The following is a 71,376-nucleotide window of genomic DNA, read 5'->3' on the forward strand; positions in this document are numbered from 1 at the left end:
TGTTGGACTGGTCATGTGGTTCGGATGCTTGACTAGCGTCTTCCAAAGCAACTCCTCTACAGTGGTACCTCGGGTTAAGTACTTAATTCGTTCCGGAGGTCCGTACTTAACCTGAAACTGTTCTTAACCTGAAGCACCACTTTAGCTAATGGGGCCTCCTGCTGCCACTGCACTGCCAGAGCACGATTTCTGTTCTCATCCTGAAGCAAAGTTCTTAACCTGAAGCACTATTTCTGGGTTAGCGGAGTCTGTAACCTGAAGCGTATGTAACCTGAAGCGTATGTAACCCGAGGTACCACTGTATTCCGAACTTAAAAATGGAAGGCGTCAACAAAAGAGGTTCAAAGACTCTCTCGAGGCAAATCTGGGGGGGGAAATGTGGTACAGTGGTACCTCGGGTTACATACGCTTCAGGTTACAGACTCCGCTAACGCAGAAATAGTACCTCGGGTTAAGAACTTTGCTTCAGGATGAGAACAGAAATCGTGCTGCGGCGGCAGTGGGAGGCCCCATTAGCTAAAGTGGTGCTTCAGGTTAAGAACAGTTTCAGGTTAAGAACGGACCTCCGGAACGAATTAAGTACTTAACCCGAGGTTGTTGTTGTTGTTTAGTCATTTAGTCGTCTCCGACTCTTCGTGACCCCCTGGACCAGAGCACGCCAGGCACTCCTGTCTTCCACTGCCTCCTGCAGTTTGGTTAAACTCATGCTGGTAGCTTCGAGAACACTGTCCCACCATCTCGTCGTCTGTCGTCCCCTTCTCCTTGTGCCCTCATCTTCCCCAACATCAGGGTCTTTTCCAGGGAGTCTTCTCTTCTCATGAGGTGGCCAAAGTCTTGGAGCCTCAGCTTCAGGATCTGTCCTTCCATTGAGCACTCAGGGCTGATTTCCTTCAGAATGGAGAGGTTTGATCTTCTTGCAGTCCATGGGACTCTCAAGAGTCTCCTCCAGCACCAGAATCCAAAGAATCAATTCATTGGCGATCAACCTTCTTTATGGTCCAGCTCTCACTTCCATACATCACTAACCCGAAGTACCACTGTATAAACACCAACAACTGGGAAACACTGGCCTGGGAGCGCTCCAGTTGGAGAACAGCCTTTTAACAAAGGTGTTGTGGATTTTGAAGACGCTCAAACTCAGGACGCAAGGGAGAAACATGCTAAGAGAAAGGCACACTTGGGAAACCATCAACTCCTGCCTGGAAACCTATGTCCCCACTGTGGATCCAGAATTGGCCTCCACAGTCACTTACGGACCCACTGTTAAGGGTTGCCACATGGTGGATAGAGCAAACTTGTTTTCTTGGAAGGTAGGGCTCAATGCAATGGATCCAAACGACAAGAAGGGAGATTCCGACTCAACGTTAGGAAGAACTTTCTGACAGCAAGAGCTGTTCACCAGTGGAACAGACCCCCTTGGACGTTGGCAGACTCTCCCTTTTGGAGGTTTTTAAGCACAGGTTGGGTGGGACACGGGTGGCGCTGTGGGTTAAGCCACAGAGCCTAGGACTTGCCAATCAGAAGGTCGGTGGTTCGAATGAAAATGATTTACAGGTGGTACATGACCCCAGTCAAGTTTGCAAAAATGTATCATTTGCCCGATAATAAATGTTGGAAATGTAAAGAAACTGAAGGTACATTCTTTCACCTTTGGTGGACGTGCCCAAGGATCAAGGCTTTCTGGGAAATGATCTATAATGAAATGAAAAAGGTATTTAAATATACCTTCCTGAAGAAACCAGAGGCCTTTCTCCTGGGCATGGTCGGCCAATTGGTGCCAAAGAAGGACAGAACTTTCTTTATGTATGCTACAACAGCAGCAAGAATACTCATTGCAAAGTATTGGAAGACACAAGACCTACCCACTCTGGAAGAATGGCAGATGAAGGTGATAGACTATATGGGACTGGCAGAAATGACCGGCAGAATCCGAGACCAGGGAAAAGAGTCGGCGGAAGAAGATTGGAAGGAATTTAAAGACTATTTACAGAAATATTGTAAAATTAATGAATGTTAGAATGATGTTGGACAGAACTTAAGTGGTTTCCAGCTTAATGCTTAAGAGAATATTAAAAAAAGGTTTAGAAATAAGTAAAAATTAATGGTGAGGATTTGCTGAACTAATAATCTGAATTGGAATACAAAAAAGGGAGGTATGAGGAGGTCTGGGAAATAAGTTAAAGGAAAATAAGTAATGGAAACTTTATGTGTTTTTAATTATTTTTATTTTTTGCATTTTTGTTATTTTTTCTTTTTCTTTTTCATTGTATTATTATTGAAAATCTTAATAAATATAATAATAAGGAGCTCCCATTGCTTGGTCCCTGCTCCTGCCAACCTAGCAGTTTGAAAGCACATCAAAGTGCAAGTAGATAAATAGGTACTGCTCCGGCGGGAAGGTAAACGGCGTTTCCGTGCGCTGCTCTGGTTCGCCAGAAGCGGCTTAGTCCTGCTGGCCCCATGACCCGGAAGCTGTACGCCGGCTCCCTCAGCCAATAAAGCGAGATGAGCGCCGCAAACCCAGAGTCGGTCCCGACTGGACCTAATGGTCTTAAGCAGAGGTTGGATTGCCACCCATCAGGATTAGTTAGTTATGATTCCTGAGTTGCAAGACGATGGACTAGATTAACATTAGGGGCCCCTTCCAATTTTCAATGCTATGATTTTATTTGTTTTGTTTTGTTTTGTTTATTGAATTTATATAGCGCCCTATACCTGGAGGTCTCAGGGCAGTTCACATAAAAAGATCGCAACATATAAAATAACAATAAAAGGAATAAATCAATAACACCGCCCCTCCCCCAAAGAGCCACATTTTAAAAGGGGTTAAGATGTTGATCCGGTCAACCAAAGGTCTGCTTAAAAAGGATCGTTTTTGCCTGGCGCCCAAATGTGTATAATGAAGGCACCAAGTGAACTTCCCTGGGGAGAGCATTCCACAGACGGAGAGCCACCACCGAGAAGGCCCCGTTCTCATGTTGCCACCCTCCGGAGCTCTTGAGGAGAGGGCACACGAAGGAGGGCCTCAGAAGATGATCTCGGGTTTCGGGTAGGTTCATATGGGAAGAGGCGGTCCTTGAGGTATTGCGCTCCTGAGCCGTTTAAGGCTTTATAGGTCAAAAACCAGCAACCTGGCTGCTGAATTCTGCACCAACTTAAGTTTCCAAAGAGTCTTCAGAGGCAGCCCGGGTTAAGTACTTAATTTGTTCCGGAGGTCCATTCTTAACCTGAAACTCTTCTTAACCTGAAGCAGCACTTTAGCTAATGGGGCCTCCTGCTGCCGCCGCGCCGCCGATTTCTGTTCTCATCCTGAAGCAAAGTTCTTAACCTGAAGCACTATTTCTGGGTTAGCGGAGTGTGTAACCTGAAGCGTGTGTAACCCAAGGTACCACTGTATGTTCAAAGACTGGAGGAGTTGGATAAATCTTTGTTCCTTGTTGTTGGGGGTGAAGCAGCTCCCACCATCGTTCACGATTGGTCATGGGCTGGAGTCCAACCGTATCTGGAGAGCCATACAGGTACAGAACAATAGAATCCTAGAGCTGGTTGGGACCCCATTGGATCATCTGGTCCAACCCCTGCAATACGTCCCCATAGGGGGATCAGACCCATGACCTTGTCTTTATCAGTGCTACGCTCTAATCCATGGGTAGGCAAACTAAGGCCCAGGGGCAGGATCCGGCCCAATCGCCTTCTCAATCTGGCCCGCGGACAGTCCGGGAATCAGCGTGTTTTTACATGAGTAGAATGTGTGCTTTTATTTAAAATGCATCTCTGGGTTATTAGTGGGGCATAGGAGTTCGTTCATTTTTTAATTTTATTTTTTTCAAAATATAGTCCGGCCCCCCCACAAGGTCTGAGGGACAGGGGACCGGCCCCCCTGCTGAAAAAGTTTGCTGACCCTTGCTCTAACCAACTGCGCTGACCGGCAAAGCTGCATCGACAAACCCCACCCATCTGGTTCGGCCGCAGTGTTCACCGGAGAGCTTTGCGCGGGTGCGAAACGCACTCTGCGTGCGCTCAGGAGCCAAAGACGCCCTTTTCGGACATCACCTTGCGATGCCTCCAGAGGTTTCTGGCCCTGAGCGCATATCCTGCCCCCCCCAATTTCCCAGTCCCTGTACAAAAGCAGCAAGGACTGGGCTGGATAAATAAAGTACCTCTTTGTGTATGTTGAAGGTTTGAACCTTGCAACCCGGGGGCATGTTATTGGGAATATTGGGGGGGGGGGTGAAATTGGCGGGGGAGAGGGAAGGAATGGGAACAATTAAACACGTCCTCCGTACAACATTTGTTACGTTGCCCTCTGCGGAAAACGAGAAGAATAGAAATCGGAGGGAGAAGGCTGCGCTGGCGAGGGCAGCTGCGTTTTTTTATAATATTAAAAAAGGTTTTAGGATGCTTCGGGATGCGTTACAGGTTGGCAGGTCCCTGCCTCCCCCCCCTCCAATTCATTGCAACAGGCTTCTGCGTGACAGCGGTGGCAGATTGGGGGGGGGGGTTCTTGCGAAGAGGGGGTGGGGGGGTTGAAAGAGAGAGAGAAAGAATGAAAAAAAAAACTGCCCGTCGCTGTCTTAGGAGGAATACGGCAGGGCTGTAATTGGAAGTCTTCTCCCGTGATGAATGAACGGTGCTAACCGAGCCGGCTATAAAACTGAACGCAGGTCCCTCGCTTACTTCATTTGCAGCCGGACCAGTTGCGGAGAGCATCTCACCCCCTGCAGAAACACCGCAGCTCCTGTCTCCGCCGGAGTTTCCAACTTACAGGTGAGTACACTCAGTTTCTGTACTTTTTCTTATCAACACTCTGCACAACAGCTTAAAAAAAAGGAGGGGGAATTGGTTTGCTGGGTTTTAACACCCCCTTTCTTAGGTTCTTCCTCTAAATGTTTTCTGAGGCTACGGATTTTCCCCTTATATATTTTCTTTGGTGGCATTTTCTTTGGGTGCCCAGAGAAAGGTCAGGGGTCTCAGGGCCAGTTGGCTGGCAAAGTTCAACCCCAGGGTGATGTTTTGAGCCCGGTTGCAGCCTCAAAAGTCTCCCAGAAGGCGCCCCCCCCCGGCAGGACCCAGTCGAGGTGTCCCCTGAGCATATGCGGAGTGTGGCAGAAAGCCCCACAGGGAAGGAAGTGAGGTGGGGGAGCCAGAACAAAGCTGGCAAAGTTTGGTGCCGGTTTACAGAGCGGCATCAGCAAAGGGGACGTCACGAGGTCCGCAGGTGTGTTTGAGAGAGAGACCCAGTCCAAATATTTGACCACTGGGAGGTGGAACAGGCTGGCCGCTCCGGCCAGTGCAGGGGATACGAACCATGGTGCAACCTGCGCCAGTCTCAGCCTGGAAAAGAAACGGTTCTCCAAACAAGACGCAACCTCTAAATCTGCTTTGCATCTGTCCAGATGTTAGCGGAGAACTTGCCTGTGTCGAACCCGCTGCTTTGAACCCGGGGTCAGGGATCAGGAGGAGGGTGGGGTGGCGGGCTGAGCCCCTAACCCCTGGCACTGCCCCTCAGTGGTGAGCCGTGCCTCAGTGCTAGAAGATTTCCAGGTGGAAGCGAGCGATTATCCCCTGGCTGAAACTCTGGAGGGTGCTGCTGCCAGCCAGTGTGGGCAGCATAAACCTAGGTCCCTGGCCTGGTTAGATTCAGTTGGTTAGGTGGACCAAAGATCTGACTTGGTGGAAGGAACCTCCGTTAGGTCTCACAGAGCACACACCAGCTTTGCAAAAGGGCTCTTTGATGAACAGGTCGCCCATTTCACAGGATACCCAACTGAGGCTGCTTTGCTTCTGCTGGGCTGCTTCCTTGCCTCTGCCACCCACAATCTCTCCCTTGAGAAGCAAGGACCGCCTCTGTGGTTTTCAGGTCTGCAAGGCAGGTGTGGGCTACCTGGACTGAGGGATGCAGCTCCTTCAGGAGAGCATGGATGGACAGTGTGGTTTTTTTGGGAGAGGAGAGCGTTTCCAACTTGCAGCTCAGCACGCTGGCTGCGATTCCTGCATTTAAGCCGCGATCCCAGGGGGTTGGTCTGGATGAGCTTTGGGAGCCCCTTTCCACCCCGCAGTTCTGTGATTCAACGGCTGCTGCTGCAGAGCGCTGAAGTGGACTGTGTCCCAGAACCAGTGGCTGCCAGGAGTTTGATATGTGCTGCCTCCCCGTCGGAAACCAGGAACGCTTTTCCAGACCACCTCGGTCTAATATTGTTCTCCCAGGACAAGAACTGGCAAACTGGAGCAGAGCCAGAAAGATGTTGTAAGGTCACACAAAGCCCTGTTGCACTGACTCCGACCACTAGTCTAGCTGGCTCGAGGGTTTCGAAGAGGCAGGCGCTCTCCAGGGTACCAGGGACTGAGTCTAGCGAACTCGAGGTCCTTTAACATGTTGCTGTGACCCTTCAGACACAGCTGAACTACAACTCCCATGATCCCTAGCCTTTGGTGATGTTGGCAGGGGGCCAAGGGGCCATCGATTTCCCCAGGCGCGATCCCCCACCCCAAGCGGAAGATTGATAAGGGAGCAATCCGATTCAATTTGCACTGGAAAGCAAATCGATTTGGGTCTGCTCTTCCTGGAACCATCTGGGGAGCTGAAACACAGCCGTCCTCTGAAACCCGCAATTTTGCAATGCGGTTCTGCAGACAAACAAACAAAATGCGTGAAAAAAAATTGAATGAACAGGGCTGAGGTACGCATACAAAGGCATCTCAGTGAGAACAACCCAAAAAAAGCCTTATTATTAGGGAGGGAATGCTTTGCAAAAAGCATGCATCAAAAGTATCATGCAAAATTTCATACAGATGTACAGTGGTACCTCAGGTTACATACACTTCAGGTTACATACGCTTCAGGTTACATACGCTTCAGGTTACAGACTCCGCTAACCCAGAAATAGTGCTTCAGGTTAAGAACTTTGCTTCAGGATGAGAACAGAAATTGTGCTCCGGTGGTGCGGCAGCAGCAGGAAGCCCCATTAGCTAAAGTGGTGCTTCAGGTTAAGAACAGTTTCAGGTTAAGTACAGACCTCTGGAAGGAATTAAGTACTTAATCTGAGATACCACTGTATGTATATGAGGAGATGTTTTCACTAAAGCGCTGTTGAATTTTCATGGGGACTTTTCCCCCCAAAAAATCATGCACCGATGTGGAGAACTGGAACTCAGGATAGGGTAAGCGAGGAACTGAGGGCAGACCCACACCATATGTTTAAAGCACATCTAATGCACATTTTAGGGATGCAGGTGGCGCTGTGGGTTAAACCACAGAGCCTAGGACTTGCTGATCAGAAGGTTGGCAGTTCGAATCCCCACGACGGGGTGAGCTCCCGTTGCTCAGTCCCTTCTCCTGCCAACCTAGCAGTTCGAAATCACGTCAAAGTGCAAGTAGATAAATAGGTACCGCTCCAGCGGGAAGGTAAACGGCATTTCGGTGCGCTGCTCTGGTTCGCCAGAAGCGGCTTAGTCCTGCTGGCCACATGACCCGGAAGCTGTACTTCGGCTCCCTCGGCCAGTAAAGCGAGATGAGCATCGCAACCCCAGAGTCGGCCACGACTGGACCTAATGGTCAGGGGTCCCTTTACCTTTACCTAATGCACATTTAAAGCACATGGCTCCCCTCCCGAAGAATCTCAGGAGCTGCCATTTTCTCTTGCACAGAACTACAATTCCCAGCATGCTCCCAAGATTCCTTGGCAGAAGCTGCGGGTTTTAAATATGAGTTAACTGTGCTTTGAATTTGCAGCGTGACTCACGTGACTGGGGAGCCTCCAGATGTCTCTGGGCTGCAACTCGTAGAATCATAGCGCTGTAGATTTGGAATGAGACCCTAAAAGGTCTGCTAGCCCAGCCCCTTGCAATGCAGGAACCTCAGCTAAAGCATCCCTGATCCGATGCTCTCCTACTAAACTGCGCTCTGCTCCTCGCAAGTGTTTTATTTATTTCAGTCGCACCCCACCTTTTTGTCCAAGGAGCACAACATCCCTGTGAGGTAGACCAGGCTGAGAGGCAGTGACTGGCCCCCAGCGAGCTGCATGACCGAGACGAGATTTGAACCCGGGTCTCTCCCAGGTCTTCGTCCGACACTCTAACCATTGGCTGCATCCCTCAGGAGCAGGTGACAATGCTGGTTATAAATTTCTACCATTCCTTCCAGACGATCCCGGGTCAGAAAAAGGCCAAAGCAGTAAAAAAAAAAGTCCATTTAAAAACTAGGATATAAAAGAATTCACATTTAACGTAATTGAGAGCTATAACAGATGTCTATGCTGCCAAGCGGCAGACTCTGAAGGTCTGCAGCCAAAACTTGCTGTCAAAATGGATTTCAGGTAGATATTCACCTGTGACACCCTAATTATTATTATTAGTAGTAGTAGTAGTAAGGTAAAAGGTAAAGGACCCCTGGACGGTTAAGTCCAGTCAAAGGCGACTCTGGGGTTGCGGTGCTCATCTCGCTTTCAGGCTGAGGGAGCCGGCCTTTGTCCGCAGACAGCTTTCTGGGTCATGTGACCAGCAGGACTAAACCGCTTCTGGCGCAACAGGACACCGTGATGGAAACCAGAGAGCATGGAAACACCATTTACCTTCCCGCCGCAGTGGTACCTATTTATCTACTTGCACTAGTGTGCTTTCGAACTGCTAGGTGGGCAGGAGCAGGGACAGAGCAATGGGAGCTCACTCTTTTCAAACCACCCAAGTTGGTAGCCATTACTGACTCGGTTTTAACTTGGCTGTGTGAAGAACGACTTACTTTTTTCTCTTTCCCAAATCTTCAGCTCTTTTGGGTTTCCTTGGTTGTAAGGGAACCAGCTGAATTTCAGAGGTACCCGAAAGAGCCTTTCGTATATAATTTTATTAAGTTTTCTGCTTTCCAACTGAAAACACTCATTTTGCACCCTTAAGACATCGACGACTTCCCTTCTTCTCTTTCCATGGTTCATTTCGCATATCGTAAGTCCCTGAATATTTTGCAAAAACCAGACCGTTCATTATTCCATCAAAACTTGTTTACACTGCTGAATTTATCTTAAGGCTGCCAGCGTTTTCAGCCGTACGCAACTCTTTCCCATATAACCAATAAACGTTTTCAAATCTTCTCTAAACCTATGTTCTACTTGTTCTCTTATTCTGTATGTTCTCCATGCGAGTTGTGCATATTCTGTCAAATCAAGTTGCCATTATTTTTTGGTTCCGACCTCGCTCGTTTTCCATTTGGGGGCTAACAAAGCACAGGCCGCAGTAAAGATAAAGGGACCCCTGACCGCTAGGTCCAGTCGTGGCAGACTCTGGGGTTGCGGTGCTCATCTCACTATTTTTGCAACAGAAAAATAAAAATCATCTTTGCTTTCACTGAAAGCTGCCTCCATCCTTTCTCAGACCAGTCATAGACTTAGGGGACTTAGAGTCCCTTGTGGCAGCAAAGATCAACCCCCCCAGTGGTCATCTGTGTAAGGTAAAGGGACCCCTGACCATTAGGTCCAGTCCTGGCCGACTCTGGGGTTGTGGCGCTCATCTCGCTTTACTGGCCGAGGGAGCTGGCGTACAGCTTCTGGGTCATGTGGCTAGCAGGACTAAGCCGCTTCTGGCGAATCAGAGCAGCGCACGGAAATGCCGTTTACCTTCCCGCCAGAGCGGTACCTATTTATCTACTTGCACTTTGACGTGCTTTCGAACTGCTAAGTTGGCAGGAGCAGGCACCGAGCAATGGGAGCTCACCCCGTCGCGGGGATTCGAACCGCTGACCTTCCGATCGGCAAGCCCTAGGCTCTGTGGTTTAACCCACAGCGCCACCCGCGTCCCCATGGGCCGCAGTAGTGGCATGCAATTTCTCACGACTTTTGAGTCAGCTGCAGCAAAAGCTCCTCTCACTCTGAACGCAGAACTCTGCCCCCCCTCCCCGTGAAGTTCATCCGTCTAGAGGCGCCCATCATTTGTGCGGCAAATATCAGTGCAATATTGATCCTCTTCCTCTCTGCAAAGGCAGAGAGAGATAAAGTGTGTGTGCTTTGAAGGAATGTTGCTTTGCAACGCCATCAGAAAAGCATTTGTCACTGGCGAAGAAGTTGAGAAGCAAGCGAGTGTTTATAGCCTTCAGACACTTTCCCCTGGGTCTCAGGCCGCTCATTTTGTAGCTGACGCTGGCATCTAGGCTTAATGTCTGTTGGTGTGAGGTGGAATATCTTGAGTCCGGTGGGAAATTGAGCCTTTTAAGCTCACAGGAGATGTTTCTTCAGCAGGAAGAGCGAGAGCTAAAAGAGTCAGCTGTGGGGACGCCAGCAGCGAAATCAGATTTTCACGCTTTTCCTTCCTTGCACACCTGGAAAAGGAAACTCTCACTGGTATGATGAGCAGAGAGAGAATTCTGCCTGTGCATGTCTGGTTTGTTATGTGGCAGCGAAGGGAGAAATGTACCCCTGTGAAATCTGCACCCAGAGAAAGGCAGGACAGAAGAAGAGAACGCCATTGTTCGCTCAACGCATAGGTAAACTGTGGAACTCTCTCCAGCAGAAATAAGGTAAAGGTAAAGGGACCCCTGACCATTAGGTCCAGTCGTGACCGACTCTGGGGTTGCGGCGCTCATCTCGCTTTATTGGCCGGGGGAGCCGGCGTACAGCTTCCGGGTCATGTGGCCAGCAGGACTAAGCCGCTTCTGACGAACCAGAGCAGCGCATGGAAATGCCGTTTACCTTCCCGCCGGAGCGGTACCTATTGATCTACTTGCACTTTGACGTGCTTACGAACTGCTAGGTTGGCAGGAGCTGGGACTGAGCAACGGGAGCTCACCCCCTGGTGGGGATTTGAACCGCCGACCTTCTGATCGGCAAGTCCTAGGCTCTGTGGTTTAACCCACAGCACCACCTGCGTCCCTCCAGCAGAACTACGATGGCTTTAAAAGAGTGTGTGGACCAATTCACAGAGGAGGGAAAGGCTGCTGGCAGCTGCTAGCCATAAGGACTATGGTCTGCCTTGGGTCAGACGCAGCAATAGCTGGAGACGGCCAAAGAGAGAGTGGTATTGTGCTGGACGGTGGCGCTGTGGGTTAAACCACAGAGCCTAGGACATGCCGATCAGAAGGTCAGCGGTTCGAATCCCCACGATGGACGGGGTGAGTTCCCGTTGCTCAGTCCCTGCTCCTGCCAACCTAGCAGTTCGAAAGCACATCAAAATACAAGTAGATAAATAGGTACCACTCCAGCGGGAAGGTAAACGGCGTTTCCGTGCGCTGCTCTGGTTTGCCAGAAGCGGGTTAGTCATGCCGGTCACATGACCCGGAAGCTGTACGCCGGCTCCCCCGGCCAATAAAGCGAGATGAGCGCCGCAACCCCAGAGTCGGCCACGACTGGACCTAATGGTCAGGGGTCCCTTTACCTTTACCTATGCAAACTACACACTTTTTGGGCGTGCATCATTTAGCGACGCAGACTAGATGATACTTGGGGTCTCTTCCAATTCTACAATTATATGATTATATGAAACCACCCACTCCTGTTTCTGTGGGCAGATACTTTCATAAAATCACAGAATCTTTAGAGAGGGACCCAAGGGTCATCTAGCCCAACCCCCTAGAATGCAGCAGAGCCAGATTTCCATAAAGCTACAGGAGGGAGTTCTTGACTTGAGAGGCAGAAGGGGCAGGGGATACAGAGCTACAGATGTTTCGAAAGTCTGCATTTTCATCAATATGAGCTGCAACATCTCACTTTTTTCAAGGCGACCTGCTGGTTTTGTGAAGCACACCAGGCAAAAATGCCCTAGTCATTTGTTTTATTCTTTTGCAAACAGACACCTTCTGTTGCTTTGCCACTCCTCATTTTCTTTCTCTCCCTATTTGTAAACTTCCACGCAAGATAACCGAAGCAAGCTTTAGGTTGTTGCTGCCGCCGCCGCCGATATGCAAATAGATTTCTATGCATTGAAAGTTGATTTCCAGTTTTGCCCCTGTGCAATCAATTAGGGCGAGGCTGCGGCGCTCACCTTCCCCTGAACACAGATTTCTTTTTCATTTTTATTTTCCGCCACCCTGTCCTCTTTTTATTATTATTGATATTTTATTGAGAGGTTTTCATTTATAAAGTATAAAGTGCTGCACAAAGAAATAGGGAAAAGAAAACAGACAAAAAAGACACACAACTGTGTAAAGGGGAAAGAATATTATATGAATATATACAAACAAATTTAATGCATTTTTTAATCTTTTATTGGAAGCTGCCCAGAGTGGCTGGGGATACCCAGCCAGACTAGTGGGGTATAAGTAACCAATTCTTCTTCTTCTTCTTCTTCTTCTTCTTCTTCTTCTTCTTCTTCTTCTTCTTCCCCTAACCCTTACATTATTTTATAAATTTGATATCATTATCCTGATCCTAATAGAAATAGCCTGCTATATTTTTGTATAAAACCATTCCAAATATTGTATTTATCCTAGCAGAGTCTACGTCTGTAAGCAGTCCACTCGGGAGTTGCAAGTGTTGGGTAAAGGTAAAGGTAAAGGTACCCCTGACCATTAGGTCCAGTTGTGGACAACTCTGGAGTTGCGGCACTCATCTCGCTCTATAGGCCGAGGGAGCCGGCGTACAGCTTCTGGGTCATGTGGCCAGCATGACTGAGCCGCTTCTGGCAAACCAGAGCAGCGCACGGAAACACCATTTACCTTCCCACCGGAGCGGTACCTATTTATCTACTTGCACTGCTTGCTTTCAAACTGCTAGGTTGGCAGGAGCAGGGACCGAGCAACGGGCACTCACCCCGTTGCGGGGATTCGAACCGCCAACCTTCCAATCGGCAAGCCCTAGGCTTTGTGGTTTAGACCACAGCTATCATATTATAAATCCACTGATTAAGGAAGATCATGTCAGGCTTCAGGGAAATGGCTTCCTCCCTCCTTTGGAAGCAGATAAGCAGAACAAAGGAAAGGGAGTCTTCTTACCAGTTAGAAACTTTAATAATCACAGAGAGAGAGAAAAAAACACATTTCCCAATTGAGGATTCCACCACTTTTGGCCCCTAGGAACCTACATCACTTCTGCATCTCGTAATCTGAGCTTGTCCCCTCTGTGCTTTCTGTTCTGCCACTTTGAGCCCTTCTCGACTTTGTGGAGGGTGGTGGAAGAATGCTGTCTAGAGACTGTGAATCTGTCAACCCTCTCCCTTCCGGTGTTTCTTCTCCTAGCTCAGGCACAGGCAAACTTGGCCCTCCAGCTGTTTCGGGACTACAACTCCCATCACCCCTAGCTAACAGGACCAGTGGTCAGGGATGATGGGAGTTGTAGTCCTGAAACATCTGGAGGGCCAAGTTTGCCTATGCCTGTCCTAGCTGTTCCTCATCCAGCATTTCCCAGCTTCTGCCTTCGGAACTGTGCCCCTCTGCAAACCGCTCTTCCAAATCTATACAGCAGTACCTCAGTTTATGTGCTTAATCCGTTCCGGAAGTCTGTTCTTAAACCGAAACCGTTGTTAAACCGAGGTGTGCTTTCCCTAATGAGGGCCGGTGCCGTTCCAATGTTTGGATTCTGTTCTTAAAGGTAAAGGGACCCCTGACCATTAGGTCCAGTCGTGGCCAACTCTGGGGTTGCGGCGCTCATCTCGCTTTATTGGCCGAGGGAGCCGGCGTACAGCTTCTGGGTCATGTGGCCAGCAGGACTAAGCCGCTTCTGGCGAACCAGAGCAGCGCACGGAAACGCCGTTTACCTTCCCGCCAGAGCGGTACCTATTTATCTACTTGCACTTTGAAGTGCTTTAGAACTGCTACGTTGGCAGAAGCAGGGACTGAGCAATGGGAGCTCACGCCGTCATGGGGATTTGAACCGCCGAGCTTCTGATCGACAAGTCCTAGGCTCTGTGGTTTAACCCACAGCGCCACCTGCGTCCCTTATTCCATTCTTAGACCAAGGTAAAGTTCACAAACCAGGACACTGCTTCCGGTTTAGTGGAGTTCGTAAACCGAATAGTTCGTAAACGGGGCTGTCCTTAAACCGAGGTACCACTGCACTGTCCTCCTGCTCCTGGGAAGATTCAGGATCCGTATCAGAGAGGCTCCTAGCATTCCTCATTAGTGCAGCCTTCCTCAGCACGGTCCCTGACAGACCATGCCTTCGTTCTTCCCGTTCGTCAATATCAGTCTCTTAGCTACCATTAACCCTGTCTTCTTTCTGCCTATCAGGTGTCTGGACTTGTCAACTCCTCTCCTGGAAAGAGGAGCTGCGGAAGTGAGAAAATGTGGTTGCTAGAAAAAATCCGTGGCTCGGTGGAGAACGGTGGCTCCCGGGGCAACGGCGACTCCGGAGATAAGCAGTCCAAAGGGCCTCTGTACAGCAACGTCCTGACACCAGACAAGATCCCGGATTTCTTCATCCCGCCCAAGCTCCCGATGGTGCCCCCGGAAGCAGAGGGGGCAGAAGGGAAGGCAAAGCCCAATCTGGGCACGTCGGCCTCAGAGCAGAACCTATCGGCCCGCAAGCCGCAGCGCAGCCCGCGCTTGCCGGCTAAAGCTGCCTCGGAGAGCAAAAATCTCCTGAAGGCCGCCAGCCGCCACATCATCCAGATCGAGAGCGCCGACGAATGGGCGTCGGAGGAGGACTTCAGCACCAACGCGGACCCCCAGTCGCAGACAGCCATGTCCCTGCCGTACGTGCCCAAGGCGCAGACATCGTACGGCTTTGCCACGCTCATGGAGAGTCCCCACACTCGCCGCAAGGAATCCCTCTTCCACAGCGAGCACACCAGCCTGTGCCCATCGCAGTCGACCTCTCCCAGCTCCCAGCGGAGGTCTCCTTCGGGAGGGAGCAAGACCAACGGCGAGGGCGGCCACCTCAACCCTTCGGACATCAGCATGTCCCTGATGAACCCCTACCGCTACTTCAGCGGCGGTGAAAGCGACACGTGCTCCTCGGCCGAGTCGTCCCCGTTCGGCTCCCCCTTGCTCTCGCGCTCGGTGTCGCTCCTGAAGATCTTCAGCCAGGAGAACCAGTCCAAAGTCATCAAGCTGAAGCACTCGGTGGCACGCAACAGCTCCCTCTCCACCGACGACAGCTCGGCCGACACCAGCCCCAGCTCGCAGCGGCGCCAGCGGTGCGCCACCCCTCCTGTGGGGGCGGCTGGTGTGGCACAACAGCCGGCGGCGGCGGCGGACCAGCCGGAGCGCCTTCACAAGGAGCACATCATCCCACTGAGCAAAGGGGGCAGCATGCGGCTGGCGGCCGAATACAACCCTTCGAATGCGCGCCTTCGGGTGCGTGTCATCACGGCAGAAGACCTCTACGACAAGCACTGCGATGCGCGGAGCATCAACTGCTGCGTGGCCCTCTATCTGAACCCCGGGAAGTTGCAGAAGCAGCGAAGCACCATCATCAAGAACAGCCGCTACCCCGTCTTCAACGAAGATTTCTTCTTCGACGGGCTGGGGGCCGGCAACGCCAAGAAACTGTCCCTCAAGGTCAAGGTGCTCAACAAGGGAGGTAGCCTCAAGAGAGACACCCTGATGGGGGAGAAGGAGCTCCCCTTAACTTCTTTGCTCCCATTTTCATAAAACGACCTTGGTCACGCCTCCCGCTTGCACCCGTCCCGCGCGGAATGGCTCATTCCTCCACCCTGTAAATACAAGGAAGCTGGAGGGGGAGGCTGACACAAGATGGTGATGGCTACACAGTGTCTTCTCCCCCACCCAAAAAAATGCTTGCTGCATGTTTTAGGGCAGGGAGGGAGGGGGGGGACTAAGCATGTAATCTCGCCGGCTGCTGCTGCGATCCCTTTCCTTGCGAGATCAGAAATATAATTGCCTGTCCGGGGTGGACGAGATATTGCCCTGTGCACAGTGAAGCGTTCTGAATTTATCAAAGAGATGCGCTCATTGCAGGGAGGTAAGGGGGGTGACTATAGGGCTGTTGTAAGTCTGGGAATGGATTCTCAGAACGGATTCTTGCTGCGGCATGCGGATGCATGAACGCAATGGGCTTTTTGCTCTGCTCCCTTCTCCCTGTTGTACCCGGACCCCGTCGAAATGCATGCACCGTAGCAAACTGGCGATCCCTATCGGCCATCAGCTGTTCTTGACCGACGTTGTCTGAGCAGAGGTGGTCAACAGACAGGAATTAATCTGGTGGGAGACAGCGTGAACCAGGGGTCGCCAACTTTATGGGATCTGTGGGTGCGGTTAGAAACCCGGAGAAATGGTTGTGGGTACACAACCTGTTCTGTTGGGTACGGCGGAACGCTTATATCAAGAACTAATTTTGAGTGGGGGTTAGGGTAAGAGACTTTGCTGTCGGTTTCCTGTGCTGCCACAGCTGCCATGTTGGCGACCCTCAGTGTAAATAACCCAGTTGCCTTATGGAAAAGGGGACAGAGGAAATGACCCTCATTATCCGAACATCCTTGCCTTAACAACCTTTTGCAAACGATGCACCTGGGAGCTGGGGATGGCTCGTTCTTTTGCAAGGAGGTACCCTAGCAAGGATGGGACGCGGGTGGCGCTGTGGGTTAAACCACAGAGCCTAGAACTTGCCGATCAGAAGGTCAGCGGTTCGAATCCCCGCGACGACGGGGTGAGCTCCCATTGCTCAGTCCCTGCTCCTGCCAACCTAGCAGTTCGAAAGCACTTCAAAGTGCAAGTAGATCAATAGGTACCGCTCTGGCGAGAAGGTAAGCGGCGTTTCCGTGCTCTGCTCTGGTTCGCCAGAAGCGGCTTAGTCCTGCTGGCCACATGACCTGGAAGCTGTATGCCGGCTCCCTCGGCCAGTAAAGCGAGATGAGCGCCGCAACCCCAGAGTCGGTCACGACTGGACCTAACGGTCAGGGGTCCCTTTACCTTTATCCTAGCAAGGAGTTATGGGCAGTGGGGAGACCCAGAAGAACCCCCCTTTTCCAAAGCTGTAAAGCTGCTGTCATGAAGGCCAGCACCAGATGTTTTGCAGAATTGTGGGCTTGTTCATCTTTCTACCTTCTTTTCCCATTGGGAAAACACAACGGGCAGAGCCGCTCCCGGCGTGATGAGTTTGTGGCTTTGCGGGCTTTGCAAAGGGCCTCTGTTACGCTGCCCAGTACTGGTACCCCAATAGGTACCGGTAACTCAACTCCCCCTTTCTCTGGAAGCAGGGAAGCCCCCTTAAATTGCCTTACACTGCTCTGGTCCATATCTGGTCCAGGGTTTTCGGTCGGATCAGGGTCTTCCTCATCTCCCCTGATGTCTGTGTTCCTTCTAACTGGAGATAGGGATTGAAACTGGGACCTTGTACAGGCAAAAACATAGTGCTCTACTGCTAGAGCCAGTGTGGTGTAGTGGTTAAGAGCAGTAGTTTCGTAATCTGGGGAACCGGGTTCGCTTCCCCGCTCCTCCACATGCAGCTGCTGGGTGACCTTGGGCCAGTCACACTTCTCTGAAGTCTCTCAGCCCCACTCACCTCACAGAGTGTTTGTTGTAGGGGAGGAAGGGAAAGCAGAATGTTAGCCGCTTTGTGACTCCTTTGGGTAGTGATAAAGCGGGATATCAAATCCAAACTCCTCTTCTTCTTCTTCTTCTTCCTTAGGAAGTGGAGCTCTCAGCACCGATCCAGACCTCCCGCATGGCGGCACCAGGATTCAAACCTGGGACTGCTTGCATGCAATGCATGTGCTCTGTGGCTGAGCTATGGTTCTTTTCACACTTGGGGTACCAGATTCCTGTCACCCACCATCATCCCCTCTTTCCTTTCCTCTTACTTTTTGGGAATTTCTTGTGTTGGCTTTGAAGTGCTCCGTCAGGGTTGTCCCCCCCCCCCCGCACTGCCCCTTTCTCGCTTCCTCAAAACCGACACGCCGCTCCCACTTTAGCACAAAAGAAAAGCACTTTTAAACGTCTCTATTAGGTGATGGCTAAGAAAGCTGGGCTAGGGACGCGGGTGGCGCTGTGGGTTAAACCACAGAGCCTAGGACTTGCCGATCAGAAGGTCGGCGGTTCGAATCCCCGCGACGGGGTGAGCTCCCGTTGCTCGGTCCCTGCTCCTGCCAACCTAGCAGTTCGAAAACACATCAAAGTGCAAGTAGATAAATAGGTACCGCTCCGGCGGGAAGGTAAATGGTGTTTCCGTGCGCTGCTCTGGTTCGCCAGAAGCGGCTTAGTCCTGCTGGCTACATGACCCGGAAGCTGTACGTCGGCTCCCTCGGCCAATAAAGCGAGATGAGCGCCGCAACCCCAGAGTCGGCCACGACTGGACCTAATGGTCAGGGTTCCCTTTACCTTTACTTTAAGAAAGTTGGGCATCTGTGCTGGAATCTGCAACATCCTTTGATGGACAGGTGCCAGGGGCAAAACATTGCCTGGGAGTTGCCTATCGAACATTGCTGCCCTTTAATCCCTGTGGGCAGAGGCTCAGTGTAGATGCTTGTTGATGGATCACAAACACGCCAAAGACAGATTTAGGGGAGTGTGATTGGTTTGGTCACACAGGGCATGGAGCATCAGAGGCGCTGCAGGGAACACTGCAACTATAATAATAATTTATACTCCTCCCATCTAGCTGGGTTTCCCCACCCACTTTTGGCAACTTTCAACAGAATATTAAAAACATTTAAAACATTTAAAAACTTCCCGAAACATGGCTGCCTTCAGATGTCTTCTGAAATTCAAATCGTTGTTTATTTCCTTGACATCTGGTGGGAGGGCGTTCCACAAGGCAGGTGCCACCACCGAGAAGGCCCTCTGCCTGGTTCCCTGTAACCTCACTTCTCGCAGGGAGGGAACCACCAGAAGGCCCTCGGCGCTGGACCTCAGTGTCCGGGCTGGATGATGGGGATGGAGACACTCCTTCACGTCTACTGGGCCATTTAGGTCTTTCAAGGTCAGCACCAACGCTTTGAATTGTGATCAGAAACATCCTGGGTGCCAATGTAGGTCTCACAGATGTCAAAGAGAACAACAACTACCAGAGTTTTAGAAGACATCTGAAGGCAGCCCTGTTTAGGGAAGCTTTTAATGTTTGATGTGTTATGGTATTTTAATATTTTGTTGGAAGCCGCCCAGAGTGGCTGGGGAAGCCCAGCCAGATGGGCAGGGTATAAATAACATATTATTATTATTATTATTATTATTATTATTATTATTATTATTATTATTATTATTATTATTCCGCAACGAGTAGTCCCATCCTCACCAGACAGAGTCACAATTCCACGATTGCAGAGAAGCACAGAGCCCTCTCGGTCTCCCCACCCTACCCAACCCCCCGTCGGGTACCAAATGCTGTATACAGAACCAACAAGGCCTCCCTGGAGTGTTGCACAAAGCACAAACATCTGGGATTCTGATCAGAGCCAAGAAATCATTCGGAGTCCTGGCCTCTCTAAGAGAGAAAACAAAGAGACGTGCTTTTCCCACTGCCCTTTGTCGGCTGGGGAAAACCTTCTGGTAAAACGCCTCCTGCGTGTTTTGGGAGAGCGAGACACGGTTATTGAGCTGTGCCTTACGATCTCTCTGCATTTCTGCTCGAAGGGTTTTCCTTTTCTTCTAGGTTTGTAAATCCGAGTGTCGGAATTGAGCTGATTAATTATACCTGCTGGGGGAACCTCCTCTCCCGTAAAATGGAGATGTCTTTCCACTCTTCCCAGAAACCCTTTTGGTCCCAGAGGCTTTGACACTGAGGAGGAGACCCCTGGTTTTCTGGTTTAACTTCCAAACCCCCCCAGCTCCTCTGCTGCACCCCGCCCTTCCCTCAATTCAACAAAATCTCTGCTTCTCTCAGCCGCTGATTAAAATAAACAGATCAGCCTTCGGCCTGAAACCCCAGAAGACAGTAAACAGACACACAGAAGCAAAATAATAAAGCCCATCTCTGGAAGCGGTGGTTGAGGCGATGGGAAAACAATAATCCAGACATCTTTTCATCTCTCTCGGGTTACTGTAGAGCCGGACCAAGTGCAGGACCTCAAGGGGCGCTGAAATTTGGGTTAATCCCCCTCTTGCTTTCTCCCCCACCCAAATACCTTGTTAACAGAGTGCCAACTGATTTTTTAAAATATATATTTATATATACAGATATAAAACCGTCTCTTCGTTTTTCCGTTGCTTGCGAAAGCCTCAGGCTTTTGGAGTTTGTTTGCCTGCCAGACAAAGGAGATAATCTTGTTGGAGTGTGTGTGTGTGTGTGTGTGTGTGTGTGTGTGTGTGGATTTGGGGAAACAACAATCTTTGCTTGCTCTTATTTCTATTGCACCTGAATTAACCTATTTAATCTCTCTATCGAATCTGTTTTATTGGGTGTCTTCTGCATGGTTGCTGCAAGCACACCAGTCCTGTTGCCCTCTTGGCAAACAATTTGCTTATTGATTGTTTATAATAATAATAATAATAATAACTAATGATGGTAATATATTTTTTGGGGGGAGGGCTGTGAACTTCTGTCAGCTGTATTTTGACTTTGTGCAGTTTGGACAGTGGCAGGTGAATTTTGAGTGTAACCTCTACAAAAATGCTTTTTTCCAATGATTCCTTGTTACTGTATTACCAGTTGGTTCCTATTTCATAATTATAACAATGATTGTTATTGTTTTTTAATATATCTATATATATATATAAAAGACTTTTACACAGAGCATGGGATTGCTAAACCTTTCTCCAAGTTCTTGAATGTGCATGGAGTGATTTTTTCTGGTCTCGTTTTCTGGTTTCAACTCACGGAGCAGAACAGAGCTGGGGGGGGGGCTCCTTCATCAACCTAAGACCCACAGCCCCCTTTTCTTAAGAAAATCCTCACCACGACCCTGCAAGGGGGAGGTCAAGGTAAGGGGTGGCGGCAAGCTTGACCGAGCTTCATAGGCAAGTTGAGCCACGATGTTCAGAGAGCGGCTGGGTAAAGGTTGCAACAAAACCCAAGTCCTAGTCCGGTGCTGTAACCATTGAACCTCGCTGCCTTTCAACTGGTCCTTGGCAGCTGGGACTCTGGATGTACCTTTCCAAAATATAAGATACAAAATAAAGAAAACAAAATCGACATACAGCAACAGTGTTTTGTGTTGTGTAGGGTCCTAGGTTGTAAGTCAGGGGCCCCCACCTGCTAGCTTGCTCCCCAAAATATCACTGGATTGCTCCTTTCTATATATAGGGTGCCTACATTCTACATGGACTGCATGGAGAAAAAAATGGCGGCAATTCATTGTTGACAAAGGACAGCTGGACATATAAAGGGCCCCATTACCTTCAGTAGCCGAGGGCCGCATTAAACCTGAATTCCTCACATGCAAAAACGTATTCTTATGGCCCCGCCGTGAAGAAATCTGCGAAAGTTAAGTTGCAACCCCCCTAAAACGATGCACCCTATAGCCCAGGAGCTGAAAGGGGTGGGGCATATAAGGTTCCTCCCCCCCCATATTTTATGATTACAACAACCCTGCGAAGTAGGGTAGGCTGAGAGACTGGCTCCCAGTATCACCCACTTCGCAGCTGAGTGGGAGGGATTTTATTTTATTTTATTTTATTTTTATTTTATTTTATTTTATTTATTGAGTGCCCTATACCAGGAGGTCTCAGGGCAGTTCAGAGAAAAGACCACAATATATAAAATCGAAATAAGAACAATAACCCAATTGCACACACCCAAAGGAGCCACATTTTGAAAGGGTATAGGACATGGGTAGGCAAACTAAGGCCCAGGGGCCGGATCCAGCCCAATCGCCTTCTCAATCTGGCCCACGGACGGTCCGGGAATCAGCGTGTTTTTACATGAGCAGAATGCATCTCTGGGTTATTTGTGGGGCATAGGAATTCGTTCATTCCCCCCCCCCCAAAAAAAAAAATACCTCGGGTTACATTCGCTTCAGGTTACATACGCTTCAGGTTACACACTCCAATAACCCAGAAATAGTGCTTCAGGTTAAGAACTTTGCTTCAGGATAAGAACAGAAATCGGGCTCTGGCAGCGCGGCGGCAGCGGGAGGCCCCATTAGCTAAAGTGGTGTTTCAGGTTAAGAACAGTTTCAGGTTAAGAACGGACCTCCGGAACGAATTAAATACTTAACCTGAGGTACCCCTGTATAGTACGGCCCCCCACAAGGTCTGAGGAACAGTGCACCGGCCCCCTGCTGAAAAAGTTTGCTGACCCCTGGTATAGCATGTCAGTCAGGTCAAGCAAAGGCCTGGTTTGAATCTTCTGGTTCCTTGTGTCCTCCTTTTCCAGGACATGTCCTCCTTTTCGGGGGGTAAAATCTCCTCTTGGATGGATTTCTTTTAAAAAATTGCCAAAATGTCTCTGGCTATACTTTCCGGTTGAGACAAAGACATAACTTGTGGCTTGAAGATTCACTCCTCCTGGCTCCCTCAGAGAAATATCACAGCTTCTATGGGTAAAGGGACCCCTGACCACTAGGTCCAGTCGTGGCCGACTCTGGGGTTGCGGCGCTCATCTCGCTTTACTGGCCGAGGGAGGTGGCGTACAGCTTCTGGGTCATGTGGCCAGCAGGACTGAGCCGCTTCTGGCGAACCAGAGCAGCGCACGGAAACACCGTTTACCTTCCCGCCAGAGCGGTACCTATTTACCTACTTGCACTGGTGTGCTTTCGAACTGCTAGGTTGGCAGGAGCAGGGACCGAGCAACGGGAGCTCACCCCGTCGCGGGGATTCGAACCGCTGACCTTCTGATCGGCAAGTCCTAGGCTGTGTGGTTTAACCCACAGAGCCACCCTAGGGGGTAATTAAAATGAGAACTGTCCTCTTTTTTGCTCTCCAAAATATGGCAGCCCTACACCACGTCTTAACCACGACAATCCCTGACGACAGGATTAGCGAAAGGACTTAAAGAAGAAGAAGAAGAGTTTGGATTTGATATCCCGCCTTTCACTCCCCTTCAGGAGTCTCAAAGCGGCTAACAACCTCCTTTCCCTTCCTCCCCCACAACAAACACTCTGTGAGGTGAGTGGGGCTGAGAGACTTCACAGAAGTGTGACTGGCCCAAGGTCACCCAGCAGCTGCATGTGGAGGAGCGGAGACACGAACCCGGTTCCCCAGATTATGTGACTGCCGCTCTTAACCACTACACCACACTGGCTCTCAAACTGGGTTATCCCAATGTTTCTCCTGATCCACTTTCTGCAGCCGGGGAAATCTCCCTGAGGTTGCCTCCACACTTCAATCTCATCCACTTTCCCTCTGAAGTGGCCTTAATTCCAGACAATCACCCACTAATTAGCTCATTTAACCAGCTTCCTTTATTGATGTACATTACCCAAGCGCAGCGATAATTTTATTTATTTTTTCTAACAGTGAGATTGTATAACATTTCCTCTTTGGCTTCCCTTCCTATTTATTCCTTCTTCTTTTACTTTATTATTATTTTTAACGGATGCTTAATGCGAGCTGTTAACGACCCTTTGTTTGTTTGAGTAAGCAAGGATCTCTGTTTGTGGATTCTTAAGGACAAACCTAGACAGCATCTTAAAAAGCAGAGACATCACCTTGCCAACAAAGGTCTGTATAGTCAAAGCTCTGGTTTTCCCAGTAGTGATGTATGGAAGTGAGAGCTGGACCATCAAGAAGGCTGATCGCCAAAGAATGGATGCTTTTGAATTCTGGTGCTGGAGGAGACTCGAGAGTCCCATGGACTGCTAGAAGATCCAACCTCTCCATTCTGAAGGAAATCAGCCCTGAGTGCTCACTGGAAGGACAGATCCTGAAGCTGAGGCTCCAAGACTTTGGCCACCTCCTGAGAAGAGAAGACTCCCTGGAAAAGACCCTGATGTTGGGAAAGATGGAGGGCACAAGGAGAAGGGGACGACGGAGGATGAGATGGTGGGACAGTGCTCTCGAAGCTACAAAAATGAGTCTGACCAAACTGCGGGAGGCAGTGGAAGACAGGAGTGCCTGGTGTGCTCTGGTCCAGGGGGTCACGAAGAGTCGGACATGATTAAACGACTAAACAACAACAACAAAGGGCATGAGAAGGGCCTGCCAGACTGGGCTCTAATATCACTTAGGTCACAGGCATAGGCAAACTCCAGCCCTCCAGATGTTTGGGACTACAATTCCCATCACCCCTGGCCACTGGTCCTGCTAGCTAGGAATGATGGGAATTGTAGTCCCAAACATCTGGAGGGCCGGAGTTTACCTATGCCTCATGTAGGCTTATTCTTTTCACCATGGCCCGCAAGCTTTTCTACTCGCCTCAGCATGGATGTCAAAGGACAGTTATGTCTTTGTTCTCAGAACATTCCCCTGGCTAATCCATATAACACTGGTCCTGAAAGACCTACGTTTCCGAGCACAATTCAGAATGTTGGTGCAGACCTTGAAAGCCCTAAATGGCCCTGTATCCCTGAAGGAGCGTCTCCACCCCCATCATTCTGCCCTGACACTGAGGTCCAGCTCCGAGGGCCTTCTGGCGGTTCCATCACTGCGAGAAGTGAGGTTGCAGGGAACCAGGCACAGGGCCTTCTCGGTGGTGGTGCCCACCCTGTGGAATGCCCTCCCATCAGATGTCAAGGCAATAAACAACTATTTTACTTTTAAAAGACAACTGAAGTTTAGGGAAGTTTTAATGTTTGATGCTTTAACGTGTTTTTAATATATTCTTTTGGGAGCTGTCCAGAGTGGCTGGGGAAACCCAGCCAGATGGTAGGGATACAAATTATTATTATTATTATTATTATTGGACGCGGGTGACGCTGTGGGTTAAACCACAGAGCCTAGGACTTGCCGATCAGAAGGTCAGCGATTCGAATCCCCATGACAGGTTGAACTCCTGTTGCTCGGTCCCTGCTCCTGCCAACCTAGCAATTCGAAAGCACACCAGTGCAAGTAGATAAATAGGTACCGCTCCGGCGGGAAGGTAAACGGCGTTTCCGTGTGCTGCTCTGGTTCGCCTGAAGCGGCTTAGTCATGCTGGCCACATGACCCGGAAGCTGTACGCCGGCTCCCTCGGCCAATAAAGCGAGATGAGCGCCGCAACTGCAGAGTCGGCCACGACTGGACCTAATGGTCAGGGATCCCTTTACCTTTACCTTTACTCCAGGCGTAGGTCTGCAATCAAACAGTAAATGATGTAATGTCAGTGAAGTTAACTCTTTATTGAAAGAATCAAAAGGTCTGGCCATGAAGAGGCACTTGCAAAGACCGAAGGACCCTAGTCTACATTAAATAGAGAGAGAATTTTCTTGCTCGCTGAGACGTTGGCATCGTAGGAAGCTGGGAAGCTGGTTTAAAGAGTGAAGGGGGGGGGGAGAGAGAGAGAGAAAGAGAGAGCTTTCTTTCTTGGCAAGAGACGGCTGGAAGCTTTTTGCGAAATCTCCCATTCAACTGGTTTCAAGGAAGCTCCTGACAGAAGAGGGAGATTGATGAACCCCGCAGACAAGACAAAGAATTGCACTCTGTTCTACTCTGCTTAAGGACAGCTGCGGAAAAGGCAGTAAAATGGACAGAGAGGGAAGACGACAAGCTGTTTTATTGCCAGGAGCCCGCGGGCAAAAGAACCAGCTTTTGTTTTTAAAAATCCACTGATGGGCAGGTTGCGCTTTCTGCAAAGCTGGATGTTTTCCTTTTTTTTTTTTTTGCAGCGTCCGCAGAATGCTTCGCTCCTCCGCTAGAAAGAGAGGCAGTGGATTTAACAGTTCCTTTCTTCTGAAATATGGTCTGCAGGATACAGAATCAAGATGCGAAATTAATATGATTTGCAAAGGAGGGCAAAACTGTTTCTCCCCATCTCTAATATTTCCCCATCTTAAACTCAGTTGTCAGGCTGCATTTTTGAAGTCCTCGTGAAAATTCACCAGCAAATTTTTTTTAGAGAGGGTGTCTCCTAAATATTTACATGCCCTGTACAATTTTCCCGCAAATAAATGTTTGTTGTTTTTTTTTGCAAAGCAATTTCCTCGTAAATCGTGGATTCCCCCATCTTATATACATTAATCTAATGCACACTTGGACCTGACTGTTTGAATTTTGTACCCATTTGTTCCCTGGAGAACTGTGTTGCTAAATTCAGAGAACTGTAGAATTGCAAAATTGTAGAGGGGAAACCACGGGTGATTTAGTCCAATTCCCTGTAATAATATTAATTATAATTATAATTATAATGAGAAGAAGAGTTTGGATTTGATATCCCGCCTTTCACTCCCTTTAAGGAGTCTCAAAGCGGAAGTGAGAGCTGGACCATAAAGAAGGCTGATCGCCCAAGAATGGATGCTTTTGAATTATGGTGTTGGAGGAGACTCTTGTTCTCATAATGAAGGAAAGTTCTTAACCCGAGGTGCTATTCCTGGGTTAGCCTGAATTGTATGTAACCCGAGGTACCACTATAGAAGGGGAAGAATTGGAGGCAGTGAGAGATTTTACTTTCTTGGGCTCCATGATCACTGCAGATGGTGACAGCAGTCACGAAATTAAAAGACGCCTGCTTCTTGGGAGAAAAGCAATGACAAACCTAGACAGCATCTTAAAAAGCAGAGACATCACCTTGCCAACAAAGGTCCATATAGTTAAAGCTATGGTTTTCCCAGTAGTGATGTATGGAAGTGAGAGCTGGACCATAAAGAAGGCTGATTGCCGAAGAATGGATGCTTTTGAGTTCTGGTGCTGGAGGAGACTCTGGAGAGTCCCATGGACTGCAAGAAGATCAAACCTCTCCATTCTGAAGGAAATCTGCCCTGAGTGCTCACTGGAAGGACAGATCCTGAAGCTGAGGATTCAAGACTTTGGCCACCTCATGAGAAGAGAAGACTCCCTGGAAAAGACCCTGATGTTGGGAAAGATGGATGGCACAAGGAGAAGGGGACGACAGAGGGCGAGATGGTGGGACAGTGTTCTCGAAGCTACAAACATGAGCCTGACCAAACTGCGGGAGGCAGTGGAAGACAGGAGGGCCTGGCGTGCTCTGGTCCAGGGGGTCACGAAGAGTCGGACATGACTAAACGACTAAACAACAACATATTATTTATACCCTGCCCATCTGGCTGGGTTTCTCCAGCCACTCTGGGTGGCTTCCAACAGAATATTAAAATACAATAGCCTATTAAACATTAAAAGCTTCCCTGAACAGTGCTGCCTTCATATGTCTTCTAAAAGTCTACTAAAATGCAGGAATCGCAGCCAAATAATCCCTGATAGAAGAACAAATTGTTAAAGGTGACTGTTGTTTGGGTTCACAGATTAGCTAAGATTCCTGCATTGCAGAGGATTTCACTAAATGACGCTTCCAACTCTACAATTCTGCGATTCTTCCGGAAAGCGCAAATTAGGTGCGTTTGCAAACTGAATTAAATCCTCTCCCATCTCTAGGAGGGTGGTGGGAAATCTATCTCCCTGTGCTTTTAGTCAGAGTTATTGACCTGGTGCTGAAAGCAACACGCTTGTTTAAAGACCACTTAGTTCACAGCAGGGGTGAGATTCGAACCAGGAACTTGCTTAGCCATTTTTATTTATTCAATTTATATACTGGTCTATACCCAGAAGGGATGCGGGTGGCGCTGTGGGTTAAACCACAGAGCCTAGGACTTGCCGATCAGAAGGTCGGCGGTTTGAATCCCCGCAATGACGGGGTGAGCGCCTGTTGCTCGGTCCCTGCTCCTGCCCACCTAGCAGTTCGAAAGCACGTCAAAGTGCAAGTAGATAAATAGGTACCGCTCTGGCGGGAAGATAAACGGCGTTTCCGTGTGCTGCTCTGGTTCACCAGAAGCGGCTTAGTCCTGCTGGCCACATGACCCGGAAGCTGTACGCCGGCTCCCTCGGCTATTAAAGCGAGATGAGCACCGCAACCCCAGAGTCGGCCATGACTGGACCTAATGGTCAGGGTTCCCTTTACCTTTTATACCCATAGGTCTCAGAGCAGTTCACATAAAAGATCACAATATATAAAATCAAAACAATAACACCCCCCCCCAAAAAAAAATCCCAGGCACATTTTAAAAGGGTATAGGAATGTCAACCACATCAACCAAAAGCCTGGTTGAGAAGGAACACTTTTGCCAGGCACCTAAAGGTGTGTAATGAAGGCACTAGGCGAACTTCCCTGGGGAGAGCATTCCATATACGGGGAGCCACTGCAGAGAAGGCCCCGCTCTCGTGTTGCCACCCTTCGGACCTCTCAAGGAGGAGGCACACAAAGGAAGTCCTCAGAAGATGATCTCAGGGTCTGGGTAGGTTTATATGGAAAGAGGCAGTCCTTTAGGTATTATGGTCTTGAGCCGGTTAAGGCTTTGTAGGTCAAAACCAGCAGTTTGAATTGGGCCATCACACTACCTTTCCTACACCTTCTATTTGGGGTATTCGTTGTTTTTAATATTCTATTGGGAGCCGCCCAGAGTGGCTGGGGAAACTCAGCCGGATGGGCCGGGTGTAAATGATAAATTATCATTATTATAATTATTGTTGTTGCATTTCGCCTCCAAAGTACCCAAGGTGGCATATTCAGATAGCCATCCCCCTTCCCCATTCCCCCCCCCACAATGACCCTGTAGGGTCAGTCAGGCTGAGCAGATTGTAACCATGGTTTCACCACAAGTCCTATCCCACGGGTAGGCAAAGTAAGGCCCGGGGGCCGGATCCGGCCCAATTGCCTTCTCAATCCAGCCTGCGCACAGTCCGGGAATCAGTGTGTTTTTACATGAGGAGAATGTGCCCTTTTATTTTAAACTGCATCTCTGGGTAATTTGTGGGGCCTTCCTGGTGTTTTTACATGAGTAGAATGTCTGCTTTTATTTAAAATGCATCTCTGGGTTATTTGTGGGGCATAGGAATTCGTTCATCCCCCCCCAAAAAAATATAGTCTGCCCCCCCAGGGTCTGAGGGACAGTGGACCGGACCGCTGCTGAAAAAGTTTGCTGATGGCCTAGCCCAACGCTCCGACCACTATGCCGCACCACCCAACCAGATTTTCTGGCCGCTTGATCAGATAATAGCTTGGTTGTGGTGGTGGTGGGGTCTCCCTTGATTCTGCATCTTTGGGCCACTGAAAACATAATTGGGTTGTTTTGCTTTTTTAAGAAAGGCTGTTGGTTTTTAAAAATAAAGGTGATTTTACAAAGGCTATTTAGAAAGGGTGTTTTTAGGCTTTGCTGCCAGCCGCAGACAAGCAAGTGGCAGTGTCACTTTCTAGAGACAGAGTTCGTCTTGTTGTCAAGCCTTCTATATTGCATTGCCAGGGAATGTGATTGCTACTCCACAAAAACCAACGAGCTCTCCACAATTTTGGTGTAGGTGTGATTGCAGAGTGCTGTGTCCACTCAGAAGCAGTAAGATGAACGTCCATGGCCATTCTTCTGTGCCAAAAAAAGGGTGATCTATTCAGCAAAGGGCCGTCGAGTTAAAGCTCTAGTTTTCCCAGTAGTGATGTTTGGAAGTGAGAGCTGGACCATAAAGTAAGGCTGATCGCCAAGGAATGGATGCTTTTGAATTCTGGTGCTGGAGGAGACTCTTGAGAGTCCCATGGACTGCAAGAAGATCCAACCTCTCCAGTCAGAAGGAAATCAGCCCTGAGTGCTCACTGGAAGGACAGATCCTGAAGCTGAGGCTCCAAGACTTTGGCCACCTCAGGAGAAGAGAAGACTCCCTGGAAAAGACCCTGATGTTGGGAAAGATGGAGGGTGCAAGGAGAAGGGGACAACAGAGGATGAGATGGTTGAATAGTGTTCTCGAAGCTACGAACATGAGTTTGACCAAACTGCGGGAGGCAGTGGAAGACAGGAGGGTCTGGCGTGCTCTGGTCCAGGGGGGTCTGAAAGAGGCGGACACGACTAAACAACAACAACATTCAACCCTGAGTTAAAAGGGTAAAGGGACCCCGACCATTAGGTCCAGTCGTGGACGACTCTGGGATTGCGGTGCTCATCTCGCTTTATTGGCCGAGGGAGCCTGCATACAGCTTCCGGGTCATGTGCCAGCATGACTAAGCCGCTTCTGGTGAACCAGAGCAGTGTACGGAAACGCTGTTTACCTTCCCACTGGAGCGGTACTTATTTATCTACTTGCACTTTGACATGCTTTCAAACTGCTAGGTTGGCAGGAGCAGGGACCAAAAAGCGAGGTTACAGGGAACCCGCCCTGTGAAACGCCCTCCCATCAGATGTCAAGGAAATAAACAAAGATCTGACATTTAGAAGAAAGACATCTGCCTGGTTCCCTGTAACCTCACTTCTTGCAGGGAGGGAACCACCAGAAGGCCCTTCAGAGCTGGACCTCAGTGTCTGGGCAGAACGATAGGGATGAAGACGTTCCTTCAGGTATGATCTGGGTGCTATTCCACACACTGGCAAATCCCCTCTTTCTATCCTGTCTCAAAAACGTGCCGGTATCCCATGAACCAAACCCTTCCCTTTCAGAGGTTGGAACGCTTGTGAACCTTCTGTGTCACCCATCAAGCAGATTGGTCAGCTAAGCCAATGGCCTGGTCATTTCTCAAACCCAGTTTCTGGTCGTACGTGGTGCTAACAGGCCCCAGACACAGATTTGTTCCTTTCAGCGGCTGGAAACGGTTTGATCCTGGAGCTAAACTGCTCTTTTATAAACGTGCAGACCGTTCCTTTCGTTAAAAGCTCTACAAATGGCTCCGTAATTTGGGAAGGGGGGGGCGGGGAGAGAAACAAATGTTGTTGTTTAGTCATTTAGTCGTGTCCTCCTCTTTGTGACCCCCTGGACCAGAGCACGCCAGGCACTCCTGTCTTCCACTGCCTCCCGCAGTTGGGTCAAACTCATGCTGGTAGCTTCAAGAACACTGTCCCACCATCTCGTCCTCTGTCGTCCCCTTCTCCTTGTGCCCCCAATCTTTCCCAACATCAGGGTCTTTTCCAGGGAGTCTTCTCTTCTCCTGAGGTGGCCAAAGTCTTGGAGCCTCAGCTTCAGGATCTGTCCTTCCAGTGAGCACTCAGGGCTGATTTTCTTCCGAATGGAGATGTTTGATCTTCTTGCAGTCCATGGGACTCTCCAGAGTCTCCTCCAGCACCAGAGAAACAAATAAGCAGGTGTTTTGAAACGCGGCAGCTTCGCTGATACCTCTCGTTGCCACCTGCCACCCCGCTGCTGGCTGTGTTGTCAGGATGCTTGCTCATGGCTGGGGTGTCTCAACGGGATGCTATTTTTAATTGCTCCCTGCCGCGCCGCGACACTTTTATTATGCACCAAGGTGCTGTTGTGGCTGCAGGGGAGGAGGCGTGGTGGAGTCAGGAGCGACTCGGTTCCCAGACAAGAGAGCGAGCGTCGAGGCTCAGACCAAGTCTGAACAATAACCAGATTGACAGCTGACACTCAGATTCTCCACCCCCCCTGCCAGAACGAAGCTTCAGGGTGACATTTGGAAAAAGATCAACTCCCCGCTGTGCCGATGATTCTTCTGGTAGGAAGCTTGAAGAGTTTTATAAATGTGCCAGCCAGTGTTATTTTTCTAGAAAATAATAATATATATGATAAATATATATTTATTAGGTATTATCCTTCCTTCCTCACGTTTGTGAGTTTGGCATAGTGCTATCTCTTTGAGGCTGAAAGGGGAAGGTTAGACAGGCCGTCACCTCCAAAACATAGGACATGGGTCTTCAACCAGTGAGGGCCAGTACAGTCCATAATGTCCTGGAGAACATCTCCTGGCAGCTTTTGGGGTGCAATCATCTGTTCTATCAGAACTTGTTGTCTTTGTCCATGGAGTTGGGCATGTTTAGCCTGGAGAAGAGGAGGTTAAGGGGGGATATGATAGCCATGTTCAAATATATAAAAGGATGTCACATAGAGGAGGGAGAAAGGTTGTTTTCTGCTGCTCCAGAGAAGCGGACACGGAGCAATGGATCCAAACTACAAGAAAGAAGATTCCACCTAAACATTAGGAAGAACTTCCTGACAGTAAGAGCTGTTTGACAGTGGAATTTGCTGCCCAGGAGTGTGGTGGAGTCTCCTTCTTTGGAGGTCTTTAAGCAGAGGCTTGACAACCATATGTCAGGAGTGCTCTGATGGTGTTTCCTGCTTGGCAGGGGGTTGGACTCAATGGCCCTTGTGGTCTCTTCCAACTCTATGATTCTATGATTCTATGAGTTTTGTCCATGGAGTTTTTTTAATGAAGGTGAAAGAGGAGAGCACAAAATATGGTCTGAAGCTCAACATCAAAAAAACTAAGACCATGGCCACTGGTCCCATCACCTCTTGGCAAATAGAAGGGGAGGAAATGGTGGCAGTGAGAGATTTTGCCTTCTTGGACTCCGTGATCACTGCAGATGGTGACAGCAGCCACGAAATTAAAAAAGGCCTGCTTCTTGGGAGAAAAGCAATGACAAACCTAGACAGCATCTTCAAAAGCAGAGACATCACCTTGCCGACAAAGGTCCGTATAGTTAAAGCTCTGGTAATCCCAGTAGTGATGTATGGAAGTAAGAGCTGGACCATCAAGAAGGCTGATGGCTGAAGAATGGATGCTTTTGAATTCTGGTGCTGGAGGAGAGTCCCATGGACTGCAAGAAGATCACACCTATCCATTCTGAAGGAAATCAGCCCTGAGTGCTCACTGGAAAGACAGATCCTGAAGCTGAGGCTCCAAGACTTTGGCCACCTCAGGAGAAGAGAAGACTCCCTGGAAAAGACCCTGATGTTGGGAAAGATGGAGGGCACAAGGAGAAGGAGACGACAGAGGACGAGATGGTGGGACAGTGTTCTCGAAGCGACCAGCATGAGTTTGACCAAACTGTGGGAGGCGGTGGAAGACAGGGGGGCCTGGCGTGCTCTGGTCCAGGGGGTCACGAAGAGTCGGCCACAACTAAACGACTCAAAAACAACAATAACAACAACCGGAACTTGAGGTCCATAGAAGTAGTGAGGATCCACAGCAGGGTCTCTAGCAAGGCAGGACCATGGACAGCTCCCAGTATAGTGGAGCTTGGGAAGATGTTGTCTCAGCAAACACAGAGCCTAGCTGTGTCACAGATAAGCTCAGGCTGATCAGACCAAAGGAGCCCCTCCCCTTTCCTGTCTGCACTAGGACTATGCTCTTCTGATCAGATGCTCACCCCATCAATTCTCACAAGCGCTGCAGAAGAATGGCAACAGCCATTTTCAAAAATAAGATACTTATCTTCTTTTATATATAAAGTGGATGCTCAGGTGCCGAATGTGATCTGTGCAAGAAGCACTTTCGCAACCTGAAGCGCCGTGTGTGCGCACACGTGGGTCACGATTCGGTGCTTCTGCGCATGTGCAAGCGCCGAAACCCAGAAGTAACCAGTTCCGGTATTTCCGGGTTCGGTGCACAACCCAAAATCGCACAATCCGAAGAGTTTGTAACCCAAGGTATGACTGTATATAAAACAATTTTTATTGGTTTTGCAATTTAGTTTTACATTCACAAAAAGAAAAAAAGAAAACCGAAATCTATAGAATTCTCCGAATTCTCAGACTTCCATCCTGCCTTCTCTGAGGGTCCTCTAGTAACCATTTTCACTACATATCATATTATCCTCCATTTAGCCACAAATCTCTGTTTTCTCCTATAGTTCTTTTCACATTGCAAGCATTATTTCAATCCTGCTAACGTTTTTAACTGTTTACAGTGTTCTGTCAAATATATTACAATTCCCCCCCAGTCTTTATTGAAGTTTTTTATCGTCCTGATTCCTGATTGTCCCCAGTCATTTTGGACATCTCAGCATAGACCATCAGTCCAAATTCCTCAATTTCTGGGAATGGAGTTGAGAGACGGTGGCTTCTGTGGCGGAGATCTGTTGCAACGTATTTGTTTAGTGCCCTGTGTCTTGACGTTTGATTGAAAGACAGGTCCCTGCCCCAAGGGGGCTTGCAAATTGCACTGTGGAGAGTGTATTAACTTATGGTCTGTGTGTGTGGTTTGGGAGTTGCACGGCCAGGGAAAAAACAATACTGTCCAGGGTATTGACTGCGGAGAGAATAATTGGGTGCACTCTTTCCACCTTGGATCAAATCTATGCTTCCCGGTGCCATAAGAAAGCTGCAGAGATAGCGCAGGATAGTGCACACCCCAGAAATGATCTCTTTCAGCTTCTGCCTTCTGAAAGAAGGTATAGGGTTATAAAGGCCAGGAATAGCCACCTGAGAAACAGTTTCTACGCAAATGCAATTCTGGTTCTAAATGCAGCATAAGGGGTCTCTATAGTATAGTGTATTTTAAAATGGGGTTTCAGAATTTTTAGGGGTTTTTGAATGTTTTATGTAGTTTTTCAATTTCTTTGTTCTGCATGGGACAATGACAATAAAGATATCGTATATCGTTTTACTGTCCAATCTTCTCTTGCAGGTATTGTGTCATTCTTCCATCTTTTGGCTAAGAGCATCTTAGCACCCATAATTCCTAATATAAAGGCTTCTGGTTTCTTTACAAAAGTTGTTTTGAACATTTTTTTAAAGCTCATTATATATCATCTTTACTGCTTTACAGGCCCACCTCATAGGACAAAAGGTGCCCACATTTTTTCCCGGCCAACCACACGCTCGTTCCTTTCTCCTGCCCCCTTTGTGTAAGCTATCTTGGGGGAAATAAATCAAATTAAATAATAATAATTGGGATGAATCAACCATTCCTGACAATCAAGGGCTTGTTCTCTTAAATACAGAACTCACTAAGTGTGTGTCGAGAGGAAATGAAGGTGAAAGCAAAATTAGAGCTCATCTGTTTTTTTGTTTTTCCTCCCCCTCCCAGGGAGCAAACCTGAGATGATGATGATCACTGCTAATTAGAAAATGGGCAGCTGCCAGTTCCTCTCATCCTGACATCTCATCCCGCCACCTTGTCGCAAGTGACGTCATTCGCCCATCCATCCCTCTGGGGCCCACGACGACTTGCCAGCCAACTCTCTGGAGTGGGGGGCGAGTGTTAAGAAGACTCCCCCAGAGACAAAGCAGAGAGGGTCGTGCTCCTCTTTTCAAGCCAGCCGGAGGAGCGCTCATAGGGGGCAGCCCTCGATGACTCACGCAGCGTTCACACAAACACACAAGCTCTTAAGGGCTGCCAGCCTCCGAAAGTTCATTAACTCTGGACACAGGTGTGGCGCTTGGAAAAGGGCGACTGTTCGGCTGTTCCTGGTCTGCATTCATTTCCCTTCCTGTTTTCTTCCAGTTATTATAATCGCGTTGGCTGCTTTCTCTGGTCTCCCGGCTTTATTTAAGCCATTCCATTCGGCTAGCTTAGGGACGCGGGTGGCGCTGTGGGTTAAACCACAGAGCCTAGGGCTTGCCGATCAGAAGGGCAGCGGTTCGAATCCCTGCAGTGACGGGGTGAGCTCCCGTTGCTCGGTCCCTGCTCCTGCCAACCTAGCAGTTCGAAAGCACGTCAAAGCACAAGTAGATAAATAGGTACCACTCTGGCGGGAAGGTAAACAGAGTTTCCATGCACTGCTCTGGTTTTGCCAGAAGCGGATTAGTCCTGCTGGCCACATGACCCGGAAGCTGTATGTCGGCTCCCTCGGCCAGTAAAGCGAGATGAGCGCCGCAACCCCAGAGTCGGCCACGACTGGACCTAATGGTCAGGGGTCCCTTTACCTTTACCTATGACTGTACTGCTGGAGAGAGGTCTTCCTTCTCTTCCCCAAACCAAGAACAGCCACATTTATTTCTTCCCGTTGCCAAATTCAGAGTCTGGGCAAGCGACGCTCCTTCTCGCCCACCCTTCCCGGGGAAGCCCAGCCAAGGCCGGCTGGGAGGAGAGCGAACGAGGGAACATGTTGCCAGGCAGCTGGGCATGGTGCTAGTCCATATGGAGACTCACAGATGCACAGCCATCCGTGGAGCTATTCTGGCTTTCGAAGCTGGAAGGGGCGGCTGTTCGCCTTCGCCGCAGAGCGAGGCGGTGTCCCGAGCCAGGAATTAGGTGTTGATTTCGTGCGGAGAGGAACAGCCTCAGAGGTGCTTCCAAAGTCAACGCGAGCTTTTAAATATAAGCCTCTCGATCGCCGCCGGCGTTATTTAAAGCACACGGTAATTGAAAAACGGGATGATTAATTGCTCCCACACTGCCAACATCCACTGGGGGTTGTGTTTTTAATTTATTTATTTATGACAAAACATCTCCACTCTTCGAGAATAGAAACTCGCAAATGAAAATCTGGGAAAGGTGGAGAGAGAGGGAGATAAACGAGGAACCTACAGAGATCTGGTGACCATCCGAGAAGGCGAAGGAAGGCTTAAATTAGGCATAGGCCCTCCAGATGCTTTTTTGGCCTACAACTCCCATGATCCCTAGCTAACAGCTACCAGTGGTCAGGAACGATGGGAAACTGTAGTCCCAAAACATCTGGAGGGCCGAGTTTGCCTATGCCTGCCTTAAAGGGAGTGAAGAAACTTCGGAATTTGTGAGGATTTGCTCTTACAGAGCACTTGGTATTCTTTCTTTCATCCTGTAACACTTGAGATGGAACTGTGGAACAATGGTCACTGTCCTAGATGGCTTTAAAAGACAAATTCACGGAGGGAGGGCTGAATTAAGACCTTTAGAGGCCCTAAAATGTACTGTATGTTGGTGCCCCCATATGCCTCCAGTTCAAAATGTAAACAGCAATAACCCGCGAAACAAATTTTTGTCTTTTCGAAAATGAAACGAAACCTGCATTTGGGGCGAGATGAGCGCCGCAACCCCACAGTCGCCTTTGACTGGACTTAACCGTCCAGGGATCCTTTACATTTTTTTACCTACCTATTATGCTGAATGCTTCTTCGAGCCCTGCAGATAGGGAGAGGAGGAGGAGAAGGAATAAAATCTCGGCTACACTTTCCCATAAACGTGAAGTTGGGTACGACAGAGCAGAGTGCAGTAAAGAATCACCTGACCAAAAAGTTCACAAAATGAAGCAAGAAGACATTAGGTGAAGCAATGTGAATAAGCTAACCTAATTGGAAAAGGTAAAGAGACCCCATTTTGTGGGTTTACGATGCCGATTGTATGTTCGCATATTACTGTCCGGTTTCACCGAACTTTCCAGTCACGCCTTGTATGGTCCTAGGAAAAGAATTAAAAAGAAGATGAGTTGTCAGGAAGTTTGAGCATATTCCAACAGCTGCCCCCCTCCTTTTATTGGAGGGTCCTATTAAGACCTCAACCACCTCAGATATGCAGATGACACAACCTTGATGGCAGAAAGTGAGGAGGAATGAAAGAACCTTTTAATGAGGGTGAAAGAGGAGAGCACAAAATATGGTCTGAAGCTCAAGACCAAAAAAATGAAGCTCATGGCCACTGGTCCCATCACCTCCTGGCAAATAGAAGGGGAAGAAATGGAGGCAGTAAGAGATTTTACTTTCTTGGGCTCCATGATCACTGCAGATGGTGACAGCAGCCACGAAATTCTTGGGAGAAAGGCGATGACAAACCTAGACAACATCTTAAAAAGCAGAGACATCACCTTGCCGACAAAGGTCCGTATAGTTAAAGCTCTGGTTTTCCCAGTAGTGATGTATGGAAGTGAGAGCTGGACCATCAAGAAGGCTGATCGCCGAAGAATGGATGCTTTTGAATTCTGGTGCAGGAGGAGACTCTGGAGAGTCCCATGGACTGCAAGAAGATCCAACCTCTCCATTCGGAAGGAAATCAGCCCTGAGTGCTCACGGGAAGGACAGATCGTGAAGCTGAGGCTCCAAGACTTTGGCCACCTCATGAGAAGAGAAGACTCCCTGGAAAAGACCCTGATGTTGGGAAAGGTGGAGGGCACAAGGAGAAGGGGACGACCGAGGACCAGATGGTGGGACATTGTTCTCGAAGCGACCAGCATGAGTTTGACCAAACTGGGGGAGGCAGTGGAAGACAGGAGTGCCTGGCGTGCTCTGGTCCAGGGGGTCACAAAGAGGCGGACACGACTAAACAACAACAACAAATTAACACCTCATTGGGAGTGGGGACAGAATTGAACCCAATAAAAGTTTGAGAGGAGTGCAGTGGGAATGATGAAGACAGAGGTTCAGGAACAGAGGAAAGCTGTTTAGCAAGGCCAGGAATCTCTCTACAAGTCTCAAGAGAGGCATACCTCCCGATGGACCTTTCCCCCTCCCCTCACACACACGACCTCCTCCTCTCCACACCCCCCCAATATTTCCCACCAGCTAAACATCAAAGGCAACGAATGGGAGGTCTGAAAAGCCTCTAGGCCCTGGGATGTGTTGCTAAGCAACGGGATGCAACTTTGTCTTCTCCTCTCTTTTTGGGCCTGACCGAAATAATAATCAAAATATCATTTGATCTGATTCCCCCCTCCCCCGTGTTGAAGGTGAGGAGTTGTACAATGTGCCGCCACAAAGGAGAACGAAGGAGGCAGGCAAAGTCGGAAGAGCTTGGCTGCGGGATCAAGCCAGAAGGGGGCCGGTCCAGACCAAGACCCTGTTCTCACAGTGGACAACCAGATGATTAAAGGTAAAGGGACCTCTGACCATTAGGTCCAGTCGTGGCCGACTCTGGGGTTGCGGCGCTCATCTCGCTTTACTGGCCGAGGGAGCCGGCGTACAGCTTCCGGGTCATGTGGCCAGCAGGACTAAGCCGCTTCTGGCGAACCAGAGCAGCGCACGGAAACGCCGTTTACCTTCCCGCCAGAGTGGTACCTATTTATCTACTTGCCCTTTGATGTGCTTTCGAACTGCTAGGTTGGCAGGAGCAGGGACGGAGCAACGGGAGCTCCGTCATTGCGGGGATTCGAACCGCCGACCTTCTGATCGGCAAGCCCTAGGCTCTGTGGTTTATACCACAGCGCCACCCGTGTCCCTAACCAGATGATTACTTACAGTAATACCTCTGATTACGAACTGTCCTCCTTGCGAACGCTTCAGGTTATGAGCTCCGCTAACCTGGTGCTCCTGGTTGTGAACTTTGCCCTGGGATGTGGGTGGAAATCGCGCGCCAGAGGTGGACCCATTGGTGAAAGCAAGCCTCAGGTTAAGAACTGTTTCGAGTTGAGAACGGACCTCCGGAACGAATTAAGTTCATAACCAGAGCTACCACTGTATTAGATTTGCACACTGGCAGAAGGTGGCAGGGTGGGTCGTGGCAGGAAAAAAACAAAACAGGAACACAAAACACGCCACCAAATGAAAGAAACCAACACCCCCCCCCACACACAAAACACATTTAAAAGGCCGTAGGATGTTAAGCAGCCCAAGGCTATAGCGAAAGGTTTTTTCCTGGTACCTCAAGATATGTAAGAAGAAGACACAAGATGTACCCATCCGGGAAGAATGGCAGATGAAGTTGATGGACTATATGGAATTGGCGGAAATGACTGGCAGAATCCGAGACCAGGGAGAAGAGTTGGTGGAAGAAGACTGGAAAAAATTTAAAGACTATTTACAGAAATACTGTAAAATCAAAGAATGTTAGAAAAATGTTGGAATGAAGTTATATGGCTTTAGCAGAACTGTTATAAGGAACTAAGTACAAATAGATTGTTAATGCATTAAAGGGAAAAATAAGGTTAGAATATGTTAAGATAAATATAGTACATAAAATAGAGGAAGGAATTGCTGAAACAGTTAACTGAAGTGGAATACAAAAAGGGAGGTGTGAGGAGGTCACTGAAACAAGTGATGAAATATAAGATATTGAAATTACTGGATGTGTTTTTAATTGTTTTGTTTTGTTAATTTAATGTTTTTGTGGTGTTTTTGTTTTTGTAATGTCTTGTTTTGTCTTGTTTAATTTTTCTTCTTTTTTTGTAATCTTTAAACTGTTAATAAATATATTATTTTTTTTGAAAAAAGATATGTAAGAAGAAGAAGAGGAGGAGTTTGGATTTGATATCCCGCTTTATCACTACCCTAAGGAGTCTCAAATGGGACGTGGGTGGCACTGTGGATTAAACTACAGAGCCCAGGTCTTGCCGATCAGAAGGTCAGCGGTTTGAATCCTCGCAACGGGGTGAGCTCCCGTCGCTCGGTCCCTGCTCCTGCCAACCTAGCAGTTCGAAAGCACTTCAAAGTGCAAGTAGATCAATAGGTACCGCTCCTGCAGCTAGGTAAACGGCATTTCCATGCGCTGCTCTGGTTCGCCAGAAGCGGCTCAGTCCTGCTGGCCACATGACCCGGAAGCTGTACGCCGGCTCCCTCGGCCAATAAAGCGAGATGAGCGCCGCAACCCCAGAGTCGGTCACGACTGGACCTACCGGTCAGGGGTCCCTTTACCTTTAAGGAGTCTCAAAGCAGCTAACATTCTCCTTTCCCTTCCTCCCCCACAACAAACACTCTGTGAGGTGAGTGAGGCTGAGAGACTTCAGAGAAGTGTGACCAGCCCAAGGGCACCCAGCAGCTGCATGTGGAATGAAGGTTCCAGGTGAGCCTATCTGGGGGGAGTGCCCCACAAATGAGGAGTCACTCCAGAAAATGCCCTGTACTCATGTCCCCATCCTCCAGACCTCTCACAGAGGGGGAACACGAGGAAAGGCCTCTGAGGATTTGGGGAACAATGCTGTGCGGCCGCTGCGAGCAACAGGCTTTCAGCGCTCAAGACCGATCGATTCCCGCCTCTAAGGGACCTCTGCCCCTTCAATTTTTGTTTTGTGTAATCAGATCATCTACCGGTGCCGTTGTTCTGTTTCTGAATCGGGCTCCGCGTTTGATCTCACTGCCTTCCCTTTTTGTTAGCAACGGTTTCCCCTGCCCGCTTTGCCTTTCATTAAAACGGTATTTTCTGAATTTTCACCAACCTAGTAATTTATCTCTGTGCGGAGATACAATGACCCAGGCGGGGTGGGGATAAAGTTGCCTGCTTTCTTCCGCATACAAAAAATAATCGCTCAAAGCAGGAATAGGCAAACTAAGGCCCGGGGGCCGGATCCGGCCCAATCGCCTTCTAAATCCGGTCTGCGGTCGGCCCGGGAATCAGCGTGTTTTTACATGAGTAGAATGTGTCCTTTGATTTAAAATGCATCTCTGGGTTATTTGTGGGGCATAGGAATTCATTCATTCCCTCCCCAAAATATAGTCTGGCCCCCCCAAGGTCTGAGGGACAGTGGACCGGCACCCTGCTGAAAAATTTGGCTGACCTCTGCCTTAGAAAGAGCTCGTTTGCACGGTCGGAATCAGGATCAGCATGGCCAGGGATTGAGTATGTGTGAGAAATTTGGTTCAGTATGCTGCTGGCAATGGACCAGTATGCATTTGGGGTGAGGTCAAGCTGTTGGACAGTCGCAGCACTTGCTGTGGCTGTAGAGACCGATTTGGGAGAGAGATGTTTTGTTGTAAGGTCCGTATAGTTCAAGCTATGGCTTTTCCCAGATGTACGGAAGTGAGAGCTGGACCATCAAGAAGGCTGATGGCCAAAGAATGGATGCTTTTGAATTCTGGTCCTGGAGGAGACTCTTGAGAGTCCCATGGACTGCAAGGAGATCAAACCTCTCCATTCGGAAGGAAATCAGCCCTGAGTGCTCACTGGAAGGACAGATCCTGAAGCTGAGGCTCCAAGACTTTGGCCACCTCAGGAGAAGAGAAGACTCCCTGGAAAAGACCCTGATGTTGGGAAAGATGGAGGGCGCAAGGAGAAGGGGACGACGGAGGACGAGATGGTGGGACAGTGTTCTTGAAGCTACCAGCATGAGTTTGACCAAACTGCGGGAGGCAGTGGAAGACAGGAGTGCCTGCTGTGCTCTGGTCCAGGGGGTCATGAAGAGGCGGACACGACTAAACAACTAAACAACAACAACAACAACAACAACATGTTTTATTTCAGCTGGGGCAGAGGAAGGCGTCCAGTTGTGCTGCTTGTGTGTTCTTGTCTCTGCAGTCATTCCTTTCATGATCCTTTCTAACCGGCTTAACCTTTTCTGTGGTTGCCAAGGGGGGAGCCATGATGAAGCGACCAGTCGTTTCCAGTTTATGTGCAGCCTTCCTGATTCACAGCGGGGGTCAACAATGATGTTCAGCCTCCTTGCAACGTCTTTTATAAATGCGTGGGCCGCCATGATTTCTCTCTCTGTCCCTATTTGAGCCAGGTGTCTGCAAACTTTTTCAGCAGGGGGCCGGTCCACTGTCCCTCAGACCTTGGGGGGGATTATATTTTGAAAAATATATATGAACGAATTCCTATGCCCCACAAATAACCCAGAGATGCATTTTAAATCAAAGGACACATTCTACTCATGTAAAAACGCACTGATTCCCCGACCGTCCGTGGTCCAGATTTAGAAGGCGATTGGGTCGGATCCGGCCCCCGGGCCTTACTTTGCCTACTCATATCCTAAGCGAAGGTTTCCCATGTCCCCTTCCACTCCCCATCAGCTCCTTTCTTAAATGACGACACTGTTATCACAGAGGCGAGGGCTTTCGATGTCTACCAGCCACGATGGCTAGACTCTGCCCCCGCAGTCACGACTTGCTGGAAGCCCCTCAAGCCGTCCTTGCCCAATTTCTCACAGGCATCTGCTTGGCCCTCGTGAGAGCATCCAGGCCCATCTTTGGCCCCTATCCAGCACGCTCATCTTCTCTTCTAGTGTAGACAGAGAAATAATTAATAATAATAATAATTTATTATTTATACCCCGCCCCTCTGGCTGAGTCTCCCCAGCCACTATGGGCGGCTCCCAATAAAGTATTAAAAACAATACAGTGTTAAATATTAAAAACTTCCCTGAACAGGGCTGCCTTCAGAAGTCTTTTAAAGATAAGATAGCTGCTTATTTCCTTCACATCTGAAGGGAGGGCGTTCCACAGGCCGGGCGCCACCACCGAGAAGGCCCTCTGTCTGGTTCCCTGTAACCTCACTTCTCGCAATGAGGGAACCGCCAGAAGGCCCTCGGCGCTGGATCTCAGTGTCCGGGCTGAATGATGGGGGTGGAGACGCTCCTTCAGGTATACAGGACCGAGGCCGTTTAGGGCTTTCAAGGTGAGCACCAACACTTTGAATTGTGCTCGGAAACGTACTGGGAGCCAATGTAGGTCTTTCAAGACCGGTGTTATGTGGTCTCAGTGGTCGCTCCCAGTCCCCAGTCTAGCTGCCGCATTCTGGATTAATTGCAGTTTCCGGGTCACCTTCAAGGGTAGCCCCACGTAGAGCGCATGGCAGTAGTCCAAGCGGGAGATAACCAGAGCATGCACCACTCTGGCGAGACAGTCCGCGGGCACGTAGGGTCTCATCCTGCGTACCAGATGGAGCTGCCCTGGACACAGATTTGACCTGTACCTCCATGGACAGCTGTGAGTCCAAAATGACTCCCAGGCTGTGTACCTGGTCCTTCAGGGACACAGCCGCCCCATTCAGGACCAGGGAGTCCCCCACACCCGCCCGCCTCCTGTCCCCCCAAAACAGTACTTCTGTCTTGTCAGGATTCAACCTCAATCTGTTAGCTGCCACCCATCCTCCAACCGCCTCCAGACCCTCAACAATGGCTCTCCTTGTTCCGTGGGCAAAAACACGGCAACATCAGATCCCAGCTACGCTGGCGCTTCAGGTTTGGGGATTTCAACAACAAGATAAGGGGGATTTGCAGTTGAGCCGCCAGGATTTTCTTCCAGTGGCTTAAAATCCCCTGTGGGGAATAAAAAGGCCTGTGGTCTGTTGTATCACACTGGCTGCACATGTACAGAGCTCACCCCATCAACTCGGACAGGCTGGTGTGTGCATTTTCTTATTTCGCCGGGTCTAGAGAGGACCACAGCAGTCTGAATTTCATCTAGGTTTTGCCTCTGCAAAACCTAGCCCTCTTCCCCCAGCCGGTCTCTGTCACTGAGGTGATCTGAAGCCGTCTGAAGTGGGGGAGCAGGAAAGAATTGGAGGTATGTTTCCGCGCACAATTCAAACTGTTTGGTGCTGACCTTGAAAGCAGGGTGAGACCAGGGCAGCTGTTTATCAGCTCCACCCGGTGCGCAGGATGAGACCCTCCCTGCCCACAGACTGTCTTGCCCAAGTGGTCCATGCTCTGGTTATCTCCCGCTTGGACTACCGCCATGTGCTCCACGTGGGGCTACTTTTGAAGGTGACCCAGAAACTGCAATTAATCCAGAATGCGGCAGCGAGACTGGTGGCTGGGGGCGGCCGCCGGGACCACATAACACCGGTCCTGAGAGATCTGCATTGGCTCCCAGTACATTTTCGAGCACAATTCAAAGTGTTGGTGCTGACCTTGAAAGCCCTAAACGGTCCAGCATACCTGAAGGAGTGTCTCCACCTCCATCATTCAGCCCAGACCATAGGCGCCGACTCCATGGGGCCTGAGGGGGCCCGAGCCCCCTCAAAAATTCGTTTGGGGGGGCTCTGCCCCCCCAATAATTTAAGAAAATTGTTAGTTATATTATGCTTTGTAAAATCACAAAATTATGTTGGTATTTTTTATTTTCCTTGTTTGACGATAGTTACCTTTTAAAATACATTCAGTAATGAGTTAAAACAAAGCCACTCCCGATCTAGAGAGGGGGTGGGGTTGCGGGCTCTCGACCCATCAACAATCTCGCGTCCTGCGAGAAGCGGGGATTCCCCCTAGCTCATTAATATTCACCGCCCACGGCGGCAGCCAATCGGCTGCCGCAAAGGGCGGGCCCTCACAGGTTCACTTAAGGTCGGGGCAGCCCGGGGCTCGCCCCTTTCGTTCCCCCAGCAGCAGCGGTTTGGAGGTCTTGGCCCCCCCCAATATTTTTTATAAGTCGGTATGGGCCCCCGCCCCCCCAATATTTTTTATAAGTCGGCGCCCCTGGCCCAGACACTGAGGTCCAGCTCTGAGGGCCTTCTGGCAGTTCCCTCATGGTGAGAAGCCAAGTCACAGGGAACCAGGCAGAGGGCCTTCTCGGTGGTGGCACCCGCCCAGTGGAACACCCTCCTGCCAGATGCCAAGGAAATAAACAGCTATCTGACTTTTAGAAGACATCTGAAGGCACCCCTGTTTAGGGAAGCTTTTAATGTTTAATGGATTATTGTATTTTAATATTTTGTTGGAAGCCACCCAGAGTGGCTGGGGAAGCCCAGCCAGATGGGCAGGGTATAAATAATAAACAACAAAATGTTAAAATACAGTAATCCATCAAACATTAAAAGCTTCCCTAAACAAGGCTGCCTTCAGATGTCTTCTAAAAGTCTGGTAGTTGTTGTTCTCTTTGACATCTGGTGGGAGGGCGTTCCACAGGGAGGGTGCCACCACCAAGAAGGCCCTCTGCCTGGTTCCCTGTAACTTAGCTTCTCGCAGCGAGGGAACTTCCAGAAGGCCCTCAGTGCAAAGGAGAATCTTGAGGGCCAGAGAGAGAGCTGCGTTTGGCCCCCAGACCTGAAACCCCCCTCCAAGTCTGACACACAGCCAGGTCTGGATCTGAAACCCCCATCTGACTCCATACCTTCTAAGTGTCCCCGTTTTCCAGGGACAGTCCCGGAATCACAGGAGCCGTCCCGGATTCTGATTTCATCTCACCAGTGCCCCAAGCCGTGTTCACATGCGCACCAGCAAACTGGGCCACTCGTAGACCCCTGCTGGCAAACTTCTCCCCTATCCGCCTCCTGCCTTTTGAAACACATGCCTCCCCCTGTCGCTGCTGTCTGTCTTCTGCCTGTTTTTAGAGAACTGATTTGGGGTTCCCGCTGCGCTCTGGCGAGGAAAACAGAAGTTAATTGAATCTGTGCCGTTGCCCCCTGCAAGTCCTTGCCGCGCCGTTGAGACATAAGGAAGGAGCTCCTCTTCACAGCGACCTGCTGGCTACGAGGGTCTCGGAGAACTCCCTTTGACACCCAAATTGCAGGGGGCGCTTCAGTCGAAATTGCTTCCCTGCTCTTTTTTCCAGGACAGGGGCTACATTCCATTCTGGGCAGCTCTTTTGCAAACCTGTTTTGGTTTACAAATGGACCTCCGGAACGGATTATGGTTGTAAGCCCAAGGTACCACTGTACAGTCCTACCTTGAATCCCGGACGCCTTGCGAGTCAAATGTTTTGGCTCCCAAACCCAGAAGTGAGTGTTCTGGTTTGCGAATGTTCTTTGGAACCCAAATGTCTGACTCAGTTTCTGATTGGCTGCAGGAGCTTCTTGCAGCCAATCAGAAGCCGGGCTTTGGTTTCCAAAAGTTTTGGAAGTCGAACGGATTTCCGGAAAGGATTCCGTTTGACTTCCAAGGTACCACTGTACTTTCCAAAATATGTAGTAGGTTTGTGTGTGCGTGATCAGAAGGTCGGCGGTTCGAATCCCCATGACGGGGTCCTAGCTCAGTCCCAGCTCTTGCCAACCTAGCAGTTCAAAAACACACCAGCGCAAGTAGATAAATAGGTAGGTAAACGGTATTTCCGTGCACTGCTCTGGTTTTGCCAGAAGCGGCTTAGTCATGCTGGCCACATGACCCGGAAAAACTGTCTGTGGACAAATGCCGGGTCCCTCGGCCTGTAAAGCGAGACGAGCGCCGAAACCCCAGAGTCGTCTGCGACTGAATTGTCAGGGGTCCTTTACCTTTACCTTTTTTGTGTATGTAACTAATATAAGCATTTTTGTGCATCCTTTGCCCTAATCAACACATTTTGCCTGCAGCGTTTGGGCTGCAAGATTACCCTGGAAAATACGTGCAAATCTTGAAGGATAGCTGTGTTCTGATTTGTCTGTTGGAAGATGGCGTCAGGCAGGTTTGCATTTAGAAACACAAACTGAGCAAATCTCTCCCTGCACCCCTATTCCTCCCCCAGCCACCCACTTCCTGGGTGTCCCCTGTTGCAGGAATTTATGCATAGGGTAGGGGGTTTTGCCCCTCCAGCAGATATCACGCACATGCAGCCCACTACCAAAATCAGCACAATCGCTTTTGTGACTTTTGTGATTTGTCCCCACAAATCAGAGTTCCTTCCTATCTTTTCAAAGGGCCTCTGCTGCACGATACCAAATGTAAGAATTCACTGATCAATGTATCTCTGTACTGGCTCACTGGGAAAACTTCAGAAATTCATATAGACATGTGAGCTCAGCTCCTCAGCAGCCCCTCTGCCTGAGTGATAATCCCTGGCCTCCTGATACCTGAGTGCCAGACAGGTAACCATTCCAGAAATAACAAACCCAGATGAAGACAAAAGGGTGTGAGGAACTTGGCTGGGAAACAGGGAAATGTAAATATCTCTTTTCTTTCACTTGATGGGTGTTTGGTGGAGGGCAAGGAGAACCATGGGGCAGGGTCCGGGATGCTCAGATTCCTGCCCCCAGACCTCCCCTTTCGTGATGTAACCGTGATGTATTAGTGATGTAGTTTGGGGGGTGTAACATGGGGATTAAAAAGGTAAAGGGCCCCCTGATCATTAGGTCCAGTCGTGACCGACTCTGGGGTTGCGGCGTTCATCTCGCTTTATTGGCCGAGGGAGCCGGCATACAGCTTCCGGGTCATGTGGCCAGCAGGACTAAGCCGCTTCTGGCGAACCAGAGCAGTGCACGGAAACGCCTTCTACCTTCCCACCGGAGTGGTACCTATTTATCTACTTGCACTTTGACATGCTTTCGAACTGCTAGGTTGGCAGGAGCAGGGACCGAGCAACGGGAGCTCACCCCGTCGCAGGGATTCGAACTGCCGACCTTCTGATCGGCAAGTCCTAGGCTCTGTGGTTTAACCCACAGCGCCACCCGCATCCCAAAAAACATAGGGATTAGCAGCTAATAAAAGTTTGGTTTCTCTTTTGTTCGGGGCTTCCATCTTGTTCCACCTGATGGCAGGTGGGAGTCCTGTCGCGACAGTCTTCAATAAAGACCAAGCCTACTGGCTGCTCTTTTGCTCCAATATTCCTGCTGGGTGTCTTTGCTTTTTGTCCAAGGGAGCCCTCAGATTTCTCCGTTAACACCCCCAGAACCCGATCCCGATTCCCACGGCGCCATCCTTCAACTCAGCATAGCAATGGGTCCACTGGTCTATCTTCGCTTGGCTGTGTCAGGAATGTCTGAGACGTGAAACCAGCGAGAGGGGGGTTTAATGGGAGCCCGTCTTTCTCTCTCACATCAAGTGGTGCTTCTGTGAATTGTTAGGCTCTTGACGCCGAGCCGCCCAGAAGGTCGATGTTCTCGGATGCTCGCTTGCACCGCACATCCACTTTGTGGGGAGGGAGCCAAGAGATGCTCTCTTTGCCGGCGGAGGAAATTGAGGCTGCCTGGCTCATGAAAAATCCTGGCTTCCAAGTATTATGGGTAATGTTGACGGCCCGTTTTCCGACTGAAGCATCCTCGAGGCAATGTGAAAATGCGTCCTCCTCTGGTCTTCGGATTCTTTCGAAACAGACGCCGGCAGCCAAGCCAACGCCACGGGTGTGGTGGGCACCCATCGTGCCAAAATCTCTCCACCAAGCAAAGATGAGTGTAATGATTCTAGGGGTTGCTCGTGCATAAGTTGTCGCCACTCCTGGCTAGGTTACCTGGGTGAACCCTTTCTGTCTGGACAGCCTCTCACCCGTGGCTGTCTCAATCGCTGGCAGAATCCGTCAGTGGGCGTTTCTTGAACCTCTTCCAGCAAATAAGTTCTTTGACGCCGAGTCTCCTCCTACTCTCCCTGCGCGGAAGTCTTCTGCACAGGGAGGGTGTGGGCAGCGGAGGACCCGTGCTCTCCCCGCTGGTCTCCAGCGAGGAATCCTGGAGCCCCCTCGCCGATTCCCCCTTCTGCCCCCCTTCTCCACTGGTGCTACGCTGATTTCCTTCCCCAGCAGATGGGCTGCCTCTCTCCCTACTGGGACCCTCTCCAGCATCCTTCTGGAGCCTTCCCTCCGCCTCTGGCTCCGATGGCAGTTCCCTGACAATGAGTTTGTTACATTTGGATGCCTCTGCTCCCAGAGATCCAGTGTGGTGTAGTGGTTAAAAGCGGTGGACTTGTAATCTGGTGAATCGGGTTCGCTTCCTCGCTCCTCCACATGCAGCTGCTGGGTGACCTTGGGCCAGTCACACTTCTCTGAAGTCTCCCAGCCCCATTCACCTCACAGAGCGTTTGTTGTGGGGGAGGAAGGGAAAGGAGATTGTTAGCTGCTTTGAGACTCCTTAAAAAGGTAAAGGGACCCCTGACCATTAGGTCCAGTCGTGGCCGACTCTGGGGTTGTGGTGCTCATCTCGCTTTATTGGCCAAGGGAACCGGCATACAGCTTCCAGGTCATGTGGCCAGCAGGACTAAGCCGCTTCTGGTGAACAAGAGCAGCGCACGGAAACGCCGTTTACTTTCCCGCTGGAGCGGTACCTATTTATCTACTTGCACTTTGACGTGCTTTCGAACTGCTAGGTGGGCAGGAGCAGGGACCGAACAACGGGAGCTCACCCTGTTGCGGGGATTCGAACCGCCGATCTTCTGATTGGCAAGCCTGCTCTGGAGTCCCTTCAAACTCCCCCCACAGAAAACACCCACCAGCAGCCAACTGATAACCCCAGATGCTGCAATGAAGCCAAATCAATGTCTCGCCCTGCGAACTCTATTAAAAGCTACCCCCAAGCACTCCGAAAGCTACAGGCTTCCCTTGATGGTGGTTTTCTTCTTCTTCTTCTTCCTCCTCCTCCTCCTCCTCCTCTTCTTCTTCTCCTCTTCCGCAGCGCAGAGGGTGTTTGGCCCAGATTGCGAGATGTTGAGTTAGGGGAGCTTTCCCTGGGAGCAGGGGAAGTGGACAGTCTAATCAACGCTCGGGAGAAAAAACCGCCAGGCCTCGAGAGGGTAATAGGTTCCCATAGCAACTTTTGACACAGATTTTTTGGGGGGAGAGGAGGGGGGCAATGGATGAGAGAGCGTGGGGGTGGGGGAGGGGATAAGTGGTCGGAAACAAAGAGGGATGAGAGAGTGGCCTGGAACGCTGGACGGATGGACGAAGAGCTGTGCCGATTCTGACATTTCTTGCTCAGAGCGACCAGCCAGAAACCCCCAGGGAAAATGCACTTGTTGTTGTTTAGTCATTTAGTCGTGTCCGACTCTTTGTGACCCCCTGGACCAGAGCACGCCAGGCCCTCCTGTCTTCCACTGCCTCCCACAGTTTGGTCAAACTCATGCTGGCAGCTTCGAGAACACTGTCCCACCATCTCGTCCTCTGTCGTCCCCTTCTCCTTGCGCCCTCCATCTTCCCCAACATCAGGGTCTTTTCCAGGGAGTCTTCTCTTCTCATGAGGGGGCCAAAGTCTTGGAGCCTCAGCTTCAGGATCTGTCCTTCCAGTGAGCACTCAGGGCTGATTTCCTTCCGAATGGAGAGGTTTGGTCTTCTTGCAGTCCATGGGACTCTCAAGAGTCTCCTCCAGCACCAGAATTCAAAAGCATCCATTCTTCGGCGATCAGCCTTCTTTATGGTCCAGCTCTCACTTCCATACATCACTACTGGGAAAACCAGAGCTTTAACTAGACGGACCTTTGTTGGCAAGGTGATGTCTCTGCTTTTTAAGATGCTGTCTAGGTAGGGACAACTCTGCTACTTAACCGCCACCTTCCTTGCTCAGGACACCGAACTCAGAGGGATAAGGCTGGGGAGATGTTGAGCCATGGGACACACCTGCTGGAAGATTCATAGCATCTTAGACTTGGGAGGGACTCAAAGGTCATCTAGTCCAACCCGCTGTAATGCAGGAATATTCATAACTTCCATTCATGTCGACACATTAAGTGATTTATAAAAACTACAAGTGAGGCACTCAAACCATATCCTTGTGTGTGGCAATGAAATCTGTCTGTGATTGAGGAATGAGGGAGAACAGCAACAGGGAAAAGATAGATGTAATATTTTACAAGAAAAAGGTCCTTCTCCTTCACTGCACCTTCAACTTTTGTATATAAAGAGATGGTTAGAAGTGGGTGGCATGTGGCTATGATATAAGAAACAGCGAGGCGGGGAGAGAGGGCAAAATTTTGTGGGCAATTGAGATTCAAGCTCAAACACTGCCCTTTGATAACCGAAAGCACCAACAAGCCAGGAAAAAAATAACAGAATTGAATAAGCAAAGATAGTCCAGGTTTAGAGACATCACCTTGCCAACAAAGGTCCGTATAGTAAAAGCTCTGGTTTTCCCAGTAGTGATGTATGGAAGTGAGAGCTGGACCATCAAGAAGGCTGATGGCCGAAGAATGGATGCTTTTGAATTCTGGTGCTGGAGGAGACTCTTGAGAGTCCCACGGACTGCAAGACAATCAAACCTCTCCATTCGGAAGGAAATCAGCCCTGAGTGCTCCCTGGAAGGACAGATCCTGAAGCTGAGGCTCCAAGGCTTTGGCCACCTTGTGAGAAGAGAAGACTCCCTGGAAAAGACCCTGATGCTGGGAAAGATGGAGGCCGCAAGGAGAAGGGGACGACGGAGGACGAGATGGTGGGACAGTGTTCTCGAAGCTACCAGCATGAGTTTGACCAAACTGCGGGAGGCAGTGGAAGACAGGAGGGCCTGGCGTGCTCTGGTCCATGGAGTCACTAAACGACAACAACAACAAAACATTTTACATAACAAGGTCCTTCTCTTTAGCTGCACCTTCAACTTTTGTATATAAAGAGATGGTTAGAAGTTTGAGTGGGTGGCATGTGGCTATGATATAAGAAACAGCGAGGCAGGGAGAGAGGGCAAAATTTTGTGGGCGATTGAGATTCAAGCTCAAACACTGCCCTTTGATACTTGACAGCACCGACAAGCCAAAAAAAATATGATAGAAATAAATAAGCAAGGATAGTCCAGCTTTACTGCTGCCTGACCAAAACCTTTTGAAAACCCCTCATCAACTACATTTGGGGATATATATATATAAAAAAAAACACCTGCCGTTTACCAAGTCCATCTAGTTCAATATTGCCTACACTGGCTGGAAGCATCTCACCATCTCTTTATACGGATATGTATTTGGTTTCGTTATAAATTTATACAGTGGTACCTGCGGTTGCGGCTGTTCCAGAGGTTCGGTCGGATCCTGAGGTTTCCGCGACCTGAGGACCCCTTCTGCGCATGCGCAGGCCACTTCTGCTCATGAGCACGTAGCAAAACGAGGTAAAATATTTCTGGGTTTGCCATGGCGAACCAGAGCAGCGCACGAAAACGCCGTTTACCTTCCCGCTGGAGTGGTACCTATTTATCTACTTGCACTTTGATGTGCTTTCGAACTGCTAGGTTGGCAGGAGCAGGGACCGAGCAACGGGAGCTCACCCCATCACGGGGATTAAAACCGCCGACCTTCTGATCGGCAAGCCCTAGGCTCTGTGGTTTAACCCACAGCGCCACCCGCATCCTACTTAGCCTATACATAAATCTGGCCCTGGTCTCCTGAGGTCCTCCTCCCTGTATCCTTCCCACCTCCTTAGCACTTGCAGAGAGAATGATAAGCAGGGCAGGACCTTAGATCAACTTCTTGGGCGGCTGTCAATCATGCTCATTTCTGCAGCATTCTGGGCTCGGGGAGAGCCGATTTCCATCTGTCTTTTCAAAAAATGGATTTCTAATGCGCTGCATATCTCGGGTTGTGTGCCTTGTTGTTGTTTTCCCCCTAACATTCCTGGCTCAACAAATAGGTGTGCTGGGATTCAGTATCGGCTTGGCTCCTAGTGGCGTCTTGGGGTGCGATTGTGTGCAGAAACGGGGAGAGAGAGAGAGACCGAGCCTTATGTTCCAGCCCCGAAAGAGATCTCAACAAAGGCTGGATGGAATTCATTCCTAATACTAACAGCAATAGCGATGAAACAAAAATTCTGGCATCTTCGTCAAATGCTTCCCTGCAGACCTCAGGGCTGAGATATTCCCTGGGTGGATGTCTGCAGGGAATGGGAATATTCTGCGCAGAATGGGTCCCTAGATTCAGCAGGCAGGCTGACAGCATTTTGAGAAAACTTTAGCATCAAAAGCCCCCTCTCCCCCCGCATAAAAATATTAATGCTGCAATCTTATGGCCTCTGGAAGAGTGTTTGGAGAGCCACGGTAACCCTGCAATCCTGTGGCCCCTGACAAAATGCTGCAAGGGCAACAAAAAAACCTGGGAGGGTATCCCAGGGGCCACAGTATGAGCCTTTAATCCTATGGCCCCTGCGAATATGTTTTGAGGGCCGTAGAAAAACCTGGGAGTGTCTGGCGGGGGCCACGGTAAGATCATTCACCCTGCAATCCTGTGGCCCCCGGGAGCGTATCTTAGGGAGCCAAAGGAAACATCAGATTTCCCTCCCCAAGGACAAAGGGTGTGTGTGAGAGACAGAGCGCTCTAACCTGGAAGTTACCGTATTTTTTGCTCTATAAGACTCACTTTTTCCCTCCTAAAAAGTAAGGGGAAATGTGTGTGCGTCTTATGGAGCGAATGCAGGCTGCGCAGCTATCCCAGAAGCCAGAACAGCAAGAGGGATTGCTGCTTTCACTGCGCAGGGATCCCTCTTGCTGTTCTGGCTTCTGAGATTCAGAATATTTTTTTTCTTGTTTTCCTCCTCCCAAAACTAGGTGCGTCTTGTGGTCTGGTGCGTCTTATAAAGCGAAAAATACGGTAGATGCCTTCTCGCCACTGCAGATACCTCCAGACTCCGTACTGACATCGGCTAGGGTCCCCCAAGACACCCACAAACTGGGGTGCGGTGGAAACTCTGCCAGCCCAGGAGGCAGCATAGATTCACCGTATTTTTCGCTCTATAGGACGCACCAGACCACAAGTTTTTGGAGGAGGAAAACAAGGGAAAATATATTCTGAATCTCAGAAGCCAGAAGAGCAAGAGGGATCGCTGCGCAGTGAAAGCAGCAATCGCTCTGCTGTTCTGGCTTCTGTGATAGCTGTGCAGCCTCCCTAAGACGCACACACATTTCCCCTTACTTTTTAGGAGGGGAAAAGAGAGTCTTACAGAGCAAAAAATATGGTATTTTCCTTTCTTGCTGACTGCTCCACTGAGGATGAGCGAGTGAGTGTTTTGCCACTCACTGTGCCTCCCCCGCCCCTCATCCACCCACACACCTATCCGCCCACCTGTGGACCCATCCAACACCCCCCCACACACACGACTGCCCAGATTTCTGCTATGCTAGAGCAGATCTAACAAAACTACTTATGTATGCATTTCATAGATTTCTGCTCTAGGTAAAACAAAAAATCAAAACAAAACAAAAACCGTCCAGGAAGCGGATTGCAACATACTTTAAAATGCAAAGTAAATAATCAAGCCGGGAATTGTTAAAAATAACAAACAAGGTCAAGGCCTGGTTAAATGCTCTGCGCATGAAAATCAAGCCAATGCAGACTGGTCTGGGTAGCAGTGCCTTCCGAAACGCGCATGTCACGATGCCGCTGTGGTCTAAACCCCTGAGCCTCTTGGGCTTGCCAATTGGGAGGTCGGCGGTTCGAATCCCTGCGACGGAGCGAGATCCCATTGCTCCATCCTAGCTCCTGCCAACCTAGCAGTTCGAAAGGACACCAGTGCCAGTAGATAAATAGGTACCACTGCAACAGGAAGGTAAATGGTGTTTTGTTTTGTGTTGTGTAGGGTCCTAGGAAGTAAGTCATGAGCCCCGCCTGCTAGCCTGCTCCCTAAAATATCACTGGTTTACTCCTTTCTATATATAGGGTGCTGACATTCTGCATGGGACACAGGTGGCGCTGTGGGTTAAACCACAGAGCCTACACTTTGCCAATCGGAAGGTCGGCGGTTCGAATCCCCGCAATGACGGGGTGAGCTCCCGTTGCTCGGTCCCTGCTCCTGCCCACCTAGCAGTTTGAAAGCATGTCAAAGTGCAAGTAGATGAATAGGTACCACTTTGGCGGGAAGGTAAACAGCATTTCCGTGCGCTGCTCTGGTTCGCCAGAAGTGGCTTAGTCATGCGGGCCACATGACCTGGAAGCTGTACGCCGGCTCCCTCAGCCAATAATGCGAGATGAGCGCCTCAACCCCAGAGTCGGCCACGACTGGACCTAATGGTCAGGGGTCCCTTTACCTTTACATTATGCATGGACTGGTTGCATGGCCACATGGGCAAATGGCTTGAGATTCCTTTGAGGCCCATAAATGGCCATATAGCATATATTCAACATAAAAAACAGTGGCAATTTGTTGTTGACAAAGGACAGCTGGACATAGAAAGGGCCCTATTACCCTCGGTAGCTTAGGGCATGCATAGACAAACTCCAGCCCTTCAGATGTTTGGGACTACAATTCCCATCATCCCTAGCTATCAGGACCAGAGGTCAGGGATGATGGGAATTGTAGTCCCAAACATCTGGAGGGCCGGAGTTTGCTTATACCTGGATTAGGGCCTCATCAAACCTAAATCCAGCCCTCCTTGGGGGCAGCTGGTGGGGCATTGTGAGTGAAGCCTTATTTACCTAGGGATCCATCAGCCTCGCCATCCCCGGACCTTGGAGGGAACAAAAGTACCAGGAAAGCAAAATCTTCTTTGGAGAAAAAGAGTTTATTGAAATCTGTGCACAGAGATAATCTGTGCACAGAGACAACCAGCAGGATAGCTCCTGAAAACTGGCTGTAAAGCAATACACTTCAGCAAGCCTTCTTATACTTTTCTGAACATTCTCCCCCCTCCCATTCCTTCTCCAAACTTCCCCAATCAGCTGGCAAATGTTCAACTTATTCCCTTATATGGCACATCTATATTGCTTGCTAAACATTCCTCATACGTGTCTTTCTGCTAGCTAAGCACTTCCCCTTTTGCTTATACACGTCTTTCTTATCTTTGCATTACTAGGCAGGAAAAGCACGGCAGGAAATGGACTCTTGACCTGCCAGACAGAATTAGCAAACAGCCACTGTTTGCTAACTGCCTGATCACAATTGCAGAGATAAGCTTGGTGCAGATAATATGGAGAGCAACATTCCTTCTTAGGTACAAGGTGCAAGGTACAGAGAATTTTGAGAGAAACCCTTCTCATCTCCCTTCAGTGAGGATGCTGAACTTTTTTTGCCCTGGTCCAGCAACCTCATGTTGTGTTCTTTTGTCACTCCTGCAGGAGGTGCTAAGGGATCCATCCCAAATTTATGCAAGCGGGGGGGGGGCAAGAATGCGTCCCGCTGCTTCGCCGTCTCGCCGCAAGCGGCGCACTGTTTTGACAGCTCGTGGTGCAAACGGTTCCACTTAGAGATTTCATGCCAACCCAAACTCATCCCGGCTTCCCCCTGATGCTTTCTCGCCACCAGAATCTTGCGACTGCCTAATCACTGTTTTCGTTTGGGGCTCGCTTCTCCCCCCGCCCCCCGCCTCACCCAGTGGCTTAATTTGCCTTTAAGAAACGTTAATACGGATAAATAATGCAGGGGGGTTGCTGCTGGGAACCGCGTCTGCTGTGTGTTTTCATCCTTCTTTTTTTGCATATGCATCTCAGCCATCATGGCTGCCAGCTCTATCCCTCTGGATAGCAGTGAGCTGTAACTCAAAGAGGAAAAGCGTCTTCCATTTTTGCTTTTCCTCGTTGCCACATCGCGGCTCGCTTTCGTTCCCTGTTAAATGCTTCACGGACTCCACAGGTTCCCTACCCAATTTCAGTGGGGCAAATAGGATAAGCTTTGCAAGATATGAGGCACGAGCAGGGTAAGCTTTGCAAGAGGTGAGATGCAAAGGAGATAAGCTTTGCAAGAGATGAGGTGCAAGTAAGATAAACTTTGCAAGAGGTGAGATGCAAAGGAGATAAGCTTTGCAAGAGATGAGGTGCAAGGAAGATAAACTTTGCAAGAGGTGAGGGGCAAACAGGCTCCCCCATGTGAGAGGTGACCTGCAAAGGAGGGGTGCTCTTAAACATCTCAAGAACAGGCACGAGGAGTATCTGGCCAAATTAGGCCAGTACGTTTCCGAGCATAATTTAAAGTGTTGGTGCTGACCTTGAAAGCCCTAAACGGCCTCGGCCCAGTATACCTGAAGGAGCATCTCCACCCCCATCAGTCAGCCCGAACACTGAGGTCCAGCTCCGAGTGCCTTCTGGCGTTTCCCTCCCTGCGAGAAGCGAGGTTATGGGGAACCAGGCACAGTGCCTTCTCGGTGGTAGCGCCCTCCCATCCGATGTCAAGGAAATAAACAACTATCTGGCTTTTAGGAGACATCTGAAGGCAGCCCTGTTTAGGGAAGCTTTGAATGTTTGGTGTTTTATTGTGTTTTCAATATTCTGTTGGGAGCTGGGGATGGGCGGGAATATAAATCATAAGCTATCATTATCATCATTATGGTCATTATCATTATCCTATTTATAATAGGATAATTTATATGATTTATAATATTATAAAGCAGCCAGATGGGCAGGGTCTAGGGGTTTGGGCAGAGTCTCCCCCAGGCCTATCTGGAAAAGCAAGCAGGGGGGAATTGAACCTGATAATAATAATAATAATAATAATAATAATAATAATAATAATAATAATTAGCTTGGCAGTAGTCTTGATAGAACTTGCATGGTAGTTTCCTACCAAGTACCCAAACACTCTACCTCTGACATCATATATGACATCAGGTTTGGGATAGGTAAACATTGGGCTGCAAAGGGACAATCTTTTCCTAAGGTAAAGGGACCCCTGACCATTAGGTCCAGTCGTGGACGACTCTGGGGTTGCGACGCTCATCTCACTTTACTGGCTGAGGGAGCCGGCGTCCAGCTTCTGGGTCATGTGGCCAGCAGGACTAAGACGCTTCTGGCGAACCAGAGCAGCGCACGGAAATGCCGTTTACCTTCTTGCCAGAGCAGTACCTATTTATCTACTTGCACTTTGACGTGCTTTCGAACTGCTAGGTTGGCAGGAGCAGGGACCGAGCAACGGGAGCTCACCCCGTCATTGCGGGGATTCAACCACCAACCTTTTGATCGGCAAGTCCTAGGCTCTGTAGTTTAACCCACAGTGCCACCCAATCTTTTCCTACCCAGGGTGAAATATTTGCCATTTTTGACAGCCAGCTGCAGGGGACGCATTTCCTGCGCTCTCGCCTCTCGCTTGCCGGAGGCAGAGAGCGCGCAAGATTTCCCACGCTGCAATTGGGCTGGCTCTCAGAAATGGCGGAAAGGGAAATTGGAAGCGAGATGCAAATAGAACTTAATTACAACCTACCAACGAGGAGGAAGATAAAAGCTTTTGCCGTTCTTTTAAATTTCCTTTTCCTTTTGCAAAAAGATGGGTGGTTTGGCGTGAGCGTTTAAGGGCTGAGGCGATATTTTAGTCTCTCTGCCTGAACTGAAACAGTCTGAAATCAGGTGCCGAAATCCCAAGGGAGCAGAAAAGACTATTTATGTTCGCGACCATGTCTGCGCGGATGTTATTGGCCCAGAGATGGAAAGAAGACAAAGTCCCTACAATACAATAATAGCAGATGAAGTTGATGGATTATGCAGAAATGGCTAAAATGACTAGAAGAATCAGAAATCAGGAAGACCAAAATTTTAATAAGGAATAGGGAAAATTTATAACTTAAAGACCATTGTAAACAGTTAAAATTGGTAGTAGGACTGGAATATCGCTTGTAGTTTAAGTGTGAATTCTGGACACAATGGAGATGTAAAAGATTTGGACGATCATAAAAGATGCGGGAGGAAATGATTAATAACAGGACCCACAAATCTTGTTTTTATTATTTATGTTTGACATATCTCCGTAAAAAATTAATTTGAAAAACCAAATACAGTGGTACCTCGGGTTAAGTACTTAATTCGTACTGGAGGTCCGTTCTTAACCTGAAACTGTTCTTAACCTGAAGCACCACTTTAGCTAATGGGGCCTCCCGCTGCTGCCGCTGCGCCACAGAAGCACAATTTCTGTTCTCATCCTGAAGCAAAGTTCTTAACCTGAAGCACTATTTCTGGGTTAGCGGAGTCTGTAACCTGAAGCGTATGTAACCTGAGGTACTACTGTAAATAAATTTAATAATAATAATAATGGAACAGTCCAGAACCCACCAGCTACAGCATTGTTGTACGGGGCCTTTTCAGTGATGGCCCCACCTGTTTAATGATGATGGCGGAATCCCCAAGGACGTGCTCTGTGGGGAGCTGGCTTCGGGCAACAGGCACAATCTGACTCCCTGTCTACTGTTGCTTGAGAAACCTTTACTGACGATAAGAGGAGACAAGCACAGAATTATCCCAGGTGTGGAGAAAACCTTTTCTCCCTCATCATATTAAATCTTGGGGGCATCTAACGAAGCTGTATGCTGGAAGATTCTGGACAGGCAAAGTCTGTCTTCATGCAGCGCGTAGTCAGGAGGCAGTATCTTAAAAAGTAGAGACATCACCTTGCCAACAAAGGTCTGTATAGTTCAAGCTCTGGTTTTCCCAGTAGTGATGTATGGAAGTGAGAGCTGGACCATAAAGAAGGCTGATCGCCGAAGAATGGATGCTTTTGAATTCTGGTGCTGGAGGAGACTCTTGAGAGTCCCATGGACTGCAAGAAGATCAAACCTCTCCATTCTGAAGGAAATCAGCCCTGAGTGCTCACTGGAAGGACAGATCCTGAAGCTGAGGCTCCAAGACTTTGGCCACCTCATGAGAAGAGAAGACTCCCTGGAAAAGACCCTGATGTTGGGAAAGATGGAGGGCGCAAGGAGAAGGGGACGACGGAGGACGAGATGGTGGGACAGTGTTCTCGAAGCTACCAGCATGAGTTTGACCAAACTGTGGGAGGCAGTGGAAGACAGGAGTGCCTGGTGTGCTCTGGTCCAGGGGGTCATGAAGAGTCGGACACGACTAAGCGACTCAACAACAACAAAGGTAAAAAAGGTAAAGGACCTCTGGACTGTTAAACACTGTCCTAACAGTAAAATTTGTCAGATGCAGTTAGTGATTGGGGAGAGATATTTTTTTTTAATTGGCACTTATTATCATTACTCATCACCATCTTCAGTTTATTATGATCTTTTGCACAACCACCTTAATAAAATCTTCCCCTCCCAAAAAAGTGAGAAAACAACCAATCCAATGAACACAAAATAGGCTTCCATGGTGGAATAGGTTAGCGTGTCAAGCTGTTCGTGGTTCTAGCCCATCCAGGGTTGCAGAGGGTTGGATGGATGACCTTTGGGTGTCCCTTGCAACTGTATGATTTTAAAACCACATCAAATAGACACTCGTGGCAAAAGCCAATTATCCAGCTGGGAAAGTCTATCGGAACAGGGATGTCATAACTGAAGACGTCTCGTTGCAATCTCAAGAGGCACCCCATACCATAGAGATAAGACGGACAAACCATTTCCCAAGGAGACTGGAATGATTGGATATGCGAGAGCGTCTGCATTTAGTTTTAGGGACAAATCCTCATCTTTAAAATTCCTCTTTATTTCCTTTAAAAGAAAAAAAAACACAATTTTCTCTCCATTCTCCTGTGTCTCTGTGCTTGGGAGAACTTTAACGACTTAAGACACCTTTTTTGGTTATTCATGCCTTTTTTCTATTTAATTCCGACACGCTTTGCTAACGCTTTTGCATGATCTGGGTAACTCGATTATCCCTAAATTCTTTACCTTTGATGTCTGCATCAGCTACCTATAATTATTGTTTTAAAATAAGGTATGCTTAATATTTTTTTTTCTTTTAAAAGAGATAACCTTTGTCTTCACTTAAGGCAACAAAACAAAACAAAACAAAACAAAACAACCCACTCAAAAACAGGCACAGGGTCGAAAAAACTGGTGCTTGGCTTTTAAAATTATGCTTTTTAAAAAAGGCAGGGGGAAAAACCTGTGGCTGCATCTCCCCTCAATGGGGGTATGAGCAAGCAGCCACCAGTTCTAGAATGGTCCGGGCTTGCTGCCATAGCAACCGGAAGCTGATGCTCTAGACCATATCCAGGGCCTGCAGGTTGTCATGGCAACCGGGTACCACAACAACCGACGCTGTCCTCAGAGATCTTTCTTCATTCCCCAGGGCTGACCCAACGAGTTTGGGTGGTTTGTTCTTTTTCTTCTATTTGCAAATGAAAACTCATTATTCTGCTAGCCTCTGCTCCTCTGCTCAAGTTGCGCTGTGTTTTATCATCTTCCGAACCGCACAGCAACAAAAAAAAGGCATTTGAACGATCAAGAACTCCGATTGCTTTTTGTTATTCGTTTTTCTTTTCTTTTCAGAGTCTCCTTCATTTGACTCTCGCCGCAGAAGTCTTTTGAACAGAGAGACTTCTGAGAGGAATGCAATAAATTTGTGCCAGGCTAGGGGGTGAGGGAGCAAACAGATTCACATCCCATCAACACATTTGAGCACAACCTTTGGCATGGATCCCCTCTTTCTACGCATTCCAGCGCTCATTTGAACACCACGAGTACAGTGGTACCTCGGGTTACATACGCTTCAGGTTACATACGCTTCAGGTTACAGACTCCGCTAACCCAGAAATAGTGCTTCAGGTTAAGAACTCTGCTTCAGGCTGAGAACAGAAATTGGGCTCCGGCGGTGCGGCAGCAGCAGGAGGCCCCATTAGCTAAAGTGGTGCTTCAGGTTAAGAACAGTTTCAGGTTAAGAACGGACCTCTGGAACAAATTAAGTACTTAACCCGAGGTACCACTGTATATTGATACAATGTTTGGCCTTAGAGCGATAGGGTTGGAAGGGACCACTAAAGTTATCTAGTCCAACCCACGGCCTCAACCCTCAACATCAAAAAAACGAAGATCATGGCCACTGGTCCCATCATCTCCTGGCAAATAGAAGGGGAAGAAATGGAGGTAGTGAGAGATTTTACTTTCTTGGGCTCAATGATCACTGCAGATGGTGACAGCAGCCATGAAATTAAAAGACGCCTGCTTCTTGGGAGAAGGGCAATGACAGGCCTAGACAGCATCTTGAGAAGTAGAGACATCACCTTGCCAACAAAGGTTCGTATAGTTAAAGCTATGGTTTTCCCAGTAGTGATGTATGGAAGTGAGAGCTGGACCATAAAGAAGGCTGATCGCCGAATAATGGATGCTTTTGAATTCTGGTGCTGGAGGAGACTCTTGAGAGTCCCATGGACTGCAAGAAGATCAAACCTCTCCATACTGAAGGAAATCAACCCTGAGTGCTCACTGGAAGGACAGATTGTGAAGCTGAGGCTCCAATACTTTGGCCACCTCATGAGAAGAGAAGACTCCCTGGAGAAGACCCTGATGTTGGGAAAGATGGAGGGCACAAGGAGAAGGGGACGACGGAGGACGAGATGGTGGGAGAGTGTTTTCGAGGTTACCAGCATGAGTTTGACCAGACTGCGGAAGGCAGTGGAGGACAGAGGTGCCTGGCGTTCTCTGGTCCATGGGGTCACGAAGAGTCGGACACGACTAAACGACTAAACAACAACAACAACAACAACCACTGTATATTGATACAATGTTTGGCCTTAGAGCGATAGGGTTGGAAGGGACCACTAAAGTTATCTAGTCCAACCCACGGCCACACAGAAATCTGACGATGGGGCCCAAACTCGCAACCCTGAATTTAAGAGTCTCATTCTCTACTGACTGAGTTCTCCCAGGTCTATCTAGCTCAGGACGATCTACACCAGGGGTCAGCAAACTTTTTCAGCAGGGGGCCAGTCCACCATCCCTCAGACCTTGTGGGGGGCCGGACTATATTTGGGGGAGGGAATGAATGAATTCCTACGCCCCACAAATACCCCAGAGATGCATTTTAAATCAAAGCACACATTCTACTCAAAGAGAGACAGAGAGAGAAATCGTGGCAGCCCATGCATTTCTAAAAGACGTTGCAAAGAGGCCGGACCTCATTGTTCACCCCTGCTGTGAATCAGGAGGACTGAGCATAAACTGAAGTTGACACTGGTCGCTTCATCATGGCTTCCCCCTCAGTGGCGTAGCATGGGGGTGCAGGGGGGGCCGGCCGCACTGGGCGCAACATCTGGGGGCTAGAGAAATCCGTGGGTTAGGGGGCACAAATCCGTGGGTTAGGGGGCGCAAATTACTTGCCTTGCCCCAGGTGCTGATAACCCACGCTACGCCACTGTTCCCCCTGGGCAACCGCAGAAAAGGTTAAGCCACTTAGAAGGGATCCAGAGAGGAATGACCGCAGAGACAAGAAACACACAAGATGTCGAGTCCCGCAGGGCCCTGGTCTCTTGTGACAGAGCATTCCACCAAGTCGGGGCCAGTACTGAAAAGGCCCTGGCCCTAGTTGAGACCAATCTAACCACCTTGCGACCTGGGACCTCCAAAGTGTTGTTATTTGTGGAACTTAAGGTCCTCCGCGAGGCATACCAGGAGAGGCGGTCCCGTAGGTACGTGGGTTCTAGGCCGCATAGGGCTTTAAAGGTCAAAACCAGCACCTTAAACCTGACCCTGTACTCCACTGGGAGCCAGTGCAGCTGGTAAAGCACTGGATGAGTGTGATCCCTCGGCAAGGACCCCGTAAGGAGCCTCGCCGCGGCATTCTGCACCCGCTGGAGTTTCTGGGTCTGCGAATAATAATAATAATAATAATAATAATAATAATAATAATAATTTATTATTTATACCCCGCCCATCTGGCTGGGTTTCCCCAGCCACTCTGGGCGGCTTCCAACAAAACACTAAAATACAGTAACCTATTAAACATTAAAAGCTTCTCTAAACAGGGCTGCCTTCAGATGTCTTCTAAACGTTTGGTAGTTATTTTTCTCTTTGACATCTGGTGGGAGGGCGTTCCACAGGGCGGGTGCCACTACCAAGAAGGCCCTCTGCCTGGTTCCCTGTAACTTGGCTTCTTGCAGGGAGGGAACCGCCAGAAGGCCCTCGGAGCTGGACCTCAGTGTCCGGGCAGAACGATGGGGGTGGAGACGCTGCTTCAGGTATACGGGACCGAGGCTTCTTGGCATCCCACCATGAGAGAGCTAGGATTCCCTGACGCCTGACACCCACGTAAGATTTGAGAAATCCCAATCAGCTCACCTCTTCCTTTCTTGTCCTCTGTACTAAAACGTTCGCTCTCTTCACATGCTCAGAGGCACGCAGACGCACGTAAATCTAAGACGGCTGAATAAATAAACCATCAAACTTCCTTGCAGAGCAGAGGCAAAGCAAGAGCCCTTTTTTCCACACAGAACAGGCCACGTCGATCAGATGGAGAGATGATTTTTAAAAGTAAGGGAAAAAAAGTTTAAAAAGAGCCAAGGTGCATTGCAGAAACATCGAACCATATGGCTGGTACTCACCCCCCCCCCCCGCATCCCTTTCAACCTGCACAAATTGTGGCAGGGGGAGGTGTACAGATAGAAGGTGGGAACTGGCAAGGCATCTGTGGAATAATAACAGGTTTCTCGTCTCTTCCCCCTACTCAGGTGCTTACAGGTATACCAGCAGGAAAAACCGCCCCCAATTACAGAAAGCTGAGTGGAAGGCTGCTGGCATTCTGTCACTGCATACCAAATGAACAGATGGCTGTTTGGGCTCCTGGCCAAGAGGGAAAAAAGATTTGTTTTCTGGTCTTGGGGAGTTATGGGGGCCCCATCGCTGCCAGGTTCATCCTCAAACCAAATGCTGGGCATGTTTAGCCTGGAGAAGAGGAGGTCAAGGGGTGATATGATAGCCATGTTCAAATATATAAAAGGATGTCCCATAGAGGAGGGAGAAAGGTTGTTTTCTGCTGCTCCAGAGAAGCGGACACGGAGCAATGGTTCCAAACTACAAGAAAGAAGATTCCACCTAAACATTAGGAAGAACTTCCTGACAGTAAGAGCTGTTTGACAGTGGAATTTGCTGCCAAGGAGTGTGCTGGAGTCTCCTTCTTTGGAGGTCTTTAAGCAGAGGTTTGACAACCATATGTCAGGAGTGCTCTGATGGTGTTTCCTGCTTGGCAGGGGGTTGGACTCGATGGCCCTTGGGGTCTCTTCCAACTCGATGATTCTATGATTCAGTTGGCAGGAATAGGACTGGGATCTGCAATGTCGTTACTTGGTTTTTTTTTGGGGGGGGGTGTCAATTTTGCCCTTCTACAGAGGTTGGGAGAGGAATTCAGTTCAGCTTTTTAATGCAAAACTCCCAGCTCCTCGCTTCCTAAAACAATTGGAGAATCGAAGCCCAGCCAGCCTTGGGAATTTGCACTTTTCCCCCGAATTTTGCAATGAGGTTCGTTAGCCTAGCCTTGCATGTATGGGGGGGGGGGGGGTTGAGAGCACACAAAAATACCTAGACTGGCGAAAAGGACATACCGGAAAAAAGAGACAGTGTTAGATATAGTAAGATTGGTTGCAATAATGGGCTCCTTTTGGATAAATTCATTCTGAAATACTGGTGTGTTTTCCAGAGCGCTTTCTTTTTTCTTTTTTCTTTTTTGCAAAGTTATGTAGAATTATGCAAGACCGTTTGAGCATATCACACCAATCCTAGCCTTGCTGCACTGGCTGCCAATTAGTTTCCGGGCCCAATTCAAAGTGGTGATTTTGACTCATAAAGCCTTAAACGGCTCAGGGCTGCAAAAGCCCCGTATGAACCTACCCGGACCCTGAGATCATCCTCTGTGGCCCTTCTTCATGTGCCTCCTCCTCAAGAGGTCCAGAGGGTGGCAACACAAAAACGGGGCCTTTTCGGCAGTGGCTCCCCATCTGTGGAACGCTCTCTCCAGGGAGGCTAACCTGGCGCCATCATTATATATTTTTAGGCACCGCACGAGTTGAAAATGTTCCTCTTCAACCAGGCCTTTGGCTGAAGGACAACTGGTGCCCTTTTAAATGTGTCGTGTTGATGTTATTTTTACTATTTATTTTCACAGAATCGTGGAATTTAAAGGGATCCTATGGGTCATCTAGTCTCACCCCTGCAATGCAGAGGTATTGCAGCGGTCCCATACGGGTATCGAACCTGCAACCTTGGGTGTTGTCGGCACCATGCTCTAACCAACTGAGCTATCTAGTGTTTTGTGGTTTTTATATTGCAGTTTTATGTTATGAAACCGCCCTGAGATCTGAAGATGAAGGGCAGCTATGCACACTTAATGAACAAATAAATGGGGAAATGAACCCTAAGCTAGGGGAAATGAGAGACAGGCGAAATCCCTGGGATGAGGTTGAGGACTGTGGGTCATCCCAATATAATAATAATAATAATAATAATAATAATAATAATAATAATAATAATAATAATATATTTACACCCTGCCCATCTGGCTGGGTTTCCCCAGCCACTCTGGGCGGCTCCCAAAAGAATATTAAAAATACAATAAAACATCGAACGTTAAAAACTTCCCTAAACAGGGCTGCCTTCAGATGTCTCCTAAAAGTCAGATAGTTGTTTATTTCCTTGACATCTGATGGGAGGGCGTTCCACAGGGCGGGCGCCACCACCGAGAAGGCCCTCTGCCTGGTTGGGCTCGATGGGCTCATATTAGACTACAGAGAGGAGAGCCACCTTCAAATATCTTAAGGGCTGTCACATGGAAGAAGGAGTGTGCTTGTTTTCTCCGGCTCTGGAGGGCAGGACTCGAACCCAGGGCTCCAAGTTGCAAGAAAGGAGATTCCGACGAAACATTTGGAACAACTTTCCGACAATAAGAGCTGTTCGACAGTGAAGGAGACCCCCATTAGAGCTCGTGGACTCTATCTACCTATCCCATAAAGAAGGCTGATCGCCGAAGAATGGGTGGTTTTGAATTCTGGTGCTGGAGGAGACTCTTGAGAGTCCCATGGACTGCAAGAAGATCAAACCTCTCCATTCTGAAGGAAATCAGCCCTGAGTGCTCACTGGAAGGACAGATCCTGAAGCTGAGGCTCCAAGACTTTGTCCACCTCAGGAGAAGAGAAGACTCCCTGGAGAAGACCCTGATGTTGGGAAAGATGGAGGGCACAAGGAGAAGGGGACGACAGAGGACGAGATGGTGGGACAGTGTTCTCGAAGCTACCAGCATGAGTTTGACCAAACTGCGGGAGGCAGTGGAAGACAGGAGGGCCTGGTGTGCTCTGGTCCAGGGGGTCACGAAGAGGCGGACACGACTAAACGACAACAACATCTACCTATTACTTGGTCAAAGTTTGAGGTTCTTCTAACGCCGCTGCCTCTCGTGATCTGCCCGTCAGAGGACGGGAAGGAGAACGGGGTGGCGCTGGCCTCTCTTGATGAGTCGTTGGTCCAGACGTTGTCCTCATTCAAGCCTCCGTCTCTTGTCTCCACCCTGCTTCAAATTCTCTCACTTTCGTTAGGCGGCCTCCATTAAGACCCGACAAAAGTGCAGCATTCATCTGGCCCCGGGAGCTAATGATACGTTTAAAGCGGCGTCTGGGGCAGCAAAACATCGGCAAGCCCTCATCAATGGAAATTAAAGTCCATTCACGAAGGAAGAAAAGCGGGGGAACTCTCTGCGGCGCAGTCACTCGCCTTTTGCGGCCCGGCACTGTGAGTTTTGCCAACCGAGGCTGGGATCTGAGCAGGGAACAAATCAGCCCGTAAGAAGAAGAGAATAAAGAGCGTTTGTGGGCAGCATCACAAAGAGGAACAAGTTAATATGTGTATTGCAGTCATTCTTGTTGCGTCTTGACTGCAATACATCAGAAGAGGCTGCTGGATGAGGCCCATTGAGTACAGAATCCTGTTATATCCCATACAGTGGTACCTCGGGTTAAGTACTTAATTCGTTCCAGAGGTCCGTTCTTAACCTGAAACTGTTCCTAACCTGAAGCACCACTTTAGCTAATGAGGCCTCCTGCTGCCGCCACATCACCGGAGCACGATTTCTGTTCTCATCCTGAAGCAAAGTTCTTAACCTCAGGTACTATTTCTGGGTTAGTGGAGTCTGTAACCTGAAGCGTATGTAACCCGAGGTACCACTGTACTACTAGAAGGCATTTTTGCATATTACATTCACTCATCTATATGCAATTTTAGGCATGCTTTTTTTTTGCAGTTTTGTGTCTGCATTTTTGGTGGGGAGAAGGGCATTTCCCAGCAAAGGGAGGAGTGGGCTTTGAAAATGCAGCTGTGTTTTTTGTTGTTGTTGAGCCATTTAGTCGTGTCTGACTCTTCGTGACCCCCTGGATCAGAGCACGCCAGGCCCTCCTGTCTTCCACTGCCTCCCGCAGTTTGGTCAGACTCATGCTGGTAGCTTCTATACCACTGTCCAACCATCTTGTCCTCTGTCGTCCCCTTCTCCTTGTGCCCTCCATCTTTCCCATCATCAGGGTCTTTTCCAGGGAGTCTTCTCTTCTCCTGAGGTGGCCAAAGTCTTGGAGCCTCAGCTTCAGGATCTGTCCTTCCAGTGAGCACTCAGGGCTGATTTCCTTCCGAATGGAGAGGTTGGATCTTCTTGCAGTCCATGGGACTCTCCAGAGTCTCCTCCAGCACCAGAATTCAAAAGCATCCATTCTTGGGCGATCAGCCTTCTTGATGGTCCAGCTCTCGCTTCCATACATCCCTGCTGGGAAAACCAGAGCTTTAACTATACAGACCTTTGTTGGCAAAGGTCCAACAAAGTGTTTACCATTCGTGTATTGTTTCTGGAAGTGCAAATTAGGTCAGTTCTCATGACCCTTGGCACGTAGCCTTTTTTTGTGGGTGCCCATGAGAATCTGGTCAGGGAATGACGGCAATAAAACGCCGTAAGTGCGAAACCGATGAGTTTCATGCACGCACGAAATCAGTGCCTGCGCAGTTTGCCTTGTATCACACATTCCCAAATGCCACCCATTCTTTTTAGAAAAGATGACATGGGCCTGTGGCGCTGCAAACTCTGCAAGTCAAGCCCCACATTAGCCACCTACAGCATGGTTAGGCAAACTAAGGCCCATGGCCTGGATCCGGCCCAATCGCCTTCTCAATCCGGCCCGCTGACGGTCCGGGAATCAGCGTGTTTTTACATGAGTAGAATGTGTCCTGTTATTTAAAATGCATCTCTGCGTTATTTGTGGGGAATAGGAATCCGTTCATTCCCCCCCCATATAGTCCGGCCCCCCACAAGGTGTGAGGGACAGTGGACCGGCAGAAAAAGTTTGCTGACCGCTGACCTACAGCTTCCCCCTGCGTCCCGACTTCATGCAATTCCAGGATTCTCTTACAGCACTACAAATCCTACGTGACGACAACCTTACGTTTTTATGTATAAAGCAAGAAAACTGGGAATGATGGTTCATCTGGAAGGCAACAAGCTTCTCTATAGATGTCTATTTCCTCTTCCCTACAGATGTTTTTGCTGCAGGTGTGAGTGGGGTTTTTTTGGAGGGGGGGTTCTTCTCCTTACTCCATTGCTGATGCTCCACAAAGCAAATAAATCCAGACCAGGGGCTGCTCCCCCCCCCCTGATTTTTTTGGCTTCTCTCCAGCCTCAATCTATGCCACCTCCCACCAAACCCAGCTTTCCCCCCGGTGCTCTGTTTATATGTATATTTAATTACGGCCGCTCCACAGACCCAGAGACTGAGCAACGGTTCAGTCCAAAGCACAGGTGTAATGTGATCTGGTTTCCATGGCTCCAGCGCCGAGGTGGAGGATGGAGGAGGCAGCATTTGGTATTATTATAATTTTATTAGGGCTGCTTCGAAATTGTAATCGGGAGAGAGGAAGGCACGATTTGAACAAAAACACAAAGAGCGTTGTCATTGGAGGAAGAGGGGCAGAAAGTTACCAGTGGCAAATCTGCCTTGATTTTTATTGGTACTGAGCCTTTTATAACAATAGCAATAATAATAATAATAATAAAATTTATTTATACCCCGCCCTCCCCGGCCAGAGCCGGGCTCAGGGTGGCTAACACCAATAAAATCACAGTAAAAAACATGATAGGGGAAAAAGAAAAAGAAAAAAACCAATTTAAAATGCAATTTAAAATGCAGCCTCATTTTAAAAGTAGCCCATAGATCAAAACCACAAGGGGAGGGAAACATAAGGGTCAGACTGAGTCCAAACCAAAGGCCAGGTGGAACAGCTCTGTCTTGCAGGCCCTGCAGAAAGATGTCAACTCCCGCAGGGCCCTAGTCTCTTGTGACAGAGCATTCTATCAAGTCGGGGCCAGTACTGAAAAGGCCCTGGCCCTAGTTGAGACTCTGGTCCAGGGGGTCACAAAGAGTTGGACACGACTAAAGGACTCAGCAACAACACGGTGAGTAAGGCATTCTGATAGAGTTACATTCCAAATATTATTTACCCAGATATCACTGGGGATCTTCAGTTCTTTTTTCTTTCTTTTTGCTCTGTTTCCATAAATGTGAGGCGGAGGACATTTCTGAACTGGAGGTCCGCATTCCACGCTGAGGAAGTTTTGTTGGTTAGCAGAGCCAGAGGCAAGTGGAGCAAGAAGTGTGATTTACAAAACAAACAAACAAACAAATTAAAAGCTTAATAATTATGCATGGTGGGGACACTGTGGATGTAGGGAAGCTTTTTCCCCCTCTCTCATAACACTCGGAACTTGCGAAATGTTGGAAGATTCAGGACAGACAAAGCCAAGTCCTCCTTCACACAGCAGAGAGATAAACTGCGGAACTCTCTGCCACAGGACACAACCTGGACGGCTTTAGAAGAAGTTTTGGGTGAAGGCTATGGATGGCACAGTCAGTCACTCTGTGGGATAGGGTGACGGACGAGGCAGGCCTGATCCTTCAGCTTCTTCCGAGGTTCTTAGCTCTTAATGGTTTCAAAATCAGGAGCTTTTTCAAATGGCCAAGTAGAGTGGTACCTTGGTTCTCAAACCCCTTGGTACTCAAACACTGCAGACCCGGAAGTAAGTGTTCCAGTTTGTGAACTTTTTTTGGAAGCCGAACGTGTTCTGTTTTGAGTGTTACGCTTCTGATTTGAGTGCCACACTGTCTGTTTTTCTATTTATTTTGCTTTTTCGTGGCTCTTTTTTGTTTCACTTCTGTGACTGTGTGGAACCCAGTTCAGCTACTGATGGATTGATTGATTGATTGCAGTACATCGTTTATTGCTTTCATTTTATGGATCAACGGTCTCGTTCGATAGCAAAATCCGTGTCAAGCTGCTGTTTTAGGGGTTGTTTTTAAAAGTCTGGAACGGATTAATCTGTTTTGCATTGCTTTCTATGGGAAAGCGCACCTCGGTTTTGGAACGCTTTGGTTTTGGAACGGACTTCCGGGACGGATTAAGTTTGAGAACCGAGGTACCCCTGTATTGCAGGACTGGAGGGAAGGGTGTCGGCGGTGTTATTCCTTTGAACTGGCAGCCCCGCTCGTCGTGTCAAAATTAACGAGGAACCAGTCCTTGTAGCTGTCATTCCTATTAGCAGATGGGCGAGATCCGCCTCTGACTAGTGGGATCTTTCTTTAGCACAGAGAGAGAGAGAGAGACTCGCTTATTTCCCTCTCTCCTCCATCGTTCTTCAAGCCAGCGCGAGGGAGACAGTGGTCTCCCAGGAGAACCAGCCAAAGAAAATCTTCACCAGCAGCAATAGTCGCCCGCTTGGCAGATGTCTCTTTGATACTCGCTCCGGCGTGTGGCGCTTCCACCACACACACACACACACACACACACACCCTGCTGCCACCCCCTTCCATGCTGCGACATGCTTCTTTGCCCACAAGCGAACCAAGGGGCCCCCAGATCACAGAACAGGTGTCAATACCCACCTGGCGGGACTTACGGTTGACGTGCAAAGACAAAGGTCACCCAAGCGGGGACGTCCCTGCAAATGTGGCCTCTGGAATTACGTGCGCTTTGGTGTGTTCCTTCTGATGCTTGCTCTTAGAAATCAGTTCTGGCGCTGGCTGGTTGCTGTCTGCTTTTTTGTTTTGGGTGGGAGGGCGTCGGAGCCAAGTGCTTAAAGAGTTGGAGGCCTGGGAGGGCAGAGAATAAA

The 71,376-nt window shown here is 49.1% G+C and overlaps 1 protein-coding gene across 1 annotated transcript; it reads left to right on the top strand.

The window, feature by feature from the left end:
• Nucleotides 1–4,601: 4,601 nt before the first annotated feature.
• C2CD4C (C2 calcium dependent domain containing 4C) lies at nucleotides 4,602–16,512 on the top strand. The gene is made up of 2 exons (XM_083720527.1): nucleotides 4,602–4,767; nucleotides 14,144–16,512. Exons 1-2 carry the CDS (start codon nucleotides 4,624–4,626, stop codon nucleotides 15,506–15,508), a joined length of 1,509 nt encoding a protein of 502 aa, XP_083576653.1. The 5' UTR covers nucleotides 4,602–4,623; the 3' UTR covers nucleotides 15,509–16,512.
• Nucleotides 16,513–71,376: the final 54,864 nt, after the last annotated feature.

This window comes from Podarcis gaigeae, assembly GCF_964106915.1.
Source record: "Podarcis gaigeae genome assembly, chromosome: 18".
Taxonomy (NCBI): Eukaryota; Metazoa; Chordata; class Lepidosauria; order Squamata; family Lacertidae; genus Podarcis; species Podarcis gaigeae.

What these genes read in the sequence shown, in the direction of transcription:
- C2CD4C (XM_083720527.1), top strand. Translation starts at nt 4,624, where the DNA reads ATGAACGGTGCTAACCGAGCCGGCTATAAAACTGAACGCAGGTCCCTC. An exon ending in CCGGAGTTTCCAACTTACAG is followed by an intron (nt 4,768 to 14,143) that starts GTGAGTACACTC and finishes TCTGCCTATCAG; the next exon opens with GTGTCTGGACTTGTCAACTC.